Consider the following 72,089-nt stretch of genomic DNA (forward strand, 5'->3'; position numbering starts at 1 on the left):
TCTTCCTCCAAAGTTGTGTTTGTGTATGCATGATTAGGTGTGTTTCACATAGCATAGTTTCGCTTTACCAGACCCTACTCCCTCCTCCAAAGCGCGCTGGAGGAGGGTCTGGCTGCTCCACACAACATTTGGGGATGGGAGGAAAACGTGCTCTGGCGTTTTTTTAAACCAATCAGAAATGTCATGGGGGGTGCTAAACTTTGCACGGAGCCACTGCAAAAATGGTCAGATTGGACAGATAGTCTAGCTAGCTGTCTCAATTTACCATGCAGAGATCTGAGGAGCAGTTAACAATAATCCTTATAAATACACCGAATTTAAAATTCCAACACAAAGAAAGCAGAAGGAAACGGAAAATACAAGCATCCGTCAGAAATTTCCTGCAGCACCCGATCAATCCCGGAAGTGGAACGGGAAGGATATGCCCCACCCAATCCAGCTCCTTATGAGAGCAATCAGAAAATATCTGCGATGATCAACCACAAGAACCAGACAGAGACTGATCAGGCTCCATAATATGAGTGTGTGTGTGTGTGTGTGTGTGTGTGTGTGTGTGTGTGTGTGTGTGTGTGTGCGCAGAGAGAGAGAGAGAGAGAGAGAGAGAGAGACAAAAGGGGTGAAAGAAAAGGTGGAAGGCAATGCAAATAAAAATAGGTTTTCTTTAAATACATTTTAGTGGTGTCTTCTTTGTCAACAATATTGCTGTTGACATCACCACAGTCAGTGTAGTGACGACGGTGCTTTCTCGTCACAGCCTATCGTTAACAAATTTAACATGTCAGCAAATGAGTTCATTTCCAAACAGGCTTAGTAACTTGACGGTTAACGTTGACGTATGGATTTGATAACTGGCAGTATTTTGCTGACAGTAAAGTTATTAGTGTTATAAGTTAACAGCACAACAACAACTGGACCCAGGGTAAGCATAGGGTGAGTCTGAGTGAGAAGGAAGAAGTGGTGAATTTACAGCTCACAGCAACTTAATACCATATAGTGTCTATATGATCTAGTGTCAGCAAAAATGCCTTTTGATTGAGTTTCCTCTTTAAAAAATACTTGAAAATACATGCTTTTCTCGCCTACATTTTTACCCCAAACAAAGTGATGCAGTTTCCACATCCTCTGGGATGACCCTGAGGTCATTGGGAAGTTAAAAAAAGTTGAAACCCTCTCCCCGCACCCTCAGATCAACAGGACAATTGCTCCTTCAGGTCCCCACCACAAGGCTTTGTACTATGGGTGACCGAGCTTTTTGTTCAGCTGCACCACGGCTCTGGAACCAGCTCCCGAGTGACCTGAGAGCAGTACAGAACCTGGACACTTTCAAAGCTGAACTGAAGACTTTTTTATTCAGGAAAGCATTTTTGTGCTGATTGTTTTTATTGTTATCATTCTCCTGTGTAGCACTTTGAGATTCTTTGGAATGAAAAGTGAGTTATAAATAAAATATATTATTATTATTATTAACACTCTCAATTTTTAGTTTCCAGTGTCAGTGTGACACTAGGCCTGACCGACACAGAGCTAAAGAGGTTAGAATAGAGAATTTTTATTTCCGTCCAGGTAAATCATCTGTAAAATGATTAAAAAACACTACTGTAAGCATTTTACATGGGCTACATACAAAAATAGTACCCTAGCCACATGTCTCAACTTAAAACAGAAAAAAATTCAGAAAACATGACTTACAAAATGGATTTTATATGATTTATTGAAATCTGTGCGCAATGATACAATGTGGCAGCCTCAGGGCAGGAGCGATCAAAATCCGAAAATGATGGACTGTTCAGCTTTGTTTACGAGGAAACTCGGCCAGAATCTACAAGACTGTGAGGGGACAAGCTCGTTTTGGATTAAAAGGATTGGATGTACTTCTTCTTTGAACTGTTGGCGATGTAGGAAAAAAAAGTTTATGGCAATCTTTCTCCGCTGTGGATAAAGACACGAGGACAAAGGCAGGGATGCACGCTCGATTTTAGACACTATCGGTGCAGAATCTTTCAGTGTTTCTTTACTTCATAACATGATTATAACCGCTGTAAGTCATTTCATGCTTTGTGTGTGGGCTAAATGGAGTCATGAGACTTTACGCTTTCTAATGATATGCTGCATGAGCGTGTTTATGAAGATTTAATGCTTGCAATTTACAAGTGAAGAAAACGTCTCCTAAAATGGAGAAAACGGCCCGGCAGCGGGACCGTGCTTGCAAAGAGGCTAGACAAAATGATCTGAGTGAATTTAAGCTGGGCTTTTATTGTGAAGGGTAGAAATAGTTTTTTTATTGAGTTTCCTGTTAGCAATATGCTGAGTGAATTTAAGATGGACCTTAATTGTGAATGGTAGCACTTTTTTTCCTCAACCTTTTTTCTGCAGTATTTTTTATTTTTATTCACACTTTAATATCCAACACTCTCCAAACTTCTTCAAATTCCAAACCTCCAATTTATTGGGTACGCAGGAAACCAAGTTTGAAGGAGAATGGTTCATTAGATATTTCAAAGACAGGCCACACACACACACACGCACACCAACGGTAAATTTGATTAACAGGTAGGCCAGATAGATTGTGCTCTCTTGTGAAAGTTGCCAGATATAAAAAGAAAAAGAAATTAGAAAGAAAGAAAAGAAAATCTCCCTAATCCCGGGATGCAGGTGGTCGAAACAACTGATGCTCTGTTGCACATTCTGTGTAGACCTCTCAGGGTGATGAAGACACATGCATACAGCCGTTTAAGCTGCTCCCCCCCCCCCCCCCACACACACACACACACAAAACACACACACCACAGAGAGACCTCTTTCTCTTGCCCGTGCTCTGCAGTAGCCTCACCCACGATGAAAAGAGATATCAGCATGTATAATGGCACGAGTGGTGAGTGAGCGTATTAAAGAGAGAGACATACAGAGGGAGAGACAGAGCAGGAACTCATTCATGCATGCCTGTGTGGGTATATAAAAGTGCCAGTCATAGCAAGATATATAAAAGAATTCTGCCCAGCTGCCAGGCCCCAGTGTCGGTTGCCAGAGCCCTTAAACACATCCATGTCCTACACTGGATGGCTCTGCACTTGAATACAGTAGATCTAGCAAAAATATACCATCTGCTTAGATACAAGGCAGTCATAAGCTCCATGACTGGCACTTGGACATCTAATCAACATGAGTTGAAGCCCCTAGGCATCTAAGCAAGGCTTTGATCAGACATTTTGGAAACATCTCTCATTTTCTTCAAACAAATCCATTGGGGTTGGTGTGCTAAATTTGAAACAAACTCAAAGCACAGAATGTACCTTATGATAACAGGATTCAGAGGCACAGCCATATACTGTATGTTTAATAAAAGAGGTGAGATGGCTGAAAAACAATCTACATGTGTAAGTGAGAAAGAGAAAATATTAAAGAGAGAAAAATAGGTGAAAGAACTTCAGTCATAGAGAAGAGAGGGAAGAGTAGCATCATGGGCCACGCTATGAGATCAACTGACAAACATCTCTGCAACCTTGGCAGAGGCAAATCAGCATCCACCCTCTGAATGGCTTGTGACAGTTGTTATGTACAAAGACCCAATTTCACCTTATATCTTCTCTTGAATTTTAGCCCGGCTACCTGTCAGTGGGAGAGAAACAAAGTGAGTGAGTCAAAGAAAGAGATAGAAAAGTCAGGCACAGGGCCTGCTGCTGAACAGTAGGAGAGAAAGTGAAAGAAAAAGAGAAATAGAAAGTAGACAAGAAAGAAAATGAAACCTAAATGGACCAATTCAACTGCCGGAGCCACACAGAGAATTCACCTGAGGGCAGTCTCATGCCCTGTTTGTGTCTCCATGGAGACAGGCCTCCTGAGTGTGCACTTCCGTACAAACTAAAAGTAGTCCAGGTAGCTAGTCCTACTTTTGATATCCACACAATTTCATTGACCATATCATTGCTGCAAACCTAACTAATGTGCAGTAGATGACTGCAGAAAGCTGCCTGTGTATTCACATACATGTTTATATTAATTTATTTGCATGTTTTACAATTGATCAATGGCATTCAATTAGTATTTAAAGACAATTTCACATGTGCACGATGCATTCCTTTACTGAGGTCTAATGTATGGCTCCAATCACATCAAATAAAGTATTTTCTCAGCTGCTACCAGGCATTTGCTGGGGAAATCTCCAGCTTTGAATATATTAAGTTTTAAAGACTTCAACCAACTGTGCTAAAGGCTTGATTACATCTTATAGTCTGGTTCCTTGAGATATGAATACATCTACAATACAGGGCATATCCATTTTATATCCTGCATGGTTTCAAGCCCTGAGGCATGTGTCGTTACTGACAAGGCTTTTCTGTCATCTCTCCCCACTCAGCTCCACTTCCCTTGCTACACTGACCATAGGAACCAAATCAGATGCTCAAGATGGCCTTTATCTGGGGTCTATTGGCCAGTGTCAGCTTACAGGCCCCACTCTGTACACACCGCACATTATGGAAGTTTTAATAGGTGATCAGAGCAGCTGTTGCCGGCAGAGCGTTGATTTACTGTGGCTAAGAGAGGGCTTAATGACTATAGAGGCAGACAGCTCTTAACCCTTTGATGTGCGTTGGCTATTTTAATAGGATCAGGTAGCCATCAGGAAAGTTGCCTGCACTAACATAAGTATACACTAGCATATCACTTTTGGAATACAATTACACAGCCTAAAAGCTCCTTAACAAGAGAGTGCAAATCTCTTACTGTTATACAGTAAAAGAAATTATGTGTTTGACTTGTGCCAATAGTCACGGATTGTGACACGCTTGTGATGTCCATGCATGGACACATAAAAACACACACAAATACATATCCACACACAGTTGTGTTGCTTGCTGACAGGTGGTGCATGCTCAAGGAAATACAAGCTTACCAAGCACAAACCCCCAGTAGGCTTAACACGTCAGCAGAGAGCAATTGGAGTACTAATGCAGAAGCTAGCACTATTCAGACCATGCAACATCCATCTCAAGGGGTCAAAGGGCACATATTCTGTTTGCACCTTGAAGACACCAATATCCTCTCTTTTACAGTGTGTCCGACATCACCGCTGGCCAAACAACAGCAAGTGATCTGGTCAAACAATAGATGGATTAAACATCTGATGACTTGTAGCAAGTAGGCGATTTGTTAACCTTCTGAGACCTAAGGCCATTTTCACAGTTTATTTTCCATCTGGATTTATTTGATAAAAAAGCTTGTAAAACATCAACCCTGTTGTCTACAGTCTAAATATAAACATCATTTTTTTTAGGACAAACTGGGTTATTAGAATATTTGGGTTGCAGTGAGGTCACTTGCATGTTAAAAATGGTTGTAGGGCCTTAAAGACAAATAAATAAATAAAATGGAACATGAATCTTACAGATATGTATTGATACCACAGACAGATAAGTACTACATAAGCCATTTTTCTTTCTAAAACACTTCTCATATGTCTTGGGAGTCACACTGTGAAGAAATATTCATTATAACTTATACAGTTAACAAAATACATACATTTTTTCAAAGAAAGTCAAGACTCTTTTGCTCTCATGACATTTACTTATGCCAATAATAACATAATAATGTCATATTTATTGATATTACACCCACAGCAATGCTACACAAGCAAATGTGTGTCAAAAATGTGCTCCTCTTGGCCTTCCATACAGCCTATTGGCCTTTTTGTCCCCTCTGGCCTTCCATACAAGATGGTGACGTTGTCTCCCATATATGGGCATACTGGGGCCTCTATTTCCCTAAACAACAGAGAGGAGAGACGGAGCCGCAAGCTAGCGGCAGAAATGAGCCAAAACGCGATGAATTATGTACATAAAGTGGATCAATCTTGGATGTAACAGTTTGGATTTGAAGCCCAACGACCCCGAAAGAGGCTGGAAGTTCCAGGTTCAATAGAAAATCACCTGTAGAGGCTAGAAAGACCCGGACGAGACCTCTGTAACCGCTAACCCGTTACCTTTCAGACGCAACCATTGGTAAGTCGCTGGCTTGTATGGTTGATACATTTTTAAGCTATGAATCAGAGATGCTATTTTTACGCGTGGGCGAGTGTCTCTGGCTCAGAGGGTTTTTGAAAGGGTACGGGACCTGGTTTGTTTCATTCACTCATGACTAGCATGCCACCTCATGGACAACTCTTTTGGTTCTGTGTTCTGTATCACAGCTATATAGCTTGGAGTACATTATAGATTCAAAACGAAACTGACAGAAGGGAGTGGAAAAAAATTCACAATTACAAAGCTGACAGTTACTTCAGCACCACGGAAAGCGCCATGGATTTATTAATACACAGCGAAGTTTGTTGGTTAGAAGGTTAACCCTCAGAGGTCTAAGCCATTTTCCCCCATCTTTGGTTTGCCTGGTCACCTTGTGTATTAATGCTTGTATTACCTCAACCCTTTGTTTCACAATTATACAAGTTGTATACATCATTTATTTCAAGAGAACCGGGGCTATCATAGTATGCATGCTGCAGGGATGTCACATAAATGTATACATTGTTATATGACTATTAATACAAAAGAAAATACTAAACGGAAATTAAATATCACAGATATGTATGGAAATCACACAGAGAACAATAATTACTTAGACTTTTGGCTTTTGAAAATTGTTTTCCAAAGTCTTGGCAATTAGGGGAAACAAAAATAAACTCTAATGCATCATCTGTGTGCTATGTGACATCATTAGGCCAAATCCCACTCACTTCCGCCTCCAGGGGGCCTCCTGGCCTGTCTGTATCTATTTCCCCAATACACTGAATACAAGTCTCTCCTGCTAGGGGTTTCCATTGGCTGCCTCAACGCCACATTTGCCTAACAAACTGCATGAGATTGGTCCAAAGACCCGTCAGTTAGCGCCATCTTGGCTGTGGCCAGAGCTAGTGGAGTATTATTACAATTTACATACTCAACGATGACTAAATAGCTGTTCAGATAGATTAATCGCTTTAGAATTACTCGTCAGTGTCTTCGAAAAATCTTCCCGGTTGGATTACTAAACTCATGAATGTACACCAAATTTTATGGCAATCCATCCATCCAATTGTTGAGACATTTCACTCACTCAAAACCAAAAATTTTAAACTCTAGGCACATGCATACAGTACATGGAAGAGAAATACCACACAAACATTTATATGCAGTAATCGTTGCTGTAACAACTAAAAATCTCAGCCAACCTACTGCTTTGAACCCCAACATAAACCTCCAGCTTGGGCCCCATTAACCCATTTAGCAATGATAGCTAAATTGTCCGCTAGCTCTCCGAGGCCAGCCAGCATGTAATCAAAAACAGATGGAATAATCAACAAAATGCTCTCTATTCTGGTAAGGATGTCTCCCAAAAGCACATGAATTACATTGAAGCAGGCGCTGGGACTGTGAATGATGTTGGGCTATCAGCAGCAGCCAAGTCACTATCTCCCAATGCCAAGTGAGAGGATGCCAGGCACTTCCTGCTGTAAACAATCTACCCAAAGACAGAAAAAGAGGGGAGGAAACCTCTGAATGAGAAACAACAGGAGACGGAGAGAAGCCCCAGTTGCTCAATGAAAATTTCTTCAGTGAACAAATGTACTCAATTTGTCAGACAAGCAACCATAGTGTGTGTGTGTGTGTGTGTGTGTGTGTGTGTGTGTGTGTGTGTGTGTGTGTGTGTGGTGTGTGTGTGTGTGTGTGTGTGTGTGTGTGTGTGTGTGTGTGTGTGTGTGTGTGTGTGTGTGTGTTTGGTGGTGTGCGCAAGGCCAAATGGCATCTCACTGTGTAGATGAACACATAGCAAGACAGTGCTCAGGGCTTATGGAGACAGATGTTGGATTTACAGCTTGGCTAAGTTCACACTATATGACAAGGGCTGCCTCTCCTTTCTTTATCATATCTCTTCTCCCACTTATCACACATATCTCTATTCCAACTGCTGGCCTAAGCTGTGACCTTAGTTTCATTAGATATCAGTGCCAATATTGACCTTACATGTCTGTGATGAATGTTTTACACTTTTTACACACCGTTTTTAAAAATTCCTCTTTCTTTACCCCCTGGCTACTGTACTAACAATCCTACTAACATATTTTTGCTGGGATGCTAAACAAACATGCTCCTCTGACCCTATTAATGGAACCTGGGATTAACTGAAGCTTTTGAATCAGCACAGGGAGGGGTATAGTGAAGAGCCACAGTATTTATTCTTTGTGTGTAAATCACTCTCTTTTACAGTCTCTGTGTGGGAATGCAGTAAAAAGTGAGGGAGAAAAAGTGCAGTGCGACGTACTGTATGTCTGGCTCTTACAGAATGGCAGAGCTTGTATATACCTCTGAGTGAACAGACCGACATGTGGAGATGGTGTGACACATGTTTTCACATAAATTACCATGTATGCATGCACATGCACGCACAGGCACCAAACAAAAAACACAAAGGGATGGTGAGTATTAGCTACGCATGCAAGCTCACATCCGCTTAGACATTAACTCACACGCACAAACAAGCACAGTTTTACAGACAGACACACATACCTGTCATTGTAATTCACATGGTCATTCTCTTTATATGAAAGAGACAGGGAATTGTCAGAATGGCAGAAGCTGAGGCCTCATATTAGCCCTGCTGTCAGAATCAGTGAGCAAAGGATGACATTAACATGAGCGCTCCTGTCCCTTAAAGCTCACGCTGTATGCATCGAAACAGGAGCCCAGACAGTGCACGGCTGTACGCTGTGTCCACCAGGCTGCAGTTTAATCAACGAGAAACTGCCTTTATTGCTTACCTATTTACAGGCTGCTTTCACTGAGAGTTCAGCTATCTTTGTCAATGTATTGCACTGACAGCAATGTAACCTCCAATTAAGTTAAAGCACCTTCTCTCTCTGCTTGACCAGTTCTCTGTCTCCACTCCTTCAAGAATGAGGAGGGGGGGTTAACAAGTTTGGCTCACTCTATATCAAATGACAGCCTACAAAACAAATGTGGCATTACAACTGAGTATTAAAAGGCCTGACATTTACCAAGGCTCATTTATATGGCTGCCCATACTCACTACAACATACTACTCATTGGCAGCCTCCATTACACTGGGCAAGGCAGGAACGAGAAGGCCAGGGCTGGGCTGAGTTTGGGCTGGGCAAACACAGTGGGGTGAGCCCTTAACGGCTGGTGGGAGGATCGTTCTGTAGATGAATGAACACCTGGATTAATGGGGTCAGTGAGCACCAAGGTGCTGAGGAAGGAGAATCCCAGCCAAGGCAGCCATTTTGCATTGTACTTTTCCTGCAAATCGAATGGGCCGTTTTCCTCTGCTGGTTTTAGAGGGAGCAGCAGAAGGTTCCCAAGGGGGCACAATTTTGGACCTGTGTACTGTATATAGGGCATGAACAGTGGGGTTGCTTGTTAAACAGTTATGATTTTATGAACCCCCAGCCATTCAATGACACAACCCCATAGGTTTATGCTAATGTACAGTAATTCCTAAAATCGTAAAGCAAGGGTAATAGTATTGAATTTCTCAGGAAAGGAGCTCACCTAAATCCGTAACTATACCTTTCTGATAACATTATTGTGAAGAGATGTGCTGTCTTCACATCTGGGCGTTAGTTGAGGCCTCAGTTTACCACTAGACAACAATTACTCCTCTTTGAATGTGCATTATAATGAAAGCCAAACAGGGGTAGTGCTGGCCCTTTAAATGGAACTTTGAGTGCTTGGCAGGCTAATAGATGCTAGTGGATTGCATCCTGAAAAATGGTCTTATCTGAAAAGGTCCAAGACAGTTATAAATGAAATAACCTCACTGGGCACATTATTCCATGTTCATGCCCTAGGGAGAGACCTCTGTCCACCATTTGATCTTTGTGTGAGTGCATGCATATAGTATGAATGTGTCCACATGCATGTTTCTGTGTATTTGCAAGGAAGGTGTATTTCCTGTCCTTCAATCATTTTATTTTAGAGAGAACAGCAAAGGTGTAATTATTTCTTCTGACTTGCTTTTAACCAGGAACTTCAGCAGGGGATATGGCACAGGTTATGTTGATTGGTGATCTTTCCTGTTAACCATTTAACATTCCTTTATCTCAAAAATGAATTACATTAACAGTAACAATAACAGTATTGACAGTTACTGGTAAAACAAAAATCACTCCGGTGACTTCAGAAAAATACAAAATGGATTGGTTGACTGAGACTCTCCAGAGAGAAAAAAATAAATGAGGAGTCTCTCCTATACACCCTCAGAAATCAAATTGTGTCATGAATTAATTCAGCATTTGCTTTGTGTTCAACCAGCCAAGCAGTTCCTTTTTATTGGGAAGCTTGAGAGAATAAGACATTCTTCTCATTTCACAGTAAAACAGTAATACAGTAAACACAGAAATCCAAATTTGTGAGAAAACAAACGAGTTTGTAACAAGTAACAATTTATAGTCAACACTGGCATCTACTGGACATGTATTCATTGTACCAACCACAGAAGCACTGCTGTTTGTACACACAACTGTAAAGTTATTTGAAAGCTGTGCCATGTCCCAAAATAGATAATTGGGTTATATTTGTCATCCAGAAACAATATAATTCATATGGGAACTTGATGTGCCATAATGTGTCTGTACTAATAATTTTAGTATAGAGATCTCAGAAGTGGATTGCATTTTTCAATCTACTCTGGTATTACAATAGCACAAAATCTCTAAACCTTTCCAATCTTGTGATGCCATTTAGGTCCTAAAATTTTCCTGGTAAGCAAATTATAGGGGAACTCTGTCAAATTAGTAATGTGTAGTCTCCAAGCGATGTGATGTGACTGGAGTTGTTTTCAAGACTTGACAAAAGATCTTGCAGAGTCCCAGAATACATTACACAACTGTTTTCATGTATTGTGTAGTATCCCTAGTGTTTGACAATTAATTTGACTTTGACATGTGCACTTGTGTTGTGTCCCTTTTAGAAAGTCTGTTATTGCGTTTCCTCTGATACATCAAGTACATCAGTTAGTATTTGCAAATAATCTAATAAGCATGGACTGCCATGATATACATTTCAAAGTTACACTATTTGACACAATTATCAATACCTCAATACTCACCATCTCATTATGGGAACACACAAAGTTGGGTTTATAGATAGATGGATGGATAAATAGATAAATTCAGGATTCTCCAAAAAGAAAACCATAGAATATATTTCAGAAACTGCGATACAAATAAACACCAGAAAGATGACATTGAATTAATTTAGACTATTAAGGGTAACATCATCTACCTGTAATAGTTCTATAGTCCTCTGTTGTGTACTGGTACAAGGCAATGCTGCCACCCAGTGAGCACAGGGTATAAACACATGAAAAATAATTTGCACTGTATTTGTGAGTGGTGGTTTGGGGTTAATGGGAAGAATTTAAATCGCAATTCAAGGCAAGTAAGAGCAGACCAACCAATGTTTGGTCAAGTTTAAAGAATGAGATTCTGCTATTTTGCCACTTCTATTGATTTAAAAATAAAATCAGTGTCCACACAGCTAGCTGGAAGAAAACATAAGTTAATGCAACGCACAGTAAGCTTAAAACTGTACACTTGCCTGTATATATTTAATGTAGAGCTTGAATTTGTATTGTATGTCATAATGGCAATAGTGAGGCTGTGATCCACATTTACACTTTCCTGAAGCTCCCTTTTTTCAATCTGTATTTTTTATACAACATTTCATAAAACTTTTTGGAACAGCTAAAAAACTTTTTTCTTAAGACCTGCTCTGACAACATGTCATACAAACGAGTTTGTTTTGGCGCATTACTCAAACTGTACCAGTGATTTCTGGATCCCCAAGTTGGCCTCCACATGGACGGGTCTGACATCCTGATAAGACTGAAACCTAAACTGTCTTTCAACATGTAGGAGCACAAGATATCTGAGCTCCTTACCCTGTACGACCTCAAAAAAAAGAATACGGTCCTTTGGCTACTACACACATCAAAGTCCTACATATGTTTGTGCTCAACAAACAACTTCTTTTGTAGCTTTGGGCTTTTACCAACCTTTGTTTTAAGATTAACACTAGTGCGTTAAACCCCCATGGTGGTCTGGGATCACAATGCTAATCACTCTTAACTGCCAAGGCTAATAGATGAGAGCACTTGCCTTTAAAAGATAATCAAGACTAAATACCACACCAAGGATTTTGCTTTGTGCTATATTTTAAATCACACACTTTTGTGGTTTAGGTATTTATTTTATTTGTTCTCCTTGACATTACATTCAACATCCCCAGACACCTTGGTAAAAGAGGGTGGTAATGCTCTTACAAAGGTTGACCTTGGTGTGCACTGTGACAAAGGTCATGGAGTCATGTCATCTGTTATTAATTGACTGCTGGAACAACAGAAGTGGGTATGGAAGGTTTGGCAATAATTTGAAAGTGGAGCCAAGGAAAATGGGCAATGTGTGTTCATTCAAATGTGTGCTATTCAAATCCCTCTTTGCTAAGCTTACACGCTTCACAAATTTAAATATCTCTGAGGACTAGAAGCAAACATAATGTTGCTTTACCTCTCTATCTGCATGTGGCAAGCAGGGGTAATAACTTTGTACCACTTTGGGAGTTAAGACTATGCTTCTAATTCAGTCAACTATGTACATTAAATCTGGTCCAACACAACCAACATAACCCTTACTCTCTGGACATTTTCAAATTAGGCTGTGGCTGGCTAGCAGATCAAAGCAGGGATAATCTGAGGGCTGGATGGCCTGACTACTAGTAAATGGAACTAAATATCAGAGTAACTACCTATAGGGAGTCAGGTTGACAAATGAGTGTGCTAGTGTGAGTTACAAAAAAGGAAGAAAAGGGTGGAGAAGAAAATGAAGAGATGAGAGTAAGGGGACCATATGGAAGAGATAGAGAATGAATCTGAGCAGAGTGGGTACTGGAAAAGGAGGGGGAGGAAGGGAGGTGTGTGGTTGGTGCACTGGTATGTGACGTCAGCGGCTTGTTGGATTGAGGTGCTGTGTCCTGCTGATTTTAATCCTAACTCATTAAGGAACGGAGAGCAAGTGCCTGTGCAAACCCTCTGGGGAACGAGAGAAAGTGACGGGAGAAGGAAGGGACACGACAATCCATCAAAGGAGATAAGTTGAGCTAATTTACAGCTTGAGAGTCAGAAGAGGGGAGAAATCAAGCATTTTATTTTTGCTTTTCAGTTGTTTCATGCCTGCTTTTCCCCATTACCCTTTCCCTTATTTGTACTAAACTTCTTTACTTGCAATCTTAACTTGGGCCTGTTCAAGCATGCCCACAAACGGAATTAACAGGGCCCTGAAGCTACAGTTTGGCCTCATCAACTATGAGAACCGTTACCTGACAGCCGAGGCCTTCGGCTTCAAGGTGAATGCCTCAGGTGTCAGCATGAAGAAGAAACAGATCTGGACCTTAGAGCAGGACGAGCAAGATGGCCAAGTAGTGTTCCTTCGCAGCCACTTGGGACGTTATCTGGCCTCTGACAAAGATGGAAAGATTGCATGTGGGGCAGAGAAGCCTGACCCTGACTGCCGTTTCCTTATTGTGCCTCAATCTGATGGTCGCTGGGCACTGCAGTCAGAGCTTTACCTGCGTTACTTTGGTGGATCGGCTGACTACCTATCGTGCTTTGCCCAAGCCATTGGGGAACAAGAGCTGTGGGCCGTCCATTTGGCTTTACATCCGCAGGCCAGCCTGCTCAGTGTGGCACGTAAGCGCTATGCCCATCTGTCTTCCTCAGATGGAGAGATCTCTGTAGACAGCAATATTCCCTGGGGAGTGGACTCCCTGGTCACCTTGGTATACCTTGATGGCAAGTACAGCCTGAAGACCTGTGACAGCCGTTTCCTCAGCAATGATGGCAAACTGGTAAAGGAGAACACCAATAGTACTAGCTTCACACTGGAGCTGAAATCCGGAAAGCTGGCTTTTAAGGACTGTGATGGGAAATATCTGACCCCAGTAGGTCCAACAGGGACACTGCGATCTGGCCGATGTTCCAAGCCTGGAAAAGATGAGCTGTTTGATCTTGAGGAGAGTCATCCACAAGTAGTTTTTCAAGCCGCCAATAAAAGATTTGTCTCTGTCAAACAAGGTAATCCGCCTGTGATTTAGTCTTGAGAAAAACGCACTTTATCTAAAATTGAATAGTTTTATAAAAAAAATGGATCAGAGTGCTACACTAATAGTATGATGTTCTCAAGCCAGTATTACACATTGAGGAACCTTAAAGTTGAATGATTATGTTTTCATTGGTGAAATTTGACTATGTGCAAGTGCATTTTAAAGAAACTTCTACTTCAAATGAGGTGATGGAAACACACCTTCATGGTAACAAATGAGCATGAAAAGAATATGGTGAAAATGGAAGCTAAATGAAGATAGAACTCCTCCCAAAGGCTACATGCTGAGTTCACATTTAGGAAAAAGATATTATGAAATTGACTGACAGAAACACAATTTTCCCCACCATGATTTTTGACTCACAAGTCCTTGTGCCCTTTATTGTAACAGTGTTAACATTAGAGAATAGGTGAGACCATTTTCAGATCCTTTAGAAAGCAGTGCACTATATTATTTTGAAAATAGAGTGTACATCCTTTTTTAAATGACTCTTGCAAACCTCTCAGTGAGATACAGATTTTTTTCTCACTGTCTTTGTTACCGTTTCTCTTCACTGTCAGTGGTTAAATGTAATAGTTATATTCAAGGTACTGTTGATTTCAGTTGTCCTCTCAGATTTACTTCTATATTCTGCTTCCTTTAAGTATTTGTTTTCCCTGCATATGTAAAATAGTTAAACACATAGCACATTAGAATACATGAGTGCCTTTTGACCAATAACAATAAAGTGCATTTCTGAGTGGAACAGTACCACTGTTAGCTAAGCATATTCCAATATCACAGTTTGTAGTAATGAGGGATTATTTATAACTTGCAATGGCCTGGATTTGTCTAATTGAATCCTGGTTACATTATAGTAACCAAAAAAGATAATCAACAGAATTTACCAGCTAATGAGAGAAAAGGACCTGCCTTTCTTGTCTAAATGCTGGATCCAGAATGGTTGAAAGCCATAATGTGGGAGTAATTGTGGTAATGGGCTTTGTCATTTCCACTGTGTGTCCATTGAAGATTAGGTAGCGTGCAAATGACTTCAGGGAAGATCTGTGCCCCGCGGGTGTCAATTTCCATCAATGGACTTTAAGCCTTGCAGATACTCACTCTTTACCGTCATACATTGAGTGAAGTTCTTCAAATTATGTGGATCTATGGTCGGACAATGTGGCAGTGAGAGGGCAACAAGAGAGAATGCTACAGCCAGGCCTCACCAGACAGATGAGTTACAAGATCTCTTGTCAGCCTGCATAATGTGATCTTCCCTGTCCTGTATAATTATTCACGCAAACAATGTGGGAGGACAGGAAAGCAAATTCTGTTCTGATGCAGCTTTTTAAAGCTTTAAAATTAAATTTAAAATTAAAACAACCACCTGCCTTATTTAAATGAGCTGTACTGTGCATATGCAGTCCTACAGCATATCTGAGGAACAAGGTTCTCAAACTAACTTTAGACTGCAGTCAGCATCACGCTTATGCATGACTAAGATTCCTGCAATTAATAAGGTCATCATCAGGGCAATATTTCAACAACCTGGTACTGTATTTTCATAATATAGAGCAACAAATTACATTTTAAATGTACTGCTTGGCCTTGTGGCAGTTCCATGTTTTTTAAGGAACAAGGCACTGAAAGCTGCTTAGAGGGCCCTGCAGTGCAGATTTGCATTTCACCACTCAGGGAATTACGGCAAGCGAATGAACAGGAAGGGTGGAGGGGTGACTGGGGGATTAGGGTTGTAACAGGCTTAAGAGAAAGGTTGAAGGACATTTCTTTGGCATCTAATTTGAACTACAGCAGACACAGTTCAGTTGTATGTGTCTGAGTATCATCCACCACCTAACCCACCCCACCAGACAGAGTTAATACATGTGGATTAAGTGCATAACACTAGATTGACTGCAAGTGGGCACTCGGATTTAGTGAACAGAGCTGACTAATTTCAAACAAAGTTTGGATGCTATTCTGTGTTGGTTTAGCTTTACAGTACTTACACACTTGTTTTGTATGCAAAACAGATCAAATAATTTGTTGAAGAACTAAATTTCACAAAGAGAGGCACACAGGTGTATACTTAGCAGGTCAATTGTTTTAAGTGATACACTGAATCTGCATTTACTTGAAAGGTGAAATACATTTACAATAATTACATGTTTTCGTAATTATAGTGGGGGAAAGACAAAACATACCAATGTCCTGCAGTATAATCCACTTCTACTGTCCAACCTGAGCAAAGCTTCTGATTTGATGATGGAGAAAACAAGATCATCACCTTTCAAGTCAAACAGGGATGACTGTTTTACACTTCAAGAATGGGTTTCGGAAACCAAATCAATGTTTTATGAAATTACTAATACTGACATACTAAATATTAGCAAACATTGCAATCTAAAAATTTGTTTGAAACATGGGCTAGTTTTCACAACTGCCATGATCAATGCCATGATGGTAACGCAAATATGTTGGCATTTACTATTGCACTTGGACATGCCTTACATTATTAGAGCCTTATCTGCACAGCTGGAGCCTTGAAGCAACGGCTTGCCAAAGCATTGTACTGTACCATAGGATGAAACATTGTAATCTGTAATATCTATTTAACAAAGACAAAATAATGTCTGTCTTTTCTTCCATTATTACCAGGAGTGAGTATTTCAGCCAATCAGGATGTGGAGACAGACATGGAGACCTTCCAGATGGAGATTGATAAGGAGAGCAAAAAGGCTATGTTCAGGACCAATGGTGGATCCTACTGGACTTTAGTGACTCATGGAGAGATCCAGTCCACTGCCACAGAAGTGTAAGTATTGATGCTTGAAGGGGAGCTTTTCTCTATGTTTTTCACTGCCTCTATCTAAACTCTCCATTTTGTTTTTCACAGAGAAGTGAATACAATGTTTGACATTGAGTGGCGAGGACAGAGGGTGGCACTCAAAGCAAGTAATGGAAAGTATGTTTGTACAAAGAAGAATGGGCAGCTCTCAGCAGTCAGCGACGCAGTGGGTAAGTTCTTTCAGGCAAGCCATTTGAGATTCAATGCTGTGTCACAGGTACATCTTATTGCACAAGAGATGATCAGTAGTTAGCAGTTGTCCTTCATTGCAGGTGATGATGAATTATTCCTGATGAAACTCATCAACCGCCCTATGTTGATTCTTCGTGGAGAGAATGGCTTTGTGTGTCACCACAAGAACTCCAACACTCTGAACGCAAATCGATCTGTCTATGACATTTTCACATTGATCTTCAATGATGGCGCCTACAATGTAAAAAGTTAGTGTTTTCATGTGTGCACGACATACTACATTTCTGCATAACAATAAGGGCTGTCACGATCATGTTGTCAATTTAAATAGCTGCTTTCAAAATAGTGCAATCATTGCCAAAATAGTTGTGGTGGCAGATTCATTTTAAATAGCTTATTCTAAAACTGTTGTGTAGAACAAGCCATTATAATGTAACAAATATGTGGTTCAAGACTTTTGATTAATTTACAATGTTTAATATAAGCTGAAACAGAAGAACCTGTCCAACAGCGGTAAGATCTAGACAGTCAAGCTCTCTTTTTCTATGTTTTTGGTCCTGACATTGGAACCTTGGACTGTGGAGACACTTTATTTACCCAGTGGATGAACATGCACCTAATTCACTTTCGATTTGTTGCCATTTTCGTAACACTTTTAATTCTCTTGATTATGGAATCCAACAATTATGCAAAATGATCGCGGTCAGCTCAAATGATCAAGATCAGGCAATTGTAGTATATTATAGTTATAATTGTAACAGGCCCTATAACAACCAATATATCTACATCCTGTTTTAATAGATGTTTAGCATTTACTCAATTAACAATCAATAATCCACCAATATCCCTCTGCAGGTGTCAATGGAAAGTTCTGGTACATCTCTAGCAGTGGCCTAGTGTGCACAGATGGAGAAAAGCCAGAGGACTTTTTCCTTGAGTTCCTGGAACATGGACGTGTCGCCATCAAGGGGACTGATGGCAAGTACCTTCGTGGAGACCAGGGAGGTACACTTATGGGTCATGGCACAACCGTTGATGTATCTTCTCTTTGGGAGTATTGATCCCTTTCAATCAAGGTCCTCAAAGAGGGAGCAAGAGGGCGGGGTGCAAGACCCACTTTTATCAAATGAAGCAGACTGACAGGGTAAAAAAAAATCTGCCTGTTTTTATACTAGCTGCCTGAGCCCATGTTTTTCTTTTAGTTTTTTTCAAAAAGAGAACACTTTAGGAAGATATGTTTGGTTTTAATTGTACATGTTACATTTTTTTGTCTTTTAAATAACAATGCCAACATCAACAACACATAGATGTGTGAGCAAATATAATTTCACAAATACAGAATAAGACAGCAGCTCTCCCAATTCATTCAGCCATACTTCGTATTTAACAAAAACGTACGTAACAAATATTTTTGAGGGAAGCCACACTGATCAGTAACTGAACAAAGAGAGTTGCTGCCCTAACTGGTTGTGATGCTGCCTAAAGCCTAAAGGAACATTTAGTCCATCTGCTGCTAATTTTCACTGCCTAAATAGACTGTATATCTCCAAAAGCTGAAAAAACAGCTATCAAAAGTGATACAAATCTGGCAGAGTAGGACACCTTACTCCTGAACATTCACACATTAACTAAATATTAATGAAAACACACAAACAAAGGATTAGTATGGCTGGATTCTTGGGTTTACTAAAAACAAAACAAAAAACAAGGATACTCATTCATAGACACCAAATTAACTTCATTTGGTCTAGGTGACTAGACCTAAGTCAACTATGTATATCAGGATCTTACTTTTGTAACCTCTGTCAATCATCCCACTGCATTTGTTTACAGCTTTTAAATGATTTCAATACTTTGACATGCTTTATAAGAACAGTGTGGTCATTGACGTCACTCTAAGCAATTGTAATGCACCACTGTCTTCAAATTCAATGGCTGGTGCCAATGGTGTTGGTGTCATTTTTCTTAATGTACCATTAACAGCTTCCAGCACAATATGAAGTAAGTGCACCTCTGCAATGCTGAGCAATATATATCCAAAGAAGACTTGCAAACACTGAAATAGGTTATGTGTAACACATATAGAAATACAGAGATCAGACATGGGAACAAATTCTATCAGTGTACATTTTATGTATCTATATCAGGGACAAGCAAGAAACCAAAGGGGGGCACATTTAAAGCATTTGGTGGACGATAAATCTTTTTTAATGTACCAGGTATGAACTCAGAAAGTGCTTCTCTGGTGTTCTGCCTCGGGGCCTTAAACCAAACTGAACTCTACATCCCTTTATACACTGTTCTCATGTTCAGAGTTGGGTAGAGTGATTAGAAAATATAAATGATTTAGTTTTTACATCAGGTCATTACAACAGTGGCATCCCATAAAACATCATGCAGAAGCAAATGTGTTTGAATACAGCACAAATCCTAAAATAATGTCATTTTTTTCCATCTGTTTTCCCAGAGTCAGATGAGATGATGTAGTGAATTTAATTTGTGAAGTGAGTGCTCTGTGCAGCTCTTTGCCCAGTGGTTGTTGGTCAAAACCTGCTCCAATGTGGAAGCAAACTACTCTTTCAGACAGCTTTGGAGTTGTTGGAAAAATAGTTTTACTGTTTACAAAGCGGGAATATAAGTCTTCCCTCCATTCCTTGTGCACAACTAGGCCAGGAAAACATAACCAAAATGATTCTTCTCCTCTAACTCTAGACAAAACAGCAAACAACTGTATTTAAAAAAATGCTGGAGTGTTCCTTTAACTAACCTACCCAACACTGCTCTCATGATCAGTGACCTCTAGTTGACCCTTAGCCAGCACAACCCTTGGAGGAACCTTTTTTGTATTTTGATCTCACAAGACTCACTGAATTGATTACTCCTGAAACCACTTAAAGGGCACAAACTGCCCAGACTATATTGGCATGGATGTTGGTGTGCAGTACAACCTGAACCTGTATACAATTTATCCTGCAGATTTTTGGTCAGTTATTTCCCAGGAAGATATACAATCTGAAATAGTTCAAGTGTAATGTCTAAATCAATGGTTTTGTGATGTGTGCAATTTGCAATTTATAGAGAACTTTTAGAAAGCAAGGTCTAAATTGCTTGGTCATCTATGCATTCTGTATCAGCTCTTTAGAGCCTCCAGCTATATTTTAGAATGTATTTAATATATATATAGATGTTTATTGTGTCACTATGTTTTTGTTTTCTGATATGACTTTTGAAAATGTTGATGGCAATAAAAATTTGACAATATTTTTGTTGACTTTGGAATTAGAATTTTGCCATACTATGAGAATATAAGTGAAAAGTGTGATTCAGTAATTCAGATGGTAGAGAGGGTTTGTCAAACATTGTAAAGTTTGTTGTTTAAAAACCTGGCCTCCTCGTTTGGACAAAATGAACTGTATTCATTTGGAATCTGTAAAGTATCTGCCAAATTATTGTTGTGTAATCTTTTTCTTCTTCTTTTTCTTCTGCTTCTTCTTCTCATATTCAAAATACAAGCCTTCCCCACAGGGCAAGGACAGTGAAAATAATAGTGTAATAATTAAAAGATGAGTACATAATGACTATCTTCAATCTAGGTGTGCTTGCTCCAAGGTCCTGATGTAGTACATGCTGGCACATTGGGGGACATGCATGGACCTGAGGTATCATTAATTGTTTTTCCTGCTACAGTATGATGGGTCACAATGTCTGCTTTATGTGTTGATCAGCCCAGTATTTGGTTAAAAGGAACACAGTACATGGCCATACTTTTGTAAGGAATTTTAAAATGCTAAAATATACTCTTGGCAGATATTTTCCAACCACAATACAATCCACCTTGTCAGCATTCATCCATAAAAAAAAAGCAGCGGGGACCCAGAACAATGTGATATTGCTAAGACACTACACTGGGTGGCAGTGTGTACTTCTCTTTGTTCTCCTTTACAGTCAATAGCCAGTGACAAGCGCTGTGAAATTAACATATCCTGCTGCAATGACAACAAGCCCAACAGCTGTTAGCAATCCCCCACTGCAAACAATTTCCTCTCATCTATATAATATACAGTATATAATACACTTTCAACAACACCAAGTTTTAAAGTGGAAGTGGCATCAGCTCTCACTTGCAGTACACTTATATGAACTAAAGAGAATAAGACACATGTAATGATGTAACATTCCTAGCTATTACCTAAGGTTTTATAGTGTTGCTTATCCACAACAAAGCATGGTATATAGACACACACACACACACACACTAAACTTTCTGAAGCCCCACACATTTCACATTGACACTTTGCCTGCTCTTGTTTAATTCCATAATTACCCTGGCAAAGGTTTTCTCATCACAGCCCATAATTGGTCTGCAAGCCCTGATCACTACACACACTCACTGAACGGGAGATGTTTTAACAGATTAACTTACCTTTACGTAAGATAGACTCTGATTTTGGTGAAGCACTTTGACAGTGCAATGTCTGCAATAAGAATAGTCAAATAATTTAGCAAAGCAAACAAAAAAATTAAATGGAGAACTGAATAAAATGTTTTTGTTTCAAGTAACCAAGTAATCAACCCTTCTGACCTGTGTTTCCCCTTCTCTTTGTAGATCTTTGGTGAGAATGGATGGCTCAGTGAATCTTACTGCCTTACTGTTTTTTTCCATCTGTGTGCCGTACTGCAACATTGTGTAGGTTTGCCTGAAGCCAATGTTGTACAGGACAAACACTACTAAAGTGGAGTTATTTGTGCTACGTCCAGCTCAAACATGAGAAAGAAATCCAGTTATGTTTCCTTGGAGATTTAAGCCTAGTGCGTTTTATTTGACCTCCCGGTAACATTTACTCAGTAATACAGTATATATTCAGTAATGAACACCAAAAACTAGCAGTAAATATTTATTGAATTGGGATTCAGATATCAGGCACAATTTCTCACAAATCACAGTTTATGTATAGTCCAGTTTTCAGACCGTTTCAGACACACACACACACACACACACACACACACAAAGAGAGAGCTAGAGTCCATGTCATTCAGGAGCTGATGCATCTCTCATGTGTATTTTAATTGTACTCTTATATTTAAGTGTGCATATTATTATTTTTTTTAAATAACCTTTTCTGGGATTTGGGGTTATTGTTATTTTGTGTCTCTGGTGCTTCCACACGCATACAAACTTGAAAAAAAACTATCCATGCTGTTTTGAGTGAGATACGGGTTTCTGAATGTCCTCTGCCTTCAGTCAACAGGTGAGCTGTTCAAAACCTGCATCATCTGCGTCATTAGCCAAGACGAGGTGGCTAACTGTAGCATGCTGGCTTCACTCACAATGGCAAAACTCTGCTACAACACACACTAGTTCACCATAATCTACAAAAGAATTACTTATATGTACCTGTTCTGCATGTTTTCCACATGTGCACCTCTTTTAGAAGAAGTCTCCCAGGTAATCCTGCCTTGTACTGACCAAAGTTGGAGAAAAAGTTATCTGGCTAATGTAATCTTACCTAGCTACTGCACATGTGTGACTCCCAACAAAGATTGTAAAGACTGAGTAACTTACTCTGTAGATAAAACAGAAACCCAAACACACAAGGTAAAAAAGGATCTGCAGCAATGTGCAGTACAACAAAAATATGGTGTTTTTTGAAAATGAAACCATGTAAACCTGGTACAACCCTCTGGTACAACCCCTACATACAATTATGAACCTGAAAAATGAGCATAATATGGGTGCTTTAAGTAGGTCTCTATGATTTGTTTCAAAACTTAATAAACTGGCAGTGCAGGTTCCTTCTTGTGCACATTGGTTGTTTGTTGATGCATAGTGCATTCTTTTTTTTCAATTGACAGTTTCATGATAAACTAGAATATTTTGTAGTTTTCAGAAGGTGCAAAATATAATACATTTGACTGATTTACACCAGCTGATATTGAAAACCTCTATACTACCTCTATACTCTACTCTGATGTCTTGGTTTTTAGCAGGGATGCATCTTTACTGGATGTGCATGCTCTGAAGGTAATGGGGCATTTTATTATCAGTGATACCATCAGGGCTAGCTGCCAGCCATGGGTCTCCTGCACACACCACTAGCCCTTTGTCAGTCACTCTTTAGCCCCTCTCTTTAATATGCTCCTTAGCAAGTCCCTAATTTTCCTTCCCATACCTTGTGGCCTTGTGAGGTACTTTGCGGGTTGTGCTTGCTGTTATACGCTGCTTGCACGCATCATTCCAGAGTGGTTCTATATCTATCTTTGCTTTCTAGTGTTTCTCTCTAGTTCTACTTCATCAAGTCTCAGAGTAATGAAGGCATCATAAAATGCTGTGCACTTTAGACAGTTTAAAGTGCTACCATGCTCACTGTGGGCTGAGCTAAACTGCTGAACACATTTGGTTCCTCTCCATGCGCATCCTGCTCTCCCTGACTGCTGATGAAATCTGACCACCTGACTCCAAACTGTGTCTGTCTCACTGTTGTCATATATGGCAGAAAAGAGAGCAAAATCCGGCACAACGTCCTAAGAGACATGGAGAAAATACCTAATTTACCTTCCCTGACATATTTATTTAGTAGGCTACTGAATCTTTAACATGATGGTTAACTGGTGGATTTGTTAGAGACATGTGAACCATGACTTACCTTCAGGGCTTTATAAGGCTTCTTTGGTGACCCATGTGGATTTAGTGTGGGAAGGCAGAGGGGAGAATGTAGCCAAGGTTAGCAAAGTTTGTGTGTAGGCAGCCAAGGCTTGCAAGGTTTCAAGAAATTGCATTGAGCTGTAAGGATATTTGAAATACTTTATGCTTATATCTAAAAAAAACTATAATTAATAATAATATAAGAAATAAGGAAATATAATTATCATTACATCTGTAGCATCGGACTTCATTAACATAGCTACATTCATTTTGCTAACAAAATATCACTTTACTATACCACATTTCACACTGTGAGATTTGAAAATGTAGTAGTGTGTCATATTGTTAAAACAGTCACTTTCTTTGTCACCTGTGACCCAACACTTTGTTTTGAGGTGACAGATGGGCCACTCTGGAGTCCATCTTGGACACACTGCTCCACAGTAACCAAAGTAATAATCCAGGCAGAGTAGCGTTTAGAAAGTGTCTGACCTGCCTCATTCCCCTGTAAACGACACAGGTATTTCCATTTTTGTAGGTTAGGATGCTTTTAACTTTTACGGAATGAAAATAGTTGTAGGCCTCCAAGCTACGATATGCCTTGAATGCCTCCCTTTTATATACACATTCGCTCTCAACTGGATATTTAAATATGTGTATCTGACCAACCTCCGGTAAATCGGAAAGGTCCGTAGACAAAAAACGTTTTCACATATTGTTGAACGGTTCTGGTAATGTACCTTTATTTTATTTATTTTAGTTTGGCCACGTAAAGCTTCTTTTCTTCGACTGGCAACCCCAAAAATACTGGCTAGACATAGTTTTAGCTACAGTAACAAGCAATTCACTTGTTGTTGTCAAGTTTTGGGCCATAGTAATGCACATGTGCAGTACTATTTGTTTATGTTGTTGCAGTTGAAAGCGTCTATTACAGACGATGGCGGAATCTACACATCTCAATTCTCTACCTTTGTTGTAAACAAATTTAACCCAAGCGCTCTGTGGTGACATGGTTGATTCTGTTACTGTTGATCATCTGATAACAGTCTATAAGACATCAATCTCTATTGGTTAAATAAAGATGAAATAACGTAAAATAATAAACTTATTACTCTGATAAAAGTCTCATAATCATAACGGATTCTCCCAAAGATAGACTCTGCATGAGTAGTTGATACTGGCTGTTTCTCACATGTGGGTTCATCTATGTGCTCTGAACTAAACAAAGTAATTACATAAATGACATGTCAACACACGGTTTGTGTAATGCAGTGTACCGTTTTGATGTCCCTTCATGTCCCAGCTGATGCATTTGTGGAAAATGAAAGGCAATTCAACTACAAATAGGCTGCACAAGTTTTGATGCATCAGAAAATTGCAGTGATCCAGAGGAACCCATCCTTTTCCCATTCTACAATTTCCCTCTCCTTGATGTCTGATGTAAATGGATAAAAGTATGCTTTTCTATAAAAAAGAATGACCGCAATTTGCTACAGAACATAACATGCCAGAAGTAATTATAACTTTGTTTACTTATTTCTGACTAAAAATTGCAACCTGTATGGAAGAGGGTTGGCGATGTCCTACTTTTTATCGAATGAGAACATCCGGGATGGCTGAGAAGGCTTTAACATTGTGTTTTCATTTGTGAGCTCAGTTGTCTGTACATACTACAGGTTTAGGAAAAGACAGTGGGAAATCCCACTTTAATTATGAAGCAGAGTACACAAGATTACAAATTCAACTAATCCACTTGAATTAGAAACTAAAGTTATGCCATAAACAGTGACTCTGCAGATACAGATGTTACAGGTTCCATTTAACACGATTACCGCTTTAATACCGTGGTAGTGAGGTGGAAACATTTAATGAGAGGTGAAAAAGTTTATCCTGTATCCGCTGTAGTGTGCACCAACAACCACCACATGGCACATTTGAGCAGTCCAGATGCAGTTTCTCTATTGGTTCAGGGGGAACCGAGAAACACCATGAAAGTATTTGGAAATGAGTGATTGTATTCTGTTAAATTGGCTGTACAGTATACTTACACTTTAGTCTTAATTTCATACTGGACATTTGTGTTATCGTAGACTGTATAAAAAAGTGGACGGATGTGGCATCCAGGTCTGAAAAAGGAAGCCAATGCTGAATTCCCTTAAACCAGATAGTGTTTGCTTAAACCTGCACTCTTTCTAATGCCCAGCAGAGGGCAACTATACTGGCTCCAAAAAGAAGTCTGATTGAGAAAATGGCCCTACTTCTTATTTGTTGTTTTACCTCAATATTTTGTCCTAATAGGTTTATGGACTCTGGTTACAAGTCGTCTTCAGTACAGCATGATGTTCATTTAGTAAATTATGGTCCCATTTCAAGTGAACTAAAAAAAGCAGGTAAAGCAGGGTATGAATAAGGGAGTGGCTACCTGGTAATTGGCACGTCACCATGGTAGCGACGGGATAGAGGCTAAGAGGCTGTCTACACGTACAGGGTTATTTTGAAAAACTGAGACATTTTGCTTTGTTTGTGCCCTTCATTTACATGCAAACAGAAAATTTGCCTCTGAAAACGATTCTTTCTTAAAACTCTGTCCATACTGGAGATTTTGGAAAACTTTGTTTTTTTCTGAAAACCAACAGCTATGCACAATGTTATTTTTGAACACAGAGAGGTTGAAATGTCAAGTTATGAAAATAGCCGCCCATGTGTAAACGTAGTCTGAAGCTAACCATGGCAACTGTGTTAGATAGCCGTGAACCTTTTTTTGTTTGTTTAGGTGCTGAACCCTTTGTGTTTGACAACATCAAAGTTAATTGTAACATTGTGGTCACCTAAAAATGTCTTGTTCAGCATTAGGTTGCACCTAGTCTCGCATTGCCAGAACTTAATCCACAACGTTGCGAAGGAGGTCTGGCTAATCCACAAAGCATTGAAGAAAAATGTGCTCTGGTTTATTGGCATTTCTTTAAAACAATCAATTGTCTTGTAATCTGTCTTTGTGCAACAGAAAACTCAGATTGGACAGAGAGCCTAGCTAGCTGTCTTGATTTATGCTGTAGAAATGCAACCAGAGTGTAAAATGCCAATATTAAGAAAGCGGAAGGTAACGGGACATCCGAAAACAGACATCTGAAAAGAGTGATATCTGGTGGAATTTCCGGCAGAACGAGAGCAATCCCGGAAGAGGAACATCGTGGAAATAGACTTGGTTGCACCTTGCTAGCCAAGTTAGCTAGTTAGTTAGTGATAGCCCAGAAAGTCTGGCAAGAGCCGATGAGAAGAAGTCAAGTGACGCAATTCATGTCCTGTAAACATTACCTGTTAACAACATGCAAAGTGCATGCAGTAACATAAAACCTTTGGTAACAAGTGTGACATGAGTCTTATTACCATTGCAATATTACAGCTGCAACCAGTGAGCTGAGTGAGTACTGCACCTTGTTCTCATCACACCTCTACAGTGAGAAGAAATATGTTCTCCATTCCCGTTCAATTACCCTTTGTATTGCCCTCCACCACCTAAGCATGACAACTTAATATCTGAGTTTTAAAATGTATTGTCCAGTGTTCTAACCAGTTCAGTTTAATGCTTGCTTCAATCATTTGTCATGAAAAATAATTGTGCCCACAAATGTGAAATACGCTGAACTATTATTACAAGGTTAGATGTTGAAATCTCCTCTGCTTCATTTTTGTGTGGGCGTTTTCAGCACTCTTTTACATCCAAACATATTGATATTTCTGTGAATTGAGAATTCTGTTACAGAGAATAGCCTGAGGAAAAAACTGCTGCAGTCTGTAAGTGAACTTAATATGTAGCCTATTATTCAGGACACCAAACATATTTCTACACAGGCTTTAAAATATCCTGGAGTTGTGGCCAGTCAGAGTTTAGACCTCAGTACAATTGAGAATGTATTGCAGTAGGCTTTAATTGCTTTGACTGTGCTTGGGCAGTTTTACAACAAGAATGGGGGGAATGGATTGTATAAAAGGCAGATCCATACAGACTACAGGCTGTGATTGTTGCCAAAAGTGCCTGTTGGCTTGCTCAGGCTTTGTAAAAAAAATTGTTTGCATTTTGAATCTTTTTTTCCAGTGTTTCAGTTTGATTAAAAGTGTTATGATCACTAAAATGTATTTATTTATAAGCAGGCTGGTTGGTTAGTTTGCTAATGTTACAGGTACCGACTGGCACCACATAAACAGCTTATATGTTCTTTCTGGAAACAGGAGAAATAAGTGAGACAGGCAAACTCTGCGTCCGTTTTTCATCTCGCTCAGCAGAAAGAGAGGAGAGAGAGAATTTATTAAAACATTCACAATTTAAATCCCTCTCTGTTACGAACACTCAAGGTTCTCTATGAAATAAGCACAACTTCAGAATACAATACCATTCGTGTTTTGTCTTTTTTTCAGCTTCAAATGAAACATAGCTTATGTTACCACTTACATATGGTTCCTAAATGCATCTCCATTTCCGACTAAAATCATTTTACTCTTCCAAAATGCATGAGCTGACAGATTTTTACCTTGTCTTTAACCACTTTTAACATAAATAACATTCGTTTTTAACATTTTTAACCGTTTTTCAGTACATAAACTCAGTTTTTAACATTAGCTTCCCACATTTAACACATCATACATTTTAAAACTTTTAGACTTTACAAAATGTTCTAGGAGCTAAAAATAAAACTCTGCCCGACGTGACTTCAGTAGCAATAAGTGACGTTAGCGCGAACATGTGGCTACTGCTATATGTACATATATGTCCTCATATTCATAAAACGGCCTTAATAGCGGACATTTAAACATTCAGCAACATGTCATATATTACATCTCAGTTGCTTAACTTAATTTACTATTCCACCACCTGGAAACAGGAGAAATAAGTGAGACAGGCAAACTCTGCGTCCGTTTTTCATCTCGCTCAGCAGAAAGAGGAAGAGCCGCAAAGCGGACCAAACTGACGTAAAGCCCCCCTGGAGCACAATAAGTGTCACACTGCCCCCTGCTGGCGACCCCACAATTACTCCTGATATCTATATAAAATATTTTAGTGCAAGGATGGTGAAACAGGTAGGTTACCCCTGAACAAATACTCAAACATTAATTATAAAATTACAGAAACTACCACAAATGTGATAACACTTTAGTGGGCATCACACTAACGCTAGCTAGCTATTCCACCAACACTGGCAGTGAGCTGCAGGGGTGTTATGCCGTTGCTACCGGTCTGGAGCTGTCCTTGTCCGCTGAAGCTTCGATCAGATCAGTACAGGTCGAGGTCGGCAGCGAAGCTTTCTAACGATGTTTCCACGCTGGCCGATCCCCACTGATGACGGTCCATCTGCGGCTGCAGGACCTGAAGCTCACCGCCATTGTTTCAGTTTGACTGTTAAAAAGTGTTTAGATAATTAAAAGGTATTTATTTAGAAGTGGGCTGGCTGCTAGTTATCTATCTAAGGCGGTGACAATGGTGTAATGATTCAGATGGACTCCCAAGACAAGACGGTTCTCACTATTGACACTATTTTCACACAGAGAGAAATCCTGAAAGGAGAGCAAAAAATAGAATCGAGAGCAAAGACTTGGGTTTTGAGAGTGAGAAGAAAAACGTTTTGAGAGAAACACTTTTTTGAGAGAATTGTTTTTCACACTGATAGCAAAAAAATATATTTTGAGAGTTTAAAAAAGTATTTTGAGAGAGATTTTACGTTTTGAGAGAATTTGTTTTTTTTTCACACTGATAGCAAAAATATATATTTGAAAGTTTAAAAAATATTTTGAAAGAGATTTTTAGCTATTGCTATGAAAAAAAATTCTCTCATAAAACGCTTTTTTGCTGTCAGTGTGATAACTTTTTCTCTCACATATTTTTTTTTCTTTCTCTCAGATCATTTATTTTCTCGCATGTAATAAAGAAACAAATCTAGCTCCATACATGTGGACTTGGTTGCATCAAAAAATAAACTGTAAGCAGCTTCAAAACACGATCGCGGTTTTATTTTTGAATTGCGCACCGAAAGTGTGGCGTTATCGTCTCAACTCTGTGGATCAATTTAAGAGCGCTATTAGGCAACATTACCTGTTAGAGTGATGTAACTGCGGTGCCGAGAGAGACGCGTACCAGGCTATCTTCTCTTATTTGTAGTGTTTTTTTTTTTCTTTTAAAGTAAACAATTAGCCTAATGGCATGTGTTTTGCTCAGTTCCCAATGTTAACTACGTTTTAGGACCGTGATTGCCAGAGAGAACCAGCACTTTACAGGCAAGGCTCCAGCGAGAGCGTTTACCCATCGCGCATCTGTCGATTCAGAACACAGTGTAGAAAAATATAAATAGCACTATTGCACTGAACTGAAAAATGAGGTACGGATTGGTGGTTGTTACAGCTGGGTTTACAGGTTTGCTCAGCTTTAGCCTCCTCGCTGTGGCCATCGGGACTGATTACTGGTACATAATCGTCGATATGAACAAACCCAACTGCTCATGTTCAGAGGACCTAAGTTCACATTCTGGACTGTGGAGAATTAATGAAGGTATGTAAACTCAATTTAAGCCTACATAGCATGTAGTTTCTGAGTTTTCATTCAGAGGGAATACGTCTTTATACTCAAGTAGCCTGTATTGTGTGAGCTCAGCTTTATTAAAATAGGCTACAGCCCTAATTTTTCCTGAATGAGTTTATTTGCGGCTTCCCACCGTGGGATAATTGTGGGAAGCCTTCATCATGTGGCATCAACGCAAACCACGTTAAAAAAAACTTGTTGCCACCTGTAAATTCCAGTAAGCTATTGGTCGTCTGTAATTTTGAAAGAAGAAGAAAAAAACTGTTACATGTAATGCCATTAAACATCCATACAGTGTTCACGGATCATCTCTCTCTCTCTCTCTCTCTCTCTCTCTCTCGCTTTGTCTCTGTTTCTGTCTCTGTCATGTTACTGCATAGCCATGTTCATTGTCAGCAGCAGTCAAGGCAAGGCAGACGGGTTATTAGCTGAATAATTAACTCCACAATGAGATTCTTGAAACTACACTTTTTCTTCAGAGAGTAGGCTATAATAAATATAACAACTGTAGCAACTGTAACCCCTCACACATCTGTATCAAACCCTGGCAGCTGCAGGTGAACATGCATGGAGGCTACAACAAGATTAAAAAGGATATTCTTGGACACACAGCTGCAATATAATCTGCTTGTTGGCTATACAGTTTGAGGTAGAATGTGTTGCTGGTTCATACAGCAAATGCCAATAACAAATAATGTTTGAAGCATTGCACCTGACATAAAACTGGAACATGCACTGACACAATATTGGTATATCATCTAATGCACTGGCTAAACTCACAGAAGCAGCAACTTGAGCTTTATTCTGCACAGAGGTGCAAAACTGTTGCATATGCAAGGCTAAGGAAATACAAAGTATATGTTATACAGAGACAACTTAAATTGGTTTGATCAGTTTAAACAAACAATGTGTTGGAGTTCTAAAATGATTGTTATTTTTACAATTCTGATTTAAAGACGTTTGGTATCCAGCGGCAAATTTCTATACCTTCAGCTCTGTCCGCACATCTTGTCATTAATAACCTTTTCATTTGACATTTTCAGGAACAAACATGACCTCAGTCATCCATTCTTTCACAGCAAATATGTCCAGCCTGTCAGAAGTGGAAAGGCACCTTCTTGGTGAGTGGTTTTGCTCATCAACTGGCTTAGGAGTTGAACATGAGGTGGCTTTAAAGTACTGAGTCAATGATTCCTGTCAAATGTAATGTTTAGATGTAGTTGGCTGCTGAAGAGATTACATTTACAAGCAACAATATGCTGTGAGAAAATCTAAGCAAACATGAACATTTTTGCAAAGGATAGTGTTTTCTGAAACCATCCCTCTTTGCAGGTTGGACCATGAAATACAGTAATAAATTGGTTACTGTGACAGAAGCTATCTTATGCAAATCTCAACACTTCAACACTTCTTCAAGTTGATTTTTATACCCAACTGACAATCAGAATGTCTGCCTGTAGAGTAGAAATCAATCTGAAAATCTCAACTGCTTTTGCAAATAGGTTGAACTCAGCAGGGTATCCATTTTAACTGTGCTGTGAAATGTTAACTGTGCTGTGCTGTTTAAATGTGCTGACTCATTTATATTTGAATTTGAATTGCTAAACTTGAATAATTGCATTGAAAAACGGATTTTGAATCACATAATTTTGAAAGTGTATTGTTTAATTTGACTCATTGCATTGAAAAACTGAATCTGAATATTATAGTTTGAAATTGAATTTATTTGTTTGGAACTGAAATCCAATAAAATATGATCATCAATGAAAATTGAACTCTCTTTATCTTCGCATTCAGTTCTCACAATTCAAATTCAGTTCACAAATTCAGTTTCAAGTTACTGTGACAGACATCCGGGTACTTGAAGGATGAAGGAAGAGCAATAACCATGGGGTCTTTGTATGTGCATTTGTGTTTGAAGGCTTGCACAAGGTGGTGGTCATCATGTTGCCCCTCAGCCTGGTCCTGCTGGTGTTCGGATGGATCGTTGGACTTGTCAGTTCGTTAGCCAGCAGTCCCAAATTGCTGGCTGGATCAGCATCCTACGTTCTATTCTGCAGTAAGTCCACGCCAAAGTTTCTTTTTTTTGGGCCTGTGGCAAATTAATTGTGCTTTGTATGTAAGCTGCTGTAAAGCAAATCCTTTGCTTAGTTAAGTCACTATGTAAGATGTTCAGCACAGAAAAAAAGTGTGTGGGTGGCATATTGTCTATAAATTTCAACTGCTCACTCTTACTTCTGCTCTACTTCTGACTTAAGGCAACTACAAAATCCCATTTGAACCTACTTAGACCGAGGGCCAATGGAGAAGACTGTTATTAGAGATAGAATCTGCAACCTCATAATACATATCTCTGTATTGACATTCACTATCCCAGTTGACTTAATTGCATTGCCTAAAGATCTTTTTGCTTACCCTGATATTAGAAGGGTGGAAATGTGGATTTTATAAAGGAAATAAAGAGAAAGGTACTTTTAAACAGGTGAGAACCTTCTGTGCAAGATGTCTGTCACTTTCTTCAATCCGTTTGTCACATTTTGTGATAAACAAACAACAGGATTGATTCAAGACACTCCAACGCAATTCTAGGAGCACAACCATCTGTAAGAGACCAGACTCCCATATGCTAAATGACAGTGTTGACGCCCTTTACCAAACACTACAACAACGCTGTACACTGGTGTGAACAGTTTGTAACAAGAATAATAATAAGAATAAGAATAACTTTTATTTGCATAGCACCTATCATAAAACCCAATGACACTTTACAGAATAACGGGGAAACGGGAGGTGGTAGGCTGCGGTAATATATATAGTATATAGTTATATTCATGGCCTCGTGGTTAATCCACATATCAGGCCGGTTGGATTGTATAAATTAACATTCTGATTAATAGCGGGGATGAAATAATAATTAAGGAGGAAAATATTAATAATGGTCTCTTAAATGTGAATTACATAGTTACAGAGCTGCTGCAGTAGACAGCGTCATCTGTCAAGTTTATAACTATAGTGTTTAGTTTTGCTGTCTAAATGTCCCACAATATTGGACAACAAAAAAGCTGCAGGACAGTTTCTAAATTCTAATCAGTGAAAATGCCCATATTTGCTCACCCTACTTCTTCTTTAAACTGCAGGTCACCGTTACTTTGGTTCTTGTTGTTCAGCCCTAGATGCTGCGCATGGACTGATTGTCCGCTGAGCTGGTCTTCAGCTGCCTGGCTAAAAAGCTGGTACCCTTTTTAGCATCATAAAACTATGATATTGATTTAAAAAACATAATTACAAACATTAATCAAAAGCTAATGTCAATGTTTATCAAAGGACAAAAGAACCATGTAGTACATGCTTAATCTTTGTTAGAATGTCAAGCCCAATCATTTTATGGAACTTCCACAAGACAACTTCCTACAAGAGAGATAATAGACAAGAAATAATACATGGTTTCTGATTCTTTAGTTGGATGAAACAACATTCAAATGTGCACACTAAAAGTTAACTTCAATAATGAAAATGTATTTGCCTCATTTATTATCATACATCAGATCACAACATTATGGAATATGGCAACTTCAGTGTTAGTGCAAAAGTAGCAATTAAGCACAAACTGTTTCTGGTGCGTCTCGTGCAGCTTTGTCTCAGGATTGCTTGCTCCTGTGGCTGGGTTGGCTCAGTGGGTAGAGCAGGAACACATATACTTTGAGGATTATTCCTTGACGCAGAAGTCCAGGGTTTGACTCTGACCTGTGATGATTTCCTGCATGTCTTCCCTTTCTTACCTAGCTGTCCTATCAAATAAAGACAGAAAAGCCCAAAGAATAATCTTTAAAAAAAATAATTGCTTGTTTCAGGACAATTAGATGGCTCTCTCTCTGCTGATGGGAATTGCTTATTCTGTGAAACTCTCTCCTTTGCTTGAACAGCAGGACAGCCTATCTGTGAGGGAACTAGAACTTAAATGGCTCACATAACACAAAATAACTTGAATTAATAGTTCATTGAAGATCAGAAACACTCGTATCTGTTGACTAAGTATGAAGCTGGCCAAGAAATACTTCCAGCATGTAACTTACTGTAAAAACATGTCATTGTCATTTTTACATTTTTGTTTGTGTACTGATTGAACAAACAAGATATAATTTGTAAATTACGGATCTGTGGGAGGTGCTGGTGGGCAGATTATCTGACAGATGCTTTGACAGTGAGAGGCTAGTTGTTTCCCCCCTGCTTCCAGTCCTTATGGTAAGCTAATTGTCTTCTAGCTATAGCCTTGTACTTTAAGGACAGATTTGAGAGTGGTATCAATCTCATCTCAATGTGCGCAAGAAAGTAAACAAAGCTAATTTCTCAAAATGTCATACTATTCATTTAAAGCAAATAGAGCAAACAATCAATGTGTTATGGGAAAAAAAAATCCAATGATTGAATGCATTTTGCAAAATGAACACACATAAAATGCTTCCAGCTACTCACCTTCAGTAATGATGAATTTGGGTATGACAATCCAGACTGAAGTCTAATTAATTATTTATTATCTTTGTACTTCATCATCAGCAATACCACAGGCCGAGCAATCGGCCCATTCATGATACACCTGTGTGGAATATCCAGCAATCAGTGCACTAGTATATTTGATTTAAAACAGGTGACACAATAGAATTTACCTTGATAAATTGTCAAAAAGTTTTAGTTTCAAGAGATGAACTGCAAATCAGTGTGCAGAAATTTGCATTATATAGTTATTTACATTATGTCTATTTGAGAACAGCTAACAACCATTGATTCTATTTGAGAGATAAATTTAGAATAAGTCTAATAACTTTAATTCAGATGAAATGATTACAAATGGCAACAACTTGCTAACAACTAGCACTCTGGCAGTAGTGCCAGTTGTTAGCAAATATAGCCATTACAAATGAAAATGAAAAAACACAAATTGGAGTTGAACCAGCAATGGATACCATTCATAGAGAAGCACACAAAGTAGAAGAAGGGATGTTCAATTCGCTCTGAATAGGTGCAGATGAGCGATCTTGCTAAAAATTTTGTGCTTCAATTTACTTCAGTGAAAAAGAAAACACCCCTTTAGACACAAGCTAAATCAAACCCAAAAGTGACAGATGGTAACCTATATGCAAACACAAGTTTAATGTTGAGCCATGTGTCAATATGTCTTTGAAAATCCATTCTGAACACTTATGTCATGTACAGCACTGCTGATTAACATGACCTCAGGTCTGATTCTGCAGCCCTGCAACTTGAGCTTGTTTTAAAAAACTACCTTCACTCCATTAAAACTTTAAAATTGGTATGGGAAGCACAATGAACAAATCCTTAGTGTGGTATTGGTGCAAAAAGAGCTCAGACCTCACATAAAAAGCAAGTGAAGTCATACTGCACACAGATGACTACACACAAAATGGATCAACTGTAGAGAAGAACTAAAGGTGAAAACTCTGTCTCACTGTTTTTGTTCCAGTGCTGCCTGCTCTTTTCATATCACCAACTGTCTTTGAAAAGGCACTTGCCGGTATATAACAACCTCTTGTTTAGTTTTATAAGTGTCCCAGATTTTACAAATACAGTATGTAGGATATTACTACAGACATTCATGTTCTTACATTGTTACTTCCTCTTTTGCTATTTAAACGCCAGTGAGTCTGATTTGTCAATGCAGCGGCTGGAAACACACGTACTCAGAGCTGTCCACTTGTGACTGAGTCACTCACATTGGATTTTAATACCAGGTGGAAATGCAACAGAGGATTTGCTTGCCCTCTATGAAAGGCAGGTCTGCAGAACCCGTTGTACCTCCTATAGCACTGTGTATGACATTTGTACTTGCTATCCTTTCTTTCTTTTTCTCTCTCTCTCTCTCTCTCTCGCTCTCTCTCTCTCCATCTCTCTACCAATTGCTTGTCTGACAATTAGCCACGCTACATGATAGACATCAAGAGACAAGTCCACAGTTGTGATTTCAAATCAATTACTGGTTAATTGCAGCAGGTAATTGTTCAGTATGTTGTGGTTCCTTCCATGTTGCTACACTAAAAGTCAGTCTAAATTGTGCACATAGTGGTATTCGGGGTTGGTAGTCAGTCGTGTGTTGTTTTTGTCAGCACACCTCTGCAGTAATTTTAAAAACTTTACCTTAAGTCTGTTTGGGAATCAAAAAAGAAACCTAATAAAACCATCAAACCAATATCACAGGTTCCTCCTGTTGAGTATATGTTCAAATTGTATTTAAAATCATTTTGCTGAATCAATTAGCATATGAATGAGATCATTGTTTATTTGTGTAATGGCTTTTAAATTTGTTAATGCTTTAAGATTTTACTAACTGTTTTCTATGTATGGCTTTAGTCTATGTTATCTAATACAATCCTTTGAGTTAAGCAAAGACAATAACGTTGGAAAAGGATTTTTTTTGTTGTTGTGCATTATCACCGTAATGATCAATTGTAAAAACTGGATCAAGGGTCTCATGCCTAGAGATCTCATTACAATTCCTCAAGATGGATCCATTTCCATGTAACAGGCACAAGAGTATGTCTTTAAATCTGGAGGATTTGTTTTTCTTCCCAATGGTGTCATCTGTTTGTTTCTTTGCACTATAACAGGTCTTTTTACCTTGTCGGGGGTGAGCATCTACATCAAATACTCAAACCTGGCCATGGTGGAGTTCCAGCGTATTGTGTCTCCAGAGAACCTTGCCCGTGTGGACGTGTCCTTCGGATGGTCCTTAACCGCAGCCTGGCTGTCCTACAGCATGGAGTTGGCCACTGGCCTGCTGCTTATGCTAGCTGCCAGGATAAGCCAAACGAAAGGACGCTATGATTCTGGCGTAGCCATTGCCTAGTTATGAATGGATATTAATTACTGTACATATATACAGCAATTGTTTCGTCTTTGAATCTGTTTTTGCAGTGTTTCACAGTAAATTTAGCTTTTTGTAGTAGGTGTAGCTGATAAAGCATTTTGGACGAGTTGATTCAGCAGTAGGTTTTCTGTGAGACTTGTCTTGAAATCTTAAAACAACTTAATCTATGAGAAAAATGCAAATTCCCTGTCCTGCAATATGAACACAGGCAAAATAAGAATTGAAGAAGCATGGGACCATTTTCTTTTTGACGTGTGCTATACAGATATTTTAAGGAGGAGTTCTCCACCTCTTCTACACACTGTACACTGCAGTTAAATATGGTTCATATCAGTGGATCAAGAGGTTTCGTTTAAGTGATTCTGCAGAAGATAACCACCTCAATGGAGCAACCTAGATTCCAGCACATAGTCACAACTAGTTCAGTTTCTAGTATTTCATGATGGAAAAGCTGCTGCATTGATGTTTTAGAGAAATTTAGCATTTGGCTGATTTAAGACAATTTAAGACAATATTGGCTTGTGACTTAAAGAGAAAATGTTAGTTTGGGCCTCCTGATTACAAACTTCATATACCCATCCTACTAGTAAGTGCATGAATCATGGAAACAGGGCTGAAGATCAGTGCATTCTTGGGGATTCTGCAAAGTGTTTTCAGCAGTACAGATGCATGTGTTGCTGCATGCTTTGCAGTAGTAGTATGCTTTTACAACGGCATGATATTTAAATATTCCGTCTGTGCTGTCCACCTAGGAATGAGACTTCTCTCTTCTGCATAGAAGTAAAAACAACAAATATAACATTTAGCACTTTGTAGTGCTGTAAAGTGTATTGTGGTGTTCCATTTGTATTGTTAACTGAGACAAAAAAGCAATGAAACTCAAATCCAGCTGCATTATCTACAACAGAAAAAGGATTGATCAAATGTTTTGAAATGTCTGTGACACACTGTAATCAACTTCTGCATTATGCTCTGAAGATTTTTTGTTGTGCGACAATATCTAAAACATTATGCTCTGTATATTTGTTTTACCTGTCCTGTACACAATACAATTCTTAAACAACAAGTCTGCCAGATTACCTAGCCACAGTGCCTCAGGTTAAATTGGGACTCCCTGCCTCTGGATGTGAATGAGGCACATCAGAAGTCAGGCCAGACAGGCAAGCAATTGTATGAAGAATTGCCAAAGACAATCTGAGAGGAATTCAGAAATGTCTGACCAAAATGTTGCAACAGTGTTTTCTATAAAATATACATTAATTCAGAATATATTTGCACACTGGAAATAAAAAAAAGTGTATTTAAAAGGAAAATGCATTTAAAATAGTAAGGGGTATGGCATGTACTAAAAAAACAGAAAACAATAAGAAAAGTCCACAATAATCAATAATCATCCTCAAATACCATAGCAGCCTTTAGCATCCATGAACACCCTTGACATGCAGTCTTTACCACTGGTTGTTATTAATATGCATTTGCACAAAGATAATAGTGTATGTAGTGTGTTGAATCAAAGCATGCAAGGAGAACTTGTTCATCTACTCAAAAATTTTCATGAGGCCTACTTCTTTTTTGTGTGTTCAATGACAGCTTTGTCACAATTGCAGATCTTCAGTAGGCCCTATGTGTTTCTAGCAACTATTTACTACCAAGAAATATCAATTCAGAGGATGTTTTTGTATCGATAAACTGCCTGTCGATTATGAGGAAAAGTGGATCATTAAGTGGCTTAGTGAAAAAAACAAGCTAATTAAACACAGAAACATTTAGGTATTGGAGGCCAAAATGAGAGGTAAACTTTGGACTGGCTGTGTTTTAAGTGGGAATTTTGACCCTATAGTAAGTTGTGGACCTTCACTAAACACACACATTAGTAACGTGATTTAACGTGCCTCAGTCAGTGAATCAAAGTCCAAACCTTGAAACATTGTGTCCACTCAGCTGTTTGCCAGCATCCTGCCCAGTAATCCAGTCTCAGATGGTACAGAGAGCAGAAAGCTTAGGAAGGACCAAAGCAGCAGCTCAGTCTTGCAGCCCTCCTTTAATATATCAGGTCTGCTGAAATCCCATTAAACTTTTATGGAACATAATTCAATCCACTCTGGCAGACGAACACCAAACTTGGTGCCATTACTCTTTGGTTTGTGCCTCTGTCCTTGATAGAGTGCAGTAATTTTGACTTGGACATCCTCTAGGCGCACAGATTTCATCAAAATTACTTTTTGCTGTTAGAAGGATAACCTGGGCGTTGAACAACAAAACACTGCTACTAAAGGCTAACCTATCTTGTAATATTAATTATATTGTCTCCTCCCACTGTGTATTGCGTTTATTGTGAGAATGAGACTAAGGTGGCCTGGTTGAGTGTCTTTCCTACTTTTAGAGGGGGGTTGTGCTGTGTTAAACTGTTTCAGCCAGCCGCATTTTGATTCACATTCCAGAGCCGGGCCTGCTAGGTCGTCGGGAGTGACAGCCTGCCTTAGTGCTCCGAGCAGTTCCAGCGTCTCTTGTTGTTTTCGCCGCCGCAACTTGGTGTGTAGTTCAGGATTTAAAAGATGTATTTACAAAAGTAGCATGGTTGGAAGACAAGAAAATGGCTCTATACTCATAAACAGTCTTTCTCTCCAATAGTGTTTTATGTGTGGTAGCGTCTTTCCAGGGTTAGCCTGTAGCGTGCTCACTTACATCTTTCTTCTAACGGAATCAATCTCAATCTGAAACAATCCTCCATCAATCTCTTACTCAATGAATCTCCTCCAAAAGTAGATGGGGGTTATCATCGAAGAGGACATTGTATGTTCAAACAACTTCTTGTGCGAACTACTGTTAAAAGCATGTGTATTTCAGTTTGTGGAGTGACCTTATGGAATGGACTGAACAATGACATCAAACAGAGCCATAGCTCATTCAGTTCAAAAATAGAAATCATTACTGGACCAATACAGAAAAGAATAGACCGAAACATAGAAATGTAATTTTTTTTATTTTGTGGTTTTAATTTTTTGGTTTTGTCTAGCAACATTGCTGATTGTTCAAGATAATTTTTTAAAAAAATAAACAAGTCTGCAATGGCTGGGTCAAATCAGCATCCACAAACATACCCCTCATGTGACGTGCCAGTACTGGCCCTGTGGGCTAACTACATTGATTTCTTAAAAGACCCAGACTGATATCGTAACTCACTCAAAACCTTTTCTTGGGGCTGCTTTTTAAAACTCCCAAACATGCAATCACTCTTTGTGAACTTTGTCTTTGTCATGAGTCTTAGACTTTTGCCTATGTAAAAGAAGCTTTTGAACTGTTCCAGACATCAAGCTTAATTAAGCTTTCAGCTTCTGTGTGTCATTGCTCAACATGTTAAAATCATGGGTAAGTGCATGCCTCAATAAACCTCTATCAGCCATGTAGTGTAGCTTTTTTTCCATTTGTTGCCATCACGGGGTTAACATAATATGTTACAGTACATATTCTTGGACGCACTGTGGAAGCTCATATAGTTAACTGGACCCTAATGCGTTCATATGTCTATTACATATGGCCATACAGCATGCAGTACACCATTTATTTTACAAAAAAAACGTTACCTTAGATGAGGGTTGAAAACCATGTTATTTTCTGAAGTGACTATCTCAATGATAACAACAGTGGTGTAATCTGTAAAGCATAAACAAAACAGCTTCCTCTGTTGATTTTACTGTATGGTACAAGTGTGTATCCGCAGTCATTGTGATCAGGTCAATGCTTTCTTTCAACAGCCACTCACTGAGATGTTACAGAGAAGTCAATGTATTACTGCGTTGAGGGAAACCATATTTCTCACTGAATGTAAGACAGTCGATTTTGTCCTTGTGGAGTGCCATGTATTGACAGAGTTGCCTTAGATGAAAGCACATTCCAGAACAGCCTAATAAAAAAGAATTATTCTTAAAGAAGGTTTTTAAATGAATTGGGCCATTTCAATTTGAACTCAACAACGTTTTTATCATTTGATGTCTTATGTTACCAGCTGTTAACCTTGACTATGTTTTTTTTTTTTTGATTTCACTTAAAACACAACAATAGATATCTAGCTGATACATTCATGAGATTGCAGGGGATACGATCCTTTTGTATGTGTAATCCTAAACTAAGACCATTAGTTGATAGTGTGTATCAAGTAATATTCTTAGTTTAGGATTACAAAAGGCTCTAAAACAGATACAGCTCACTGTGGTGCATGCCTTGGTGGAAATTATAGAAAAATAACCAAACCCTGAAGAGTTGTAGACCAGTGTAGTAAAGTAGAACTACTGTACATCATATAGAAATCCAGTATAACTCTCAAATGTATGCTGTATATAAACAGTGTATGTTTCAGACCATCCGTCTTCCTTGTGTTGTAGCAACTTAAATTTAACCTCTTTGGCCACTTCAGCACATCACATTGCATCATTTTAGCTCCGCAATTGAGGGTTGTCTCAGGATTGAGTGATTTTAAAAGAAGAGGAAGGACTCATTTCTTGGAGGAACGTGAATAAGATGTGTTTTCTCTTACCTGGGAACCACTTGAAAAGTTAATAATTACAACTGTCCCTCGAGCGAGCCCCAATACTAATAGGATAATTTTAGAAATTATAGATGCCATGGGCATCATAATCATTTGTTTCCTGTGATTATGGGCCATTTAGGTGAGTTATGAAATGGGAGTATTGCTCACACAAGGATAAATGTGTAAATCATGCAACACACATACCGGTATGCATAAACACAACATAAAGTGGTAATGCTGAGAAGAGTGGACTGATAAGGTTTGAGACCTAAAACTTGGACTCGACTTGATGCACGTGGTTTATATAAGGACTTGAAGGAATAGATTTGATCAATTTTGCTCAGTAAAATGTTAAAGCATTAACAATAACATAATGGCACTCAGATTCCAAATGAGCTTGATGTATACTTTACTTATTTCCTTTATGTTCAGAATGTTTTGATGAGTGTAATAACTTGCCTCACTGCAACCACACAACTTATTATAGTACACCATATTTACCTGGTACTACACGTAACTGATTACAATCATTGATGTTCATGCAGGTCTGAATTTTGTGCAGTGTATTGTCGTGATTGGTTTCTTTCAAATTCCTAAGATTTATATTTGATGCGTTTAAAGCCATATTTTCTGCCAAGAATGAACAGAAACAGCAGTTTTTTTCTGTGTAGATGTACTTCCAATTACTCATTTGGAATGTTTTCCAATAGTATTGTGCCAGGTATTTTAACTAATATCTAATAAATATGCCTATTTGCCCAACTTTCAATATATATATATATAAATATATATATATATATATATATATATATATATATATATATATATATATGTATACAATATAAATTACATATACTGTACAACTGGTCCACATCTTAATGTAATAAAAGTATATAAAGTTTCATTTAATTGCATCGAAAACAACTAGTGTGAAGCTAAAATGTGCTCAAACTGTTTTGAAAGGATAAGGGTTAAATACTTCATAATTGTGATGGTCATCATTCAGAAACCTGTATGACTTGCGTCTTGACTTGGCACTTTGCTGATCAAGACTTTTGATGTGACTTGGATCGAAAGGCTTTAAAAACAGATGACAAAAGAAGTATAACAAAGTATGCTAAAAGTATCTAAATTCTTTCAGCTGAAAAGGAAGAGAGCTGGAGAGCCTCCGGAGTGGGTTTGAATATTTGTAAAGAGAAATGTGTTTCTAAAGTATAAATAAAAACTATGAGACAAAATATTAAATATATATGAATTTAGACAGGCATATCAAAATAGAAAATAAGAGAAAGAACATACATAATAGGATGTATCACATATTTTCCTCTCCAGACCCAAGAATTGTTTCTTTCCAAATAGAAAAGTGCCACTTTCACTTTTTCAGAAAGCTGCACAAAATTGTCAGCTAAGACCCAAGAGAAGATGCCATCCTTTCTATCAGCCGAGAGAAATAACAGTGATTCTGCTTGTTGCTGTTTATATTCCCCCCCCACCACCAACAATGCTGATAGAGTGGACGCCTTTTGGGATCTTTACAACGCCATCAGTGAGCAACAGACAGCCCACCCAGACAGATTTTTCATCATTGCTGGGGACTTCAACCACGCAGATCTCCCCCCATTTCCTACAAGAGAAAGTAACACCCTTCACACAGAGGTGCATACAAGCCTTTCCCCCTCCCCCACATTGGCCCCTCTGATCATATCAGTGTCATGCTAATATTCATTATTATATTTATAACTGCATACAGACCAAAGGTGAAAGTCACCAATCCAGTTCTGAAGCAGGTATGTGTGTGTCTATGTGTGTGGGACCAGAGGGGGCATCTTCTGCACTTCTGGACTGCCTTGACACCACTGACTGGAACATGTTTAAGCAGGCAGCTACCTATAACAATCATACAGACATTGAGGAGTATTTGGACACTGTCACTTCATACATTAGCAAATGCAATGCTGATTTAACCACCACCCAAACCATCACAACACGGAATAACCAGAAGCCATGGCTGACAAGGGGCGGCTGTGGCTCAGTGGTAGAGTGGTTGCTTCCCAATTGGAAGGTTGGGGGTTCAATCGAAGTGTCCTTGGGGCAAGACACTGAACCCTGAGTTGCCCCCGATGCTGCGCATCGGAGTGTGAATGTGTGTGAGTGTTTATCTGATGAGCAGGTGGCACCTTGTACGGCAGCCTCGGTCACAGTGTATGAATGTGTGTGAATGGTGAATGGTTCCTGTATGATGTAAAAGCGCTTTGAGTAGTTGTTAAGACTAGAAAAGCGCTATATAAATACAGCACATTTACAGGAAAGGTCCAAGGGCTATTGAGGGCCAGCAACTCTGGGGATGCAGCTGGCCTGATAACAGCAAGAGCCAACCTGTTTTGTGGCATCAGGTTAGCCAAATGCAGCTACACTAAAAAAATAACTGGACATTTTAAAGACATCAGACGGCAACATCTCTCTGCTGAGAGACATCAACAGCTTCTTTGCCAGGTATGAAGCACACAAAAGCATGCCCCCACAGAAAACTACCCCCTCTCTCCACGACCAGGCTCTGTGCCTGACTGCGGCCAGCGTGAAGAGAACCCTCTCTATGATCAACACCTGCAAGGCTGTAGGTCTGTAGCCCAAAGCTGTCTTCACTCACGTTTTCAACGCTTCTCTGAATCAGAGAGAGCCCCCTCACCCATCGTCTGTTCCATCTATAGCGACACCATTGAGACCAGCTGTCCAGCTGCATCACTGTGTGGTACGGGAGCTGCACTAAGACCCTGCAGCGCATAGTGAAGGTCTCACTCAGCTCACTCCTGGACATTTACCAAACCCACCTCACTCGCAAAGCAACCAGAATTATGCGTGATTGACTTGAGAACTTGACTTAGAAATGGAGAGAGGGAAGTGAGAGCATCACATGAATGGGTTAATTTTACCTCCATCTTTGTCACCCCCTCTCCTGCCCACTCTCTGCCTTTCTGGGTTTCAAAGGAAAATGACAAATTATTCATGTGGAAGCCTAATGTTTTCTTATCTCCACAGTGCAGGTTCCTTCATATCGTGAACATATTGCCAGTGACCACAGTCAATGTGAGGCAAAAAGGGTAAATGAAGCCAACAAATAATACAAACACGGCTTGGAGTAAATTGTCAGTGAAAAACATGCTTCATGATTTCTTGCTGCCTGGAAATATCATGCAGGGTGGTGGCAGCAGCTGTACTGGCATCATGCCTCCCAGAGACATGGTTTAACCCAATAAACCATGACATGCATGGCCGCTAATTTAATTCAAGACACCACCTGAATCCTTATGACATTCTCCGCTCAAGCTTATATAAAGCCAATGTGGAAATAGTCCCGGAAGCCCCTAAAATAAAACCAATAAAACCTTGAATAAAACCAATTTGATTTCTGTCTGTATTGAATAGCTGTAAAGGCGTTTGGCACAATTAAAAATCTTGTAACAATTTTCATTTCTGAAATGTCGCAACTGAAACCTTGTACTTTTACATTTTTTTATTTGGATCCCCCATTATCTTAAACATGGTCATGCTGCTATCATGCAGGAGATATTTTGCTAATAAATAAACATGACTATATCAAGTGTAGTAATAAAATGTCAAATTGTCTCAATTTGTAGCAGCAGACCATAAACAACCTCATTTAGAAATGACACAGTGGTAAACGTGCCCTAATGGGCAGACCTATATCATGAACTCATTATGCATTAACAAGCCTGTAGGTGAGTAATTAATCATTCAGATGGGCACACAATTTAAGCAACAGTCACACTGATCCTACCTCCTTCCTCCTCTTCCTCTTGAAGTCACCAGTGGTATCCCATGATCCACTAGATGTCAGCATTCTCTCATCCTCTGCACATGTCACCCTGCACAGCCTGGCCAAAAAATGATGTCTCAAATATTTACCTTCATCTGTGTCTAACTGTTTGGATTTTTCAACTGTTTTATTACAGTAACACAGTTTAAATATAAATTATAGTAAGTAAGTAAGTAAGTAAGTAAGTAAGTATGGTTTAATCACTCTAGTTACACTTTCTATCTTATTTTCACATGTGCTGAAAGTAAAAAATTTAGTATACCGCATGAAAGCCGGCAGAGATGGCAAGAGTACTCAATTCCCATACTGAAGAAGAAGTACAGATACCTGTGTTCAAAAATACTCTGGTAAAAGTATAATTACTGATTTCACTTCTTTACTCAAGTAAAAGTAACAAAGTACAGGCTTTGAAATTTACTTAAAGTATAAAAGTAAAAGTAACCTTGTGAATGACAACCATTATTTATGCAAAGCTACCTGGACCACACACGTGTTACTAGAGTGCAAGCTGAGAAACTTCAGTGGACATGAAAAAAGGCTCTTTATGTGCCATTGGCTACATTTTAAACGGATGTCTGCCAATAGACCTAAAACATCACATATTGTATATGATTATTGTGACAGAGACTGGAACTCAAGGTTAATAAGATTCTGACTGAGTAGAAAGATATGAATTCAGTTGTGATTCTGTGAGAATTCACAGATCCAGTTTCTCCTTTTTAATCTTTCTTTTAAATTAATCTACATGTATGTGTGTGTGCTCAAATATGGCTTTTATAAAGAAAATAAAAGGTAAAATATAAATTACTAAACTGACATTAATTAAGAAGTGATCCATACTTTAAGAGTTACGCAGCACATTCGCCAGCAGTCATTCTTGACCATCTCAAACATCTCTCTCAGATAAGGCCAAGGATGATTCGGAATGTCTTGCTGCTTGTCTGCCGAATCTCTAGGATCTCTCTTTTCTTCATTTTCAATCATGTCGCAATCCAAACTATGTGCTAATGTCAGCATCATCATGCCGCAATGATTTGCTGCAAATGAATGCAGAATTCTACGGTGGCCGACAGGGGCAAACGCCCTGCAATTTAAGAAAACACATGCAAACGGACAAAACACAAGCAAAGTAAGAAAACAGCTTCATTATTTTGACAAAACGTATGCGCAGTGTCAAAAATCAGGCCGTTCCACTTAGTGCTTCCTCTTGAGGCCTGAAGTACTTCCGTTGTGTAATCTGGATGCAGTGTTTTTTGTTGCATCTGCTTTTCTTTTTGCATCGCTTCTGTATTTGCAGCACATTTGTGTATTTGGTTGTTTTGTGTGTATTTGCAGCGCGTTTGCTAAACGCTGCGCATACGTTTTGTCAAATTAATGAAGTTGTTTTCTTAATTTGCTTGTGTTTTGTCAATTTACATGTGTTTTCTTAAATTGCAGGGCGTTTGCCCCTGCTGGCCACCGTGGAATGCCGCTGAATCTGTCGAGTCATATTAGTGGTGCGTCAATGTACAGTATAGTCCCATCCAATTAGATTGCACACGGTATTGATGATGCAAAAAACTAATAATGGTAAATCCAGTGAAATTGTTTGAAACTTGTTATTGAGGACTAGATTAGGACTGTATTTAAAGCTAATTCTGGTTTCCAACTTGGCCCCAGGTCTGTCTGTTAAAACACAGACGGAGACAACTTGTCTCTGTTGCTTTATTACAACCAAACAACATGCAACCTAGCTAACAGGTGAAGAACACAAACAACAAAATCACTAGCTAACTAACTTACTTTACATGTGTAAGAACTATAGACCACAACAACAGGCTTAAATGAACTGAGAACATAAGTTATACGACTAACAGTCCTCAAAGACGCTCACACGATATCAACTGATTATCCTCCAGACAGGAGGTTATGACTTGTACAAAACTAAAGTAACGAGCCAATTTTACAAAACGTAAGGAGTAGAAAGTACCGATATTTGTGTTTTATGTAAGGAGTAAAAGTAAAAAGTTGCCACAAAAATAGTAAAGTAAAAATTATCAGAAAAATCAACTCAAGTCGAAGTATTTGTACTTCTTTACTTCACATCTCTAAAAGCAGGCACATTAAATGCGTGGCTACGTTATTAAGAATTCTTACTGACTTACTACATTACAGGAAAAGTGTCAGTTTTATGCTAAGTAATTCCGTGCCTTACTACAGCACACCCTGTATTGTTAAGGTATCTATTATAAGCTATTCTCTGATTTTGTCTGCCTGCCAATCGCTATTATCTCTAGTTGGCATTAGGTGACACACACGTGTCATGTAAGGAAATCAGAAGTCATAATACTTCCAGTAAGGCCAGGCTGTGCGTATCTGTCATAGCATTGTTTCCTTCCCATTGTTTTACTCTCTTCTATTACAGGAAGGCCCTGTTCCCTATCCTGCTGAGTTTCCTGCAGTACAATCTATGCAAACACTTCTTATCTTTGAATAAGTATTTTATTTGCTTAAATAATGACAACTTCCTTAGGTTTTTCATGTGCATTCAGAACAAACACAATGCATTCAACAGGCCTGCAACTGAGGACATCTGAAAGTGTCTACCACCTAATTTGAAGCCTCTCTGCACACTTGCAAACTTCATTACCATGAAACCTGTCATATTTGAACAAGGATGTATTGTCTTAAAAGTGTGGGGTTTGTTCCAAACCTTTACTGCAGAGGCAAAAAGTCAAAGTCGACTGGGGACTTTCATGTGGTAGCTGCCAAGGCCCATGTATCGCAGGATGAAAATTCCTTTGTTTAGTGTTTGTAATGCCTTTGGACCCATTTTTGATCTCTTCATGTGGATGCAGAACAATGGCCCACTTGTAGTCTGTTTGTTGTTCTTGTGGGTGAATAACATCTGAGTCATATACTTATACAGTAAACAAACAAACAATTACGCACTGTTTCCAAATAGGACTCACATCTACTTACACATCTAACATCTGTTGACTGGTACGTCTCCTGAGTACCATTTTTGGATTGAGCACCTTCAGTTTGGCTCAGTTGAGATGTGTGTGTTAATTCTCGTAGACATATGCCTGCTTCCAAAATAAACAACGCTGTGGGATGGTCGCTGTGTGCCTTTTACTGTCTTGATCCACTTTGCCTGTGTCCTCCACTAGCAATGCAAGATCCCTCCCACTGCAATTCAACAAAGGGGCCCTAAACACCTCATCGTAAATCTTGTTGTACAAGATTTCATTCCCTCGGGAATGAAGCAAAAGTCAAGCCAAGATGGGAAGGGCCAACATGAGCTCATTGTTGCTATCCTTGCCAACCCTCCTGCCCGCCACACACCATCCAACTTCTATGCATCTCTCCTTTCCTCTGTCTCTGCTATCTTCCAATGAAAACAGGCAGGAGCTTGGATTTGAGTTAGATGAGGTGGTCAAATGCACTCCAGGCTGCAGCCAGGTGTTAGAGTAAAGAAATATGCACGCCAATGCGTTTAAAGTTTGTGTTTCCACACATCTGTCCAATTTTTGTCTCTGCTCGTATTTCTATTTTCTCTTTTCTTTATTCCTCTTCTAGGAAACAGAGTAAGCCTGACCTTTTACAATCTCTCTGTCTTTGGAGGAATGTTTATTTGCACTGAAATATCAAAACAACAACAACAAAGATAGACAAATAGAGGCCGTCTTTTTGACGGTGTTGTAGCCAAACCATTGAAAGTTTAATGGGTAAAGGTTACCTCAGGCTATGAACACATAACTACCAATCTTTCACCGACTCACGCTTCTACCCAGCCAATAAGCTAAGTTACAAATGCATACTCTCACATATCCCATTATTTTATCAGAAGTCAATGACTTTCTGTTGAATTCATCCTGAAAAGATGGGAACATGACATCTGCTAATAATTGCAGATCAAACAACAGACCTATTGTTCTTATCTGGTTACTAGGAAAGAGGAAACAGTTGAAGAAATCATTAATGTTGTGTCACTGACAAAATTCCATGATAGAGCTACTCATTTGGCAGTTGACCATGATGACATTTTTAAATGGGTTTTGTAAAGTGAAGCCACAAATGTAAAGTACATTTTCTCAAATTAAACAGAAACACGGTTGATAAAAATCACCCTTTAAGGTCCGTTCCACAATGTGTGACATTTTTCTGAAGAGGCCTTTATGACAAGTGTATTTAGCCCATGTTAAGCATATTTATTTTAAATAGAAAATGCATTTCCTGCAGAAAATGCGTGTGAATGCTGAAAAGCTAAATTAATAAAGCTAAACTGGATTGCTGGCATAATTGCATAAGAAGAGGGGGAAGTAGTGAGAATAGTTAGTATGAATTTCATTGAAATGTCAAATAATGGCAAAAATTATCAAACAGAAAAAGAATGTTTTAAAGTTTGTTTGTTTTTAAAGCTGTTGCTACACTGAATTGCTGGTTAAACTGTGTAAGAAGGTGAAGTTGTAGGGAAAAGTGGAAATGGTTTTAATTGATAAAAATGTCTTTTAAAAAGCAGAATAATACCAAAATGGTATGAAAGTTTTTTGTATAAAAACTGCTGATACTAAATTACCTGCTTTAATTTGGATGAAGAATTAACTGATAATTTAATAAGTTGGTAAAACATAAGTTTACAGATAAAGTGTGTCTAGACCAAACTATAATTTACAAAGACCCAACAACATGTATGTATAAATGGTAGAAAAAAGTTGAACACAAGCACAAATGACCTTAAAGAGCTGAACATTTTGATATCTGTCAAAAAGTAATAGTATGGTATGTAAAAAATAGTGTTAGTATGGTATGTTGAAAAAATTGACACAAATTCAAAGTATAGTATGTCAAAGACTGCTGAAAGAACATGCAAACTTCACATAAAAACGAAGAGCTTGGACTAGGAAACAAACCAAGGGTCACCACTAAACTACTTACCTGCTGATGTAGTTGGAGCATTGCTAACCACTAAGCCGACATGCAATAAACCAGAGTATGTTGAAAACATTCAGCATAGTATGTCAGAAAAAGTGCTAAAAAAAATCATAGTATAGTATGTCGAAAAAAGTGGTAAAGATTCTTATTATAGTATCTCGAAAAAAGTGATGAAAAGTGATAGTATAGTATGTCAAAAAAGTCATAACAATGTCATAATATAGTATGTCAAAAAAAGTCATAGTATGTCGAAAAAAAGGAAAAAAAAGTCATGGTAAAGTATGTCGGAAAAATGTCATAGTATAGTATGTCGAAAAAAGACATAGAAAGTCATAGTATATACTTTGTCAAAAAAGTCATAAAAGGTCATAGTATAGTATGTCTAAAAAAGTTACAAAAAGTTGTTTCATTATATGTCAAAAAATGTCACTATAGTATGTTGAAAAGTCAGAGTATAGTATGTTGAAAAAAGTCATAGTATAGTATTTAGAAAAATGTCATGGTATTGTAGGTTAAAAAAAGTCATAGTATAGTATGTCACAAAAAGTCTTGTTTAGTATGTAGAAAAAGTTATAAAAAGTCATAGCATAGTATTTAAAAAAAAATTTAAAAATGCCATACAACATTATGTCCAAATATAGCATGTCAAAAAAGTCTTGGTAAAGTAAATGGAAAAAGTCAGAAAAAAAGTTATATTACAGTTAAATGAAAAGGTCATAAAAAAGTCATAGTATAGTATGTCGAAAAAGTCACAGTATAGTATGTTGAAGAAAGTCATTGTATGGTATGATGAAAGAAGTCATACAAAAGTCTCAGCATAGTATGTCAAACAAAGTCCAAGAAAAGTCATAGTATATGTCAAAAAAAATAATTTTATATTTGTCAAAAAAGTCATAAAATGTAATAGTACGTTGTGTAAAAAAAGTCATAGTATAGGATGTCAAAAAAGTAATATAACAAGTTGCAGTATAGCATGTCAAAAAAGTCCTAAAAAGTCATAGAATACCATGTCGAAAAAGTAATATAACAAGTTGTAGTGTAGCATGTCAAAAAAGTTGTAACAAATTCATGCCATAGTATGTTAAAAATAAATCATAAAATGTCCTGTTGACAAAAGTCATAAATAGTCTTAGAATAACGTGTCAAAAAAGAATATACTCCTAGAACAAACCTTCTATGCCACCAATGAAGTTACACTCTGAACTGTTTTCTTATAGTGTATGAAAAAAAAGTCCTGTATAGTATGTCAAAAAAAGTCATGAAAGGTCCCAGTATAGCATGTTGAAAAAGTCATAGTATAGTATGTCAAAAAAGTCATAAAAAAGTCACAGTATGGCATGTCGAACAAAGTCATAGTATAGTATGTCCAAAAAGTCATAAAAAAGTCCTCGTACAGCATGTTGAAAAAGTTGTAACAAAGTCATACCATAGTATGTTAAAAAATAAATCATAAAAAGTCATATTATAGCATGTCAAAAAAAAGTCATGGTATAGTATGTTGAACAAAGTAATAGTATGGTATGAAAAAAAGTTTTAAAAAAGCCATAGTATAGTGTGTTAAAAAAATAAATATAACAAGTCGTAGTATAGCGTGTTTTTAGTATAGCAGTTTTTTCAAAAAAGTCATAGTATAGTATGTCAAAAATAGTGTTAGTATGGTGTTGAAAAAAGTGATACAAATTCAAAGTATAGTATGTCAAAGACTGCTGAAAGAACATGCAAACTTCACATAAAAACGAAGAGCTTGGACTAGGTATCAAACCAAGGGTCACCACTAAACTACTTACCTGCTGATGTAGTTGGAGCATTGCTAACCACTAAGCCGCCATGCAATAAACCAGAGAATGTTGAAAACATTCAGCATAGTATGTCAGAAAAAGTGCTAAAAAAATCATAGTATAGTATGTCGAAAAAAGTGGTAAAGATTCTTATTATAGTATCTCAAAAAAAGTGATGAAAAGTGATAGTATAGTATGTCAAAAAAGTCATAACAATGACATAATATAGTATGTCGGAAAAATGTCATAGTATAGTATGTAAAAAGTCATAGTATATAATTTGTCTAAAAAGTCATAAAAAGTCATTGTATAGTATGTCGAAAAAATAAATATTTCAAGTTGTAGTAGTTTAGCGTGTCGAAAAGTTAGAAAAAGTCATACAAAGTCATACTGTAGTATGTACAAAAAAGAAATAAAAAGTCAGAGTTTAGTATGTTGAAGAAATGTACAATGTGTTATAACGAAAAATGTCATTGTGTAGTATGTCGAAAAAAGTCATAAAAAGTCATAGTAAAGCATGTTGAAAAAAGTCATAATAGAGTATGTCAAGAAATTCATAACAAAGTCACAACATAGCATGTTGAACAAAGTCATAAAAAGTCCTTGTATAGCATGACAAAAAAACTTCTAGAACAAACCTACCATGCCACCAACAAAGATACACTTTGAACTGTGCCCTTGGCGTATTGGGCTTCCTCATTTTGGATGTGAAACCTCAAAACAAACAGACCATTATCAGGTTGGAACCCATGACCACTGGGTTCTGCCAACTAGCATTGTACCACACTGCCCCATCTTATCTGCCACTCTCACCATTGTTTGGGGCATATTTTACTTCTTCATTTTGGGTTTTAGACCTTAAAATGAAATGTTGCACACATGTTCTATTTATTGTTTAACGACTTTAAAGATTGGGTTTTAAAGAAGAATATTTTGGTCCCCTTCAAAAACTGCTCTTCAGCAATTTTATGTTTATTGTTGTTGTTGTCCCCCCCCCTCCGCCCCAACTCTTAGACGAGATTTACGCCCATGGTCGCTGGTTTTACATCTCTCATTCATCTGTTCTGCATTAGCTATCCTCAATTTTTTAGTTGCTCATTGGTCAACTTCACTAATGATAAATGTCCAGACCACTCTGTGCTGCAACACAACATTCTTCTTAAAACATTTTACGGCTGACAAAACAGGTTTTTTAAAACACCTTTCTTCTTCAGGATTGAGCTCATTCTGAAAAAATAATAGACCTGGGACATTGTTTGATTGGACTTTATTGCTATTTTCAGCTCTAGGAGAGGTGAAAAAAACGAAACGTGAAAGAGAGAGACAAAGAGAGAGTAATGATGTGTGTCAGTAAGGTGATTAAAAATGGAAACTCCTCTCCCTGCCGTCATATGATCCACTCATGCAGCCGTCTGCACACAATAGCATTACCTCAGACTAGAGGAGCTTGTGTTTCACACAGAGGACACCAGGCAGGACAAAAGCAGTACGGCCCATTCATTGTGGAGCTGCAGCTTTTTCTTGACCATCCACAGTATCCCCACACAATGATTAAAAAATATGCTCAAAGACTATCCAGCTATTACATTTTTCATTTTTTCTGAATAATACAGTAGTGTTCTTTCCATTTAAATGTAGGATTTTTGACAACATCTGCTTTTCTATTGAAATATAATAGGGCACAGTCTGAAAATAAATGGAGCTTGATTCCTACCACAGTGAGCATTAATATCCTTGTATAATTCCAATGCAGTAGAAAATACATATTGATTTAAATGAATGATTTTAGGTTAGTGTGTTCAGGTGCTAGTGGGGATACAAAGATAAAACCCTAAAGAATCTTCACCATGACAGGTTATCTATCTCAAGCAAGACTCTGCAAATGTAGTCATGTCAGTGAGTGTAAAAAACATATACTGTATGTATAACTCATTTCCCACTAATCCAACAGTCCTGAAAAAGTAAAAATCAATTTGCATAGATCTGCCAGAACTCCACCTTTGAACATAACATAAACACTGACTGATTTGATAATTGGACAATTGATTTACTGTCTACTGAACCACACGTCTGACTTTATGGTTTCTTTAGGATTTTAACTACGGGACAGATCTTCACTTCTTTTGAAAAAGAGCAATGTGCTTGATTTACTCAAGCTGGAGGGTGTATTCCCATGAAATCACCATTTCCCAAAAAATGATGAGAACTGCCAATGGCTTACGAAATAAGGGAAATTAGGGAATGCAGGATGACACATCAAGTGTGTGACCAAACTGCAAATGTGTTTGACCATACTGCTATCGTGTCAATGACTCAGTAATTGCCATCCAACATGAACCACAAAGAGACAGAAAAATCATACAAAACAAATGCTGTCTTGTATTGAGTCAAACAGGCAGGACAGAATTACAACAAAAGAGCTGTTCTGCGTGCACTATGAGAAATATTGATGGCTTTTTGTATTGTAAGCAGTCCTGTGCTGTTAATTTGTTTGCAAAAAGTCCAAGTATGAAAACTCCTGTCACTTGTGATGCTGTGCACATGCAGTGCAACGGTGTCAATGATTCTGTGGCATGGTGAGTGTCAGTACTGCTTACTTCAGTTTACTTTGTTATCGAGAATGAGTGTCTGAGGAGTTACAGAAGACAGTCTCTGGTGATATCAGTTCTCTTGAAATTCATTTGCCTGAGTTCACAAATAATTACTTCATGGTACTTTGGAATGATAACACAATAGGATAACCATGAATTGTGTGATAAGGAATTGCACAAACAGCTTCCTCAGTAGGATGGTGTCTGCTAAAAATGTAATTTCTCTCATTGGAAGGCTTGTAAAAGCTTTACATTTTGTAAAACAATTTCATATCTGATTGTGGGCTCCTTTATTTCTTTTTTTCCCCACATGAGTAGCCACAAAAGGTCAGTGTGTTGATGCATCGAACTGCCCAGAATCAGGAAACAGATGCCACACATACCAGGTCAATGACACAAACTGTGCGCCATTTAAAGTTACCGTTACTGTCAGGCAGCCAGGCCGAAGAAGAGGGATATATAATATAGTACAACACTTGTGAAGAAGATAAAAAAAAAAAGAAGAAACGAGATAAAAGCGAGTAGAGACACAGAGGCGATAGCAGAGACAGCAGGGCGCATGGTGTGTTGTTAGATAAAACTTGATTCCATTCCAGGATCTAGTGGCCCAATATGGAATTAGCAATTCTAATTCCTGGCAGGGCTCTCTGCTGCTCTCCCTTGGGGAGGGGCATGGCTGTCCTCGGGACATGTGGTCTCGGGGTCACTTGTGCGCTCCGGGTGTTTCGCAGGGTGTGCCTGGCTACTGGGGTTCCTGCCTGCCTGCTGCTGGGGTCAGTGGGTCACGGTTATAACGTCCCGCTCTCACTAACTAACTACATTCTGCAACAGGCTTATGCACATGCACACACACACACACACACACACACACCCCTCCCGCACACGCGCACATGCACGCGCACACACGCACACACACAAATAGCAAATACCAATAGCAATAGCAATTTATCATAATGTATAAACACAAAGACTGCAGTGTTATATATGAAGCCCATCAATGTGCTGCTGGTGATTTGAGTAATTCAAATGATGCTTGTGTGCATGGTTTTGTTTTAAGAATTTAGAAAGGAGTGTTAAGTTTTGATTGCAGTGTTTTATTTTGGCATGGATGTGAGTTGTTAATTTCCAAGTGCTATGTCTGATTGATTTGTGTGTAGAGTGTTGACACAATGAGCCAAATTCAGCAAAAAGTGTGTAAGCAAAAGGCAAAAACTGTTAATCTCTTGTTGTTATTTTAGTTCTCATGGCTGGGTTGTGTGGGGTTGTTTGTTTAATTTGCTTGAATTGTATTCCTTTTAATTTCCCCTCAGTTGTTTTCTTGTATCAGCTGTTTATTGCTGTTGTTCGGCTGTCTGTCTCGTTACCATCATTTTGTTGTTGTTTGTTTGTTTGTTTGTTTGTTTGTTTGTTTGTCTTTCTCTGCCCCAAGTCCACATCCCTGTTGTCTTCCAGGTTTTGTTGCTTTGTGCAATTGTTGTTTTCCTCTGTTGTTTTCTGTGTTCCCCAACCCCCATCCCCTTTCTCTTACAGGTATGGTCCCTTCTCTATGGTGTCTGCTTGTGCCCCCCCAACCCCATTTCTGTCCCCCTGTCCCACCCGGTGACAAATCATGAATAAATAATAAAAAAGACAAAGAGGTATATCAAAACTCTCTTGTTAAAAGTAAAATATGTTTGATACAACAGTATTCAGGTCCTCATACTGTGTACCAGTCTGTGAGGCAGGACAGGTTAAAAAAAGAAAGAAAACAGACAAAAAAGAAAAACTGGCTAAACACAAGAAATTGCTCTCAGCCAAACCCTCCAGCAGGCTTTACAGGAAATCCTGACCACACTGTTACTATGGCAACCAGGTGACATGTCATGCGGTGCCCTTACTCGCTAAGCAAACAGAGCAGCCTAACAGGGTGTGGAGACCACAGTGCCTGACCCTGACCAGAGCAGATTGGCAGTGACGCCAGCCAACGCCCAGCGTTTGCCCACCTTTTATTGAATGATTCAAGCATTTCCAGTCAAATACGCACAGATGCAATCATGCACACATATGCCTATACAGCAAAACATGCACAGAAGCAGACACACAACTGACAGACAGGAGTAGAATTAGGAAACAGTTGAGAGAAAACCTACGTGAAATGTTTTCAGTCTAATGCTCATGTGGGAAGGGGGAACTGTGGAAAAGGGGGCGTATCTGCTGTCGAAGACACAAATGGATGATAAATCTGTCCTAGTCTTTGAATGTCCAGAATTCAAGAATATTTGGATAGTATTGCAGTATTTCTCAAAACCCAGTAAGAAGAAATTCTACAAAAGCTACACCTGCAATGTATAATGAATTTCAGTCAAAATGACTCAGATTGTAGAAACAAAAGCTTCACAAGCACATTCACACAGACGGCCTGTTGCCTTGCAGATGTGGTGTTTCTAGGCGTACAATTGTAATGGGTTTATGCAGAGACAAAATGGGTGCTTGCTGACTTTTGCGTATCAGTTGTTAAACATTTACATATTGTATTCTCCTTTTACACACTCCATTTAACACACAGCTGCTCTGAGCTACTGGATAGTAAAACTAACCAGTAGGTGACTTTATGAGAATGATGAGGAGTCAATATAAAACATGACAGGAAATTATAGATTTTTTTCTTTTAACATCATTTCATCACAAGTGTGGGTGTCTATGACAATAAGTATTGATTATAGAAAAAAGTTTTATTCTTGTACATAAACTAAAAAGGGAGAGAGGTTTATCTGTAAAATTCTATAATCCAAACCAATAATTGACAGGAAATTCTGTATACGGGAACCTGAATGTGATGTGCAGTGGAGTGTAATGAGACATTTCCCTGTGTCATATCTGAATTACTGGAATAAATGGACATTTGAATGCCGCTTGTGTTATTTGGCTTCCAAATAAGGCCACTCATTTGATTTCCAGGAAGGCCAGATCATGGGAAGCAGTATTCAGCAGTAATTCTGATCTATTCAAATAGGTTTATTAGACAGTCTTGTCCCAGAAACAAGCTGCGTTTTTCTTCTTATTGTTTTCATCTCATGCCTCGTTTCTTTTCGTGAGAGCCAAGTAGTTTTGTGATGTTGCAAGCCAGTGGTTTATGGGAAGCGTATGCTTTCTGGTCGTCTTGATGTGTTAAGAAAACTCTTAGTTTTGCAACAGAATTTTCCAGGAAGAAGGGAGAGGGCTCGTTTGACATAGCTTACCTGAGTCAGATTAGCATAAAGTTATGACGTTCACATCTTTGATGTCCAAAGTCTCAAGGGTTTCACTCTCACTTCACACAATTTGCGGTGTGAGTTTATCTCGCTGTATCTGTCTCTCTCTTTTTCTCTTGCCATCTCTTTTGTGTCTTCTTCTCTGTTCTCTGTCCCCCCGCCACCCCCCCACCCACCCACACACACACACACACACACACACACACACACACACACACACACACCGATGAGGAAGTAGCATATTGAGTAAAACTATGTCAGACGTGGTGAAGTGTCTCTCTTTACAGCTTTAGGGTGTAACTTTTTTTATATTACAGTTTTTCTCGATTGTTTACACACATTTTCTGAAAGAATGCCTCATATTCTCAGAACACTACACACAAATCAAAAAACACACACACAATGCTCAAAACCCCTCATTTCTCCTGCAAAACTAAACTTTACATTCAAAACAATGTTATTTCTTCTCAAAATGGTATTTTGTTTTCAAACGACACACACAAACCATCATATGAACAGACATTCATAACAACCAGTTGAACACTGATGTGCTCAATGTAAAACACTATGATGAATGGAAAACACTTCTTCTCCATTCATTAGAATGACTTAGGCCTTGTTTTTGTTCGGTGTTACACTTACTACAGACACTTCATACATAAGTGTGTTGTGAAATATTTGAGAATTATGTTTTTATACTCAGAAAACACAAATACACAGTAACATATATATTTTATGTGTCCCACAAAAACAATGTACACAGTGTACATCCCATTCCCAACCAATACAAAGTTGCACATAAACTACACACAAAACACCAGAAGAATTTACTGTACACAGTTACAGTAAAAAAAACAAAAAAAACTACTATGCTCCATCCTCTCTTCTGATGCGGTCTAGCCACAGCACCTCATCCACATCACAAGCAATGTGTTCCCGGGCCAAGCAGCGTGGGAAATATAGCCATGGCGATTCCAGCCATGAAGAGCATCAGCTGCTATATCTCCACATGCGTCCTCCATAGCTTGGAGAAGAGGTATACGCATTTGTGGATTTCGGTCAAACACTTTCTATCTCCAGGCAGAAAAAACAATTCCTCAATAGGATTGAGGAATGGAGAATATGGAGGGAGATAAACAACTAAAAAGCCTGGGGGGGGCAGTGAACAAGTGATGAACCAGAGCAGCCCTGGGGAAACTTCCGTTGTCCCAAATATAATTTGTTTGTTAGTAATATTGCAATTCTTTGACTCTTTCTGAACTGCGTTCTAATGGCACCCTGTAGACCTGCTCCCTCCTTAGATTATTTCTTAACAAGACACGGTCCAGTGTTGATGAGCTCATCCTATCAATATTTTGAAATATGTCATTGTTTTTCTTTGTATTTACCGTAGTGTTGTGTATGGCATTATTTTCTAGGACCATATTCATGAGTTCAGTTTCCTGTCAAAGAGACAGAAGACGTTCCCGACCACCTTGTGTTGTTCTGCCAAACAAATAGTAAAATACTGTAAATACTGTGAAGGAATACAAAGTAGGAATACTGTGCAGTACTGCAATATTCTAGTGAGAGTAGATTTCTTACCTATTCTCATTTCGGAAATTCGGGATGATGGATGCTACAGTGTACCTGCTCACATTTCGGCTGTACTCTTTGCCCATCAGATATTACAGTCCTTGGCCTTCCTCTTCCTCTTCCTCTTCCTCTTCCTCTTCCTCGTCCACCTCCTCCTACTACTCTCACTCCTCTGGCTATGATTCTGTTTCTAATGTTCCAATCCTCCACAACAGAAGAGCTCACCTTTTGCCGTTTTATGCTAAAGCTCTGATTGCTGATTGGAAAACTGTGTGACGGGTGTTTGCCCTTGTGATGGGTCAGTGTGCATATTTGAAAGGCAGTGTGTTCCTTGTGAAGACAAGAGATTTTCTTCATGAAAATTGTGCCAAAGGCAGAGAATTGTGTGTGGTGTTTTGAAAAAAGTGTGTTTTAGAACTGCAGTCTGAGTGTAGAGCAGGAATTGTGCTTGTAGTTTAGCAGAATTGGTTCAGGGGGTTGGTGACTGAGTTACATGTTGTGGTCATTGTGTCTCAAGTACCAGTATTTGTGTGTAAACAATTGAGAAAAACTGTAATGAACATCCGTTACATGCAAGCCAATGCCAACTAAGTTGATACAAAGCTAATTAAGACAATCAGCTCCCCAAAACATTCTCTGTAAATCTCAGTATTCCCAGTAATATAGAAACTGGTGTCATCTGGCAATTTTTGCGCATAGAAACTCGAGTGAAGATAATTACCTAATAATTACTCTAAAAAAGTCCATCATGTTTTTTTAATCCTCCATTTCCTCCTTAGTTACAAGTAACTGCGTGGAGGAGGGGTGGGGGTGGTGCGTGATCACTCTTGCGCCTGGTGGATGCATCGTGTTGTTGTTGTATAGAATTACTCATGTGGGAGACAGAAACTGTGCATTATAGCTTTAAAAAAAAATGTATAAAACAGCTATGCTACCCTTGGATTACGCGCTTCTACCAACCTACAAAACAATGACGTAAACAGGATGATACTGTAAGCATCAAGATAATTAAAGAAGTTCCCATGAGATGAGTGGATCATGGAAAGATCTAGAGAGAAACTGGGTTTAGTAAAAAACTGCTCAAACTCTCTTTGATGGGCTTTAGTTACTACCTCACGGTGAGTTCCGTCAGACCTCTAAACTTTAACTGAACAAAAAATTTGGTAACTCTTACAGAAACTGTGAGGACTCATATCCACTTTGCCCACCCAACAACAAAGACATGGAATAATTTGATCTGACTGGATGCTGTTGTCTATCTATATCCGACTAAACACCACACTCATACACTTGTGGTAAAAACATAGAGTTTAGAGGAAACTAATGATATGGAAGGAGTGGGCCATCGGGTGTTATCATCACCACAGTTGAAACACAGGGGTCCCAGCAGTGTCACTTCCTATCATGCTGTGGGTAAAAGGAGGGTGGGGGAGGGGTTTCTGCTCCCTTGCACACACCATGAAAGAGAGAGAAACCCGAGGGAGGTTTCTCTATCTGTCAACACCAATGTTTTATTAGAAAAAGCCACACGTTTAACGTTGCTTCACTTTCAATAAAGGACATGAAAACTTTTGAAATTTGGTAAAAGCTTCTGATTACACTGGCTGTGCACACACACATACATTCCAGATGAGTGATTCAGATGTTGGCTGAAGTTACATGTTCTTATTACCGATTAATTTGTTCTTTCCAAACACATTTTTTAGGTGAGTATTTATCTTTTTAATTGCTTTAATAAGTCTAACCGTTTACTCATTGGTTGTCAATAACGCACAACCAGTAACTCAGGCTGAGTTTGGGACGTGAAGGTTTGTTTCTGTGTTTCCACTTCCACTCACACACATGTGTCATTATCCTGCATGGGATTTAGAGTAAAACAAAACTGCTATGGCAAAACACAGAGCAGATTGCGTGGGGCTGTGAGTGGGGCCTGCTGTGCCCACACATGGATGGTGTAAGTTTGAGAATGAATTTAAAAAAGGGAACCAGAGCAAGAGAGTGAGAGAGAGAGAGAGAGAGAGAGAGAGAAAGAGAGAGAGAGAGAGAGGTTAGGAGGATTGATTTGCATAAAATCTAGTCACATTTGGTCAGGCACACAGGTTGTGACCAACATCTGAAGGGTTTCCTGACACGCCACAGGATGAGTCACACTTCTCAGAGGCCGCAATCAATTCCGTGAACTGTTACTAAGCAACTCCCCTCCCTTTTCTCTTCCCATTCTTCTATCTATAGTAGTAATTTTCTTATTCATACAAAGTGTGTCAGACCAGCTGTACTGATACTGCTACCCTTCATATTGCCAAGAAGGGTTTCACGGCTTTATCTGTAACTAATGTACTTTTTTGTGACTTGTATCGTGTTCTTTTTCCATTGATTTACTAAAACCACAGTGAGTAAAATGAGAACTATTTTTTGTTTCCCCCATACATTTCAACAAACTACAGATGACAAATGGGTTGATTAATTTACAGATAAGCAGGTGGGGTAAGTAAGTGAGTACATTTACTCAAATACTGTATAGGTTTCAAGTACTTTCAAGTACGAAAATGGAACTTCCTTTAAACAATTACATTTTAGGTTACTTGATACTGTGACTCCTCTCCATTGCAGAAACACTATACTTTTTACTCCATTACATTTATTTCCTGTGCATTTCTAAACTGTGGTATTGCTACTTTTTCATAAGTAAATGATCTGAGTACTTCTTGCTCCAAAGCTTCCAGAAACACCTGCCAAAATCACACCATTTCATCAGAGTGGAAGTGATGTAAATGTTCATTGTATACATTTTTTTAATTTTAAATGTCAATTACAGTCCCACAAACGCTGAGTGACCATTACAGATTATTTTAACTGTTGTTCATCACATTTACTGAAAACAATAATTCACTTCCCCTCTCTGTATATGGTGTCAAAAAGTTCCAAAAATGCACAGTAAACCTCACAACCACAAACATTATGCAACATTGCATGTGTGTGCATCACATATAAGGAAGTTCCCAATAAGCTAAGAGCTCACAACTACAGCTGTGCATTTCTCAGAGATCGTTTCACTGCTGGTCGGCAAGATACAGCATCAACGTCTCATAACATTTGCACCTGTGCAGTCAATCACACTCACTATTTCATACTTACTGTAATACACAGAGCTATTTCAGCACTTCCTCTGCAATGTAAATTGAGCAAGTGTATTTCTAGTTGGAGGCATTTTGCAAGAGTGTACTGTACATTTTAGCATCTTTGTGCCGGGATGTACTGCAAATGATTTATGTAGCAATATTTTTTCCTGATTTGAGCAATTCTTTTCTTTTATTACAACAGTTCCAGTCTTTCTGTAGTTGCACTTCCCACATGGATATTGACGAGGACCAAAGATGGAGAACTCATTTGGGTATAAAGACAAACTAACATAATAGCAGGATTTTAGATAAGATAGATATTCAGGCAGGATGTGTGTGTGCGTGCTGAGTGCATGTGTGCATGTGTGTGCAGATGATGGGAACAGTGATCCATTCCTTACAGTCACAGTGTGTACTTTGTGACTCAACTTGCAGGATACTAATAATCAACTTTATTCATTCTATGGTTTTATGAGCTATCTCGCCCTGTTAAGACATTTCCTAAGACTGCAATAAATAATTACCAATTATAGTCACAGACCCATTAGAAGCCTTGATAATAGTGTCCTCAAGGAGCTATTTATTAAGTACACCTCAGACTCAATCCACGCTGGTGTTTTGTGTAAGCTGTTTCCAGAGCTGATTGATGTTATTGTGGTAAATACACACTGAAATGTGGTTTTGTTTGTCTAAGAAAAAGGAAGACTGTGCACTTTATTCTTGTGACATACTGGTAAACCAGCTGGAACAACCACCAACACCACAACACAAACCAGTGGCAAGACGAGAAACAGTATCATGCCATACTGATAATTTCCTAAGTATAATGCCATATCATTACACTGAAAAAGATTATTTTAAAAAGAGAGATATTAAGAGGGAGAGACGGTGTGTTAAATCCAAGTTTCCACATCTTCTAAATATCCCTATATTAAACATATGAGTCAGCCCAGTGAAAATGAGTCTGCTTGCGTTCATCCTGTCCTCTTCTGACCTGTGAGCTCATTTTTCTAAACAATGTTTACTTACCATCACCGCTGTGGAAATGGCATTCAGCAAAGTTTAAATATTCAACGCGTATTGCTTGCTAGGTTCCATCCATGCTTTTATTTTCTCGAAGTATGTTACTAAACAATTTCCTCCTGTAGGACCTCACTGTTTTGAAGAGAAGTGACTATGAGTGGTCACATCTGAACCTTTCCTTTCCTTCATTAATGCACATAACACCACTTTAAATTTATTTACATATTTTCAGCCCTGCATCATTAATAATGATAAGCAATATACATCACTGCAATATTTGTACTTTAATATGAGGCTCATTTTCCTCTCCAGAAAAGACCAAATTCCTAGAAGCTTTCACTCAACAAAGCCCTAAAAGCATTTCACAGAAATCTCAGCCCAGTTCATGCGAACCTTTCAGGAGTACAGTCATGCTGTAAATATTCCATCTCAGCCTAAGAGAAAAACAAAGCCAGTGACCATTTGAAAAAGAAAGTCTCTGCCAGAGTCTTTTGAGTTGATTGCATGATGAGACCTGCACCTGGCCAGCTTTGATGTTCAAATAAGCCAACACATTCAAATGAGGTTCAGTTGTTCTGAAATGGCCTCATATATCCAATGGCATAAACACACTCCCTGTATCATTACACCTGTGACGGGCTTGGATAACTGACCCTTTAGCATGTTGTAAAAAAATGAATTTAGTTTGAAGGGTGTGTTCCTTATCCTTCCAATCATTCAGCTGTGGTAAGCATGCATTGTTTTCTTGTTTTTAGATGAACAAAGTAAAAAGTCAAAGCTGCCATTTTTCTTGTGCTAGTTTGCCTTGGACCTGCCCCAAGTTATGCTGGTATAGGTCTAATCCATAGACAGTGAAAGGAATGGACACAACAACGCCCTAGACTTCGACAGAGACAAGTGAAGTTAATTATGGTTATTTTCCACTGCATGGTATGTACTCGACTTGCCTCAACTCTACTCGCCTTTTTTGGTTTCCCGTTACGAAAAAAAAGTCTGTGGTACCTTCTAACAAGTACTTTTTGTAGTACTACCTCAGTCGAGGTTCCAAGCGAGCTGAGGCGATACCAAAAGGTGACGTGAAAACCTGCAGATTACTGACTGTCCGGAAAGAATCATCATTAATCACTGCGTTATCATTGTTAGAGACAGACAGGGGGGTGTCCTGAACAAACCCGCCGTGTTTACCGGTAAATAGTTTATTCAGCTTTTTTTTTTTTTTTACTTCTCTACTGTGTGACGGAAAGTTGCAGGGTTATGACACATAAAAAAATATATTTTTACAAAAACGTGAGATACAAGGTAACGTAGCCTGTTATACATTGTTGTGTTTCTTTAGACATAAACAATTGAAAAATAGAGTCTTTAAACGCTTCAGATGTAAAGTTATTTGCTGTCAAAGTGATGCCAAAATGAATGGGAGTCAATGGAATGCTAACAGCAGATGATGGCTTGTTAGCCTAAGAATCTCCCCAAAGGAAGTATGCTTTCTGGATGCTCGCTTACCCCTTTGGTCTAATTTGCTGGGGAACTTCCCATGATACACTGCTTTTCTCTCCTCCTCTCTCTTCTGATCTGTATGCAAAGGGGTAAGCGAGCATCAGGAAAGCATACCTCCTATGGGGAGATAATGATAATGTCCTGAGGACACTGAGGAAGAATCACCTTTCCTCAACTATCCTGGTGAACTTCTATCGCTGTGCAATAGAAAGCATCCTGACCAACTGTGCAACAGTGTGGTATGGGAGCTGTTCTGTGGCAGAGCGCAAGGCACTGCAGCGGGTGGTGAAAACCGCCCAGCGCATCACCGGGACTCCACTACCCGCCATCGAGCACATCCAGAAGAAACGCTGTCTGCATCGAGCTTGCAGCATCCTGAAGGACTCCTCTCACCCAGCCCACAGACTGTTTTCTCTCCTGCCCTCCGGCAGGCGTTTCAGGGTCCTCCGGACCAGGACCAGCAGACTAAAGAACAGTTTTTTCCCCAGAGCTGTCTCTTTATTGAACTCCGTTCCTCATTGATCCCACTCCCCCATATACTGATAGACTCTCCTCTCCTTCCTCACACCTGCCTCCATTTTGTTATCTGCAATATTATAATGTTCACCTGCACTGCTGACTGTTACTATAGTAACGACTGTTTACATCGGCATCTTTTTGCACTACTTACATTTCAATTTGCACTGCTGACTGTTTATTTACAGTACCAATTGTTTACATTTACATCTGCACTACCGTACTTTAACTGTAATATGCAATTACTTTCCACTGCACTTTAATTCGGATAGTTTCTGCCCAAACTTTACTTTATTTGTACTACCTTTAAATCATTGTTATTCTGCTCATTTTAGCCTAACTTATTATAGCTATCTGTAAAAATTCTGTCAATAATAATAGCCGCCTATATATATATATTCATAGTACATACTCACCTGTAAAATCTGTAAACCATTAGTATATTATGCTATTTGCACATATCTGTAAAAATTTGCAATTATAGTAATACCCACCAAATTCCTAGCTGTAAATCTTGCTCACAATACTTGTTATCTATATTTTGTATTCATAGGACAAACCCATCTGTAAAACTCTGTTTATAATAGTATTCTTTTCTATATTTATTCATTACATATCCATGTCTTGCACTTATAGGACCATTGTATATATCCTGCACTTACTGCTATTGCACTTCTGGTTAGACCGAAACTGCATTTCGTTGCCTTGTACCTGTACATGTGTAATGACAATAAAGTTGAATCTAATCTAATCTAATCTAATCTAATCTAATGAGGCTAACAAGCCATCACCTTCTACTACCATTCCATTGACTCCCATTCATTTTGGCGTCACTTTGACAGTGAAATTTGTACTTTATATTAAATCTTTATATTGCTATATTATATCTTTCTCTCTCTCTCTCTCTCTCTCTCCCTCTCTCTCTCTCTCTCTCTCTCACTCCTACATGACCTTATTTATCTGTAATTTTAATTGTATATATGCATGCATGAATGTATGTATATATGTTTTTTATTTTAATGTTTTACATGTTCAAATAAACTACTACTACTACTCCAACAAGTAAAGGCAAAGGCAGGCCACCCACCTAGAACCAGGTGAGGTTTTGGTCTGTTAAAAGGAAGATTTTGTTTGCTTATTAGAGAATGTTGGGTCTCTCTAATTACAGAGTGTTGTCCAGACTTTCTCTATATGAAAAGTGTCCTAAGATAACTTGATGATTTGCCACCATAACTAAAAATGAATGGAAATTAATTCCTGTATTTCCTGTGCTGCTATTACCATGCTCACAAACCAATTCCTTTCCACTCATCAAATTTTACTGAAGTTTCACAAAAAGTACCACTGACTGGCCTTTTGCACCATTGTTATTAAACCTTTGCTAGTGTAGATGAATACAACTTTACTTAACCCAGCACATCAAGCACCAATGTTCAGAGTACCTTGAATCAAGCATTCCCTAGTAAAGCTCAATTAGAAACAGAACCTATTCACCCTGTTCACTAAATTAAAGCCACAAACATGCAGTATGTGCATGGTACACTGTACTGTTTTATGCATGTCAGCATAAAATAACCCCTTTAGTGCTACTAAACCATTGTGCTATAGATCTCTACCCCAGCTGCACTTTTCATTAACAATAAAGCCATTTGTTTCTGAGATTCACAAATGCAGATAAAACTCCACTTTTCACAGCAATGGTTTAAAGAGTAAATGGAACAATTTGTGAACTTATTGTCTTATTGCTACAATTATTGGTCAACATTTATATATTACTGGACACACTTTTTATAGCAATGGAAAGCAACAGGATTGGAGCCAATTTACAGTAGGGTTTTTCAATCATGAAAAGAGCAGGGCAGCAGGCCCATAATGGTGGCTTTTACTGTCATGGCAGTGGCATTTGAGGTTAAGGTTTGTTTTGTTGAGAGAGTAAAAATGTGGCGAGACGTGCTTTGGAGTCGTGTGTGGGCTGTGTGAGGCCTGCTGGGACACAGCAAACAGTGTACATTATCAGATTGTTCCCTGCTTGCTGTGCTGCATTTCCATGGAAGTGGTTTTCCTGTGACGTGAGAGATCTGAGTGTCTTTAGCCGACATCTCAGTGGCAGCTTGTTGTTGTTCCTGGGACATCTTTCATGTCCTGACATAAACAGAGAGCACAGGCGTCTGCCTACGTTTTTGTCTTAGTCTTTTGTTGGATTTTTCAAAAAGGATTAGTAATACAACACCAGAACATTTTGTCTTGTCTCACCATGGGGATTTCTCTGCAAATGCCTCTGTTGTGACTTGTTGCGTGGATTACTTGTAATTATGTTAAAAAACTAAAGACAAATGACTAATTTTTATAATGATTCCCAGATATTCTCAGCTGAAAGCCCCACAAGTCGAAGTTTATGGATTCCCAATGGTCATTGGGTAAAACCTGAGTTGCATAGAATTGTCAAAAGGTACCAGTGAGGACCTGCCATAACAAAGATAGATATAAAACCTAATAATAACAAAAACTACACAGAGAGTACATCAAATCCCAAATTTCTTTCACCACAGGATTCCAGTAACAGAGCACTTCTCACACTCAAACTAAAATCAGGATACACTAACGTTGAGCCATGTGATTGTGTTTTTTAACAATGTAATTTTATTGTTTTGAATGTACTATGCACAACACTTCTCAATAACTAAATACAAGCAAGAACTGGGAATGATTTATAACAAGCATGCTTTTTCTTACGTTACACCACTGAAAATTCAGCTATGGGTGTTTCTTTGCTGTTCTGAATTAATGTGAAGGTAAAACTGTACTGTTTTTTTGTGTTTTTTTGTATTTACTGTAAATGCAGACATGACTTTCATGTGCTGTAGATCACTGGTGTAAAGTAACAAATAACATTTACTCAAGCACTGTACCTTAGTAAAATTTGTATGTCATAAAGCTTTATTGCAGACACAGGTCCATATCACACATTATACAGTGTAAAAAGGAGATTCAAACATACATCATAATTCCATATTCGCCTATAGGGTATGCAGGCTATTGCACCAATGTTGTCTTAATCTAGAAGTGTATCTATAACAGCTTTTCAGAGGACCAACAAGGGCTTCAATTATATGGTTTTCTGACTGGTCCAGACAACACATAAAACTAAACATCAGTTGTCTTAAGAGTGCCTCACAGGTTGGCACTCTAGTGGACACAAACAGCTGATTGGCACTGTGCCACCTAGGGACACCGAGCAGCAGCCTCATTGCATCATTGTATGCTACCTTGAGCCTCTGCATACTCTTTTGCTTAAAGTTCAACCACAGTTGAGCAGTATATAGCGGTGTGAAGTAGGTTCTAAACAAAGAGCACTTCCCAGAGTCAGAGCACATGGAAAGCCTCCTTATAAGTATGTTAGCTTGAGAATAAATTTTACATCGCTGTCGGTAAAAGTCTTTGTCATCCGTCCAGTCACTGGATATGACATGACCCAAAATATGTATTTCCTCACACACAGCCAGAGGACTCTCTGACAAATAAAAAGGTCAGAGAAGTTGATTTCCTGTCCTCATCGCTTCTAACTATGATTATGTGTCTTTTCTTAACGTTATACTTTATGACGTAAGCAAGGCCATACTGAGAACACACCTTCAGTATCTGCTGCAGCCCAGCACTCTATGGACAGAGCAGGGCCGGATCATCTGCATAAATAAGATGATTAACAATAGTGTTGTCCACAAGACAGCCTGTTTTTAACCAAAATACCTTCTTGCCCCACTCCATTACTAACAGAGAATGGAGCAGATACAACATTGTCCCATTTGACCTGAAACGTTTGATGGGCATACCAAAACACTAAAATTCTCACTAAAAATGTAGGGGCACCTCTATCTAGCAATTTCACAAACAATCGGCCATGAATAATTCTATCAAATGCCTTTGACGCATCAATAAAACATAGGAATACAGATGAATTTAGGCCTGGTTACCTGGACAAAACCTCTTTAAGAGCATACATATACAGGTCAGTTTCATGCTTTCTTTTGAACCTAACCTGATTGTCAGAAGTAAGGACATACATTTCTGGCTTTATTAACAGTATTCTCTCCAGTACTTTAGACAAGATACTGGCTAATGCAAAAGGTCAATAATCGTCAACATTGTTGAGCTTACCAGCCTTGTCTTTAAGCACAGGCAGTAACATTACATACATTATAGAATTTGGCCGGACACCATGAACAAGACAACCAAGGAAAGCAAAGGACAGAGCATATGAATGTTCTGCAGAGCATATGGATGTTTTGAAGTAATGCAGTCCATACTGCAGGCTTTGTTGTTCTCCAACATATTGATGTTATTATAAATATCTGCTGCCTTAACTATCATATCTGCTGAGAAATCAATATGTTCATGATTAATTCTAACTGGGTTACTTTTAACACAACTAAAAAGCTCATGGTAGTGCTCACGCCAAAGCTCAGCTTTTTTTTCTGGGCTACCAATACTTTCAATATCAGCCGGTAAGGATGTTTTATTGGTATTCATTACTTTCACCTCTTGCCAAAAGTCAGTAAGGTTGTTGTTCTGTAGCTTATTGGCTAGCGAGGCTGCTCTCGTGTTTTCATTTTTCTCAATAAAACAGAGTGCATACTTAACTCTAGCATTTGTCAATTTTTTCATATCTTGCAATACCCCATGTCTAGGCTTAGCTGCCTCTGCCTCTGCATACTGCTCAGCAACAGACTTATTCCACCCAGCATGTACTTGTACTGTAATAAATTAATATAATTTCTCTGTATAGTGAGTGCTTTTATTTGGTACTTTAAGTATGTCGATGCCCATACTTCTTTCAGTAAGTAAATGGAATTTTGAATGCAGGACTTTTCCTTGTAACAGTATTAAAGTAAGAGTATTTCTACACAGTGACATTACTATTTTTACTAATAAAAGATTGAAGTTCTTTTTCCATCATTTCTGTCTAAATATGTGGAAATAATGCTACTGCATATAATGTGTAAGAAAGTATAAAATTCATTGAATTTGTATATTCATACTCAAAATGGATCATCTGTAAATCTTTACAACAGTGATGGTGCTAGACTGCTATAACTCTGATCTTTTGTTTTCTTGCTGGATATCCATTTATTGGCTGCATTCTTTGCTGACCCACCCCCCTGGCACTCCTCAAGGGCATTCAAGATCATTTCTGGTCACTGGACGACCTCTATTACAGGAAAGACCCGTTCACTCTACCTGACTGAGCTCTGGTTTCTGGTTTTGTTCTCTTATCCTAAAGTTCTTGCCTAATGTCAAGACATGCATAGATGTCACACATACACAGACACTGATAAGTCCTTTCTTTATCTGTCTCTTTTTATCACAAGTACACACACACACACACACACACACACACACACAGCTTCATGTATTGAATGGCTCAACTGTGTGTCAAATGATTAGACATTTCCTGTAAAGCTGATTCCTGCTTCTGGCTTACGATCCACACATGATCCAAGAATGTGGCTGTGTGTTTTATTTTTTAGTTTTTCAAATGGCCGAGTGTTTAGTCACATCATGCATCCTCACATCAATTTCCACATTGGAGAATCAGAAACATTGTCTGCTGAGAGTCAAGCTGATTCATGGAACAGAAGGAACGACACACAGACAAGAAGCAGAACTGTGTGAGAAAAGACATAAAGAGAAAAACAAATTTATAACACTTTTACAAGTGCTGCTATAATTTGGGGACATACTGTAAATCCTGAGTTTACATATCTTTACCTACAAATTCCATTTAAATCTGGTATTTTTGAAAGTGTTTACAAAATCTGGTTTCTCTCAATCTCTCAATCTGAGGCACAAGGTTTACTTTTTGCACGACATTGAAACATCAGCAGGGGGATAATCAGGATTCTCACATGCATTAAAACACAGGGAATGATCCCAGCACCGTGTCCATGTTACCAGGGTGTGATTTGTGAACAAAGCAGAGAGGGAATGTTTTTGATCAAGCACAACAACAAAAAAACATGCAATAAGTAAATCCCCCTTTCAATACCATGTATGTAGTGCCACGTACTCAACCAGCCATACCAAAACACACACTTGAATTTAAATATCCAATGGAAAATAATCTCAAAATGACATAGCACAACGTGGAGTCAACATAAAATAGCGTGTTCCAGCCAGGGAGTGGAAGCGAAAACCAATTAGTGCGTTTACGTGCATTTAAAAA

The 72,089-nt window shown here is 38.6% G+C and overlaps 2 protein-coding genes and 1 long non-coding RNA gene across 3 annotated transcripts; all 3 read left to right on the top strand.

The window, feature by feature from the left end:
* The first annotated feature begins 13,027 nt into the window (after positions 1–13,027).
* On the top strand, positions 13,028–18,463 carry LOC116669363 (fascin-2). Its single transcript, XM_032499165.1, has 5 exons — positions 13,028–14,118; positions 16,788–16,944; positions 17,026–17,147; positions 17,250–17,417; positions 18,025–18,463. The coding sequence occupies exons 1-5, from the start codon at positions 13,296–13,298 to the stop codon at positions 18,228–18,230; spliced, it is 1,476 nt and encodes a 491-aa protein (XP_032355056.1). The 5' UTR covers positions 13,028–13,295; the 3' UTR covers positions 18,231–18,463.
* Positions 18,464–18,661: 198 nt separating this feature from the next.
* Positions 18,662–29,256, top strand: LOC116669364 (uncharacterized). The gene is made up of 3 exons (XR_004326760.1): positions 18,662–19,174; positions 20,505–20,507; positions 29,246–29,256. It is a non-coding gene; the product is annotated as an uncharacterized LOC116669364 (long non-coding RNA).
* An 897-nt stretch (positions 29,257–30,153) lies between these two features.
* On the top strand, positions 30,154–38,280 carry LOC116669422 (transmembrane protein 235). The gene is made up of 4 exons (XM_032499303.1): positions 30,154–30,350; positions 31,424–31,501; positions 32,302–32,439; positions 37,001–38,280. Exons 1-4 carry the CDS (start codon positions 30,176–30,178, stop codon positions 37,237–37,239), a joined length of 630 nt encoding a protein of 209 aa, XP_032355194.1. The 5' UTR covers positions 30,154–30,175; the 3' UTR covers positions 37,240–38,280.
* The last annotated feature ends 33,809 nt before the right edge of the window (positions 38,281–72,089 follow it).

Source organism: Etheostoma spectabile, chromosome 19 (genome assembly GCF_008692095.1).
Source record: "Etheostoma spectabile isolate EspeVRDwgs_2016 chromosome 19, UIUC_Espe_1.0, whole genome shotgun sequence".
Taxonomy (NCBI): domain Eukaryota; kingdom Metazoa; phylum Chordata; class Actinopteri; order Perciformes; family Percidae; genus Etheostoma; species Etheostoma spectabile.

Excerpts from the sequence above, each read along its gene's own strand:
- LOC116669363 (XM_032499165.1), top strand. The coding sequence starts at position 13,296 with ATGCCCACAAACGGAATTAACAGGGCCCTGAAGCTACAGTTTGGCCTC. Across the intron at positions 14,119-16,787 it reads ATTTGTCTCTGTCAAACAAG|GAGTGAGTATTTCAGCCAAT; the intron begins GTAATCCGCCTG and ends CATTATTACCAG. Across the intron at positions 16,945-17,025 it reads CAGTCCACTGCCACAGAAGT|AGAAGTGAATACAATGTTTG; the intron begins GTAAGTATTGAT and ends TGTTTTTCACAG.
- LOC116669422 (XM_032499303.1), top strand. The coding sequence starts at position 30,176 with ATGAGGTACGGATTGGTGGTTGTTACAGCTGGGTTTACAGGTTTGCTC. Across the intron at positions 31,502-32,301 it reads AGTGGAAAGGCACCTTCTTG|GCTTGCACAAGGTGGTGGTC; the intron begins GTGAGTGGTTTT and ends TTGTGTTTGAAG. Across the intron at positions 32,440-37,000 it reads ATCCTACGTTCTATTCTGCA|GTCTTTTTACCTTGTCGGGG; the intron begins GTAAGTCCACGC and ends GCACTATAACAG.